Source organism: Corvus hawaiiensis, chromosome Z (assembly GCF_020740725.1).
Source record: "Corvus hawaiiensis isolate bCorHaw1 chromosome Z, bCorHaw1.pri.cur, whole genome shotgun sequence".
In the NCBI taxonomy this organism is placed as follows: Eukaryota; Metazoa; Chordata; class Aves; order Passeriformes; family Corvidae; genus Corvus; species Corvus hawaiiensis.
The window spans coordinates 52,902,155-52,955,035 of NC_063255.1; the positions used below are offsets into that span (position 1 = coordinate 52,902,155).

Sequence of the window (52,881 nt, forward strand, 5' to 3'; positions counted from 1 at the left end):
TGGCTGAAAGGCCCAGCTGCACCTTGAAATTCTGTTGCTGAAAAACTGCAGTCGTTTACCAGGATAATTCCCCCAGCTGGAAAGCGTCTCGTTTTCCCCATCTCCTAGAAGGCTCACATCAACCAGCCAATTGTAGAGCTTACAGAAGGAAGAAGGACACCTTAGCAGGGAAAGCCGAGCGTAGGCCCTCCGACTCCCTTGAGTAGAGCGCTTTGGTGCCCCAAAAGGACACCAACGAGAGGGAAGCGTTTGGGAGACGTGCCGTTTCAGCCCTCCTTGACTCTTCGATGCCACGTGACCGCCAGGAAAGGGGAACGAGCGGGGCCTGGTCCCTCCTCCTGGCCCGCCGTGAGGGGCGGCTGGTGCTGGGGGACGCCGGGGCACAGGGGCGGGGGGGAGGGGGCAGCATCTCCGCAGGGCGGGCGGGGCGGCAGCCGCCACGGGGCGCGTGGGGCGGGGCAGGGCCCCTCTGTGAGGGGGGAGAGCTTTGGGCCGCTGGGAAGCAGAGCAAAGCCATGAACGGGACAGCCCGTCTGGAGCGCACGGCTTCGAAGGCGCTGTCCAGCTTAGGCACAGCGTGGCAAGGAAGGGAATCTTCCAGGCCTCTGGAGGTTTGACAGTTTTTATTGCCAGCCCTGCTCTGCGCTTACAGGGCACAAAGGCCTCCTCAAGTGCAAGGATCTCCTCTCCAATTTTCCTGCAGTTTCTTTACTGACATAATCAGGTCATCCCAGCTGGAGACAGGCTCACCTGTAGTCATAAATGGATGCTGCCTAAAGGAAAAGCAACAAAGGAAGAAGTCTTTACTTTCCATGCTCACATCGTCACAGGCTCAAGAAGAATTCCTCTGGCTACCAGAAAGATGCACAAAGGGCACTGAGCACACTCTCTGCTCTTCCCTCTTCCTATGCCAGACCTGTCTTTCTCAATCCAACGTGGCAAACTATCCTCTTCATCCCTTTATGCTGGCATCCTCCGGTCACAGGGCTTTTTGCCCTGCCAGCACTTTGGGATTGCAGCTTGCTGTCCCAGGGCTTTTTTCCTTTCATGTAATTCCACAGACTCCCTTAGGTTCTTCTTTTCTCAAGACATGGGTATCTTAATAGCCAGAAAATATGAGGAGCGTAAGACGGTGCTCAGCAAACACCACTGCCTCTAAGAAATATTGCTCCCAGTAGGATTCAGGCTCATATCTTGTTCTCCACAGTGCTGAGGCCTAGGTTTTTTGCAGCAGGTCAAGGGCCAGCAGAGAAGTGTTGGAGTGCTGATGAACTCAGCTCTCACTTGCAGCAGGAGCAGTGTCCATCTTTCCACACCGCTACTGTGCTGGCTGGCAGCTTCCTTCATTGCAGGAACAGCCGAGGAAGTTGCATGTTCTGCAGCTCCTTCTCTGCCACCAAGTCCAGCAACAAACCTGCAGCAGTTCTTATCCATTTGACTGGGCCAGGCAGCAAACAGTGGGGCAGGTCCTGTCCAGCTGGCCCTGATTCAGTGGCAGAAACCTCCCCAAGTGGGGCTTGGTGGCAGAAACCTCAAAGAGAGGGCCTGGAGGGATAAACTGGGGCCCACTCTGAGGCTCACAGTTCATGGCCATTTTCATGCTACATTTTGAGGGATTTCCTGACAGATGACTACAACAAGATATTGACTGGGTTGAAACGATGCAGAAGGAGATCTGGCTTTGGAAGAAGAGGATGCCAGTGCATAGGTCAGTTGGTTGCTGGGTTCCTGCAGTTCTCATCTTTGGTCTGAATGGAGTTGCTTGGGCTGGTGAACAGCAGAGAGGTTTTTTCTGCTTGTGCACAGGGGTATGCTCTGAGTCTTGGTCCCTTCTCTTCCCAAAACAGCCTGAAAGAGAGAACATGCCACTCCTTATTGCATGGTATAAGCTGTAAGGTTTCCACCATCAGGGAGAAAATTGCTTTGTCTGATCAGGTTTGGCTAAAGAGCTAGGCTGCTTGTACAGTCCTAAGCCAGGATGGCGGTAACACCTCAGTATGTGCTCACCAGGCTTTTATCCACAGAGGAAAGGTGAATTCCTGGCTATATACCTATTGATTGGGGTTTTTTTGAGAGAGGAATGTGACTACAAACTAACAAAGTCTTGCAATTAAGACATTAGGGAAGGGGAAAATGTTTCTTTTGACTAATTAGACTCTAAATGAAACCTTTTGTCAAAAAAGGAGAGATATTTTCTTTCCATGGCTTGTAAGTCCAGAGAGTACAGCAGCAACTGACACCAAGGGGATCTCTGGGCAGTTTCAGAAGACTTTCCAGCACCCAAACTAGTTTCGGCTAATGAAATGAAGGCCAATAGCAGAAGTGGTAATATATGCTTGGAGGACATACTCAGATCCTTCTGCAGATTCCGAATGTTTCAAGTTCACTGGACCCAAGGTGAAGCTGGTGGATCTATCTCATTACATTGCAGCTCATTCTGACTCCTCTGGTGTCTTTCATCTTTGAAACCCCTGAAACTTTCATTTATCAGTGTTAACAAGCCTAACGCTGGTCCCTGACTCATTTCCACGAGCTCTGAAATGTCCTCAGTCAGAGGAGATGCAGCGTTATTTCTGTGACGTCTTTCTGGACTGGCTTAGCAGAAAAGCGCTGGCTGGGCGCGTGTGCTGGTTCCTCTAAGGAGGAGGCACTTCAGGGACCCGATGGCCTGGGCTCGTGTTGCTCCATAGGCAAAGGAAAAGAGAGGGGCTTCTGGTCTGGCGTCTAACAGGTTTATTGTCAGAAGTTTAGCAACCAGAACATGGCAATGATCTTAATGGCTGGGAGGGTTTTCCCTCAGTTTTGTAGGGGGTTTGAAAACCGTGGGGAAAGAGGAAAACAACCAATGAGTTACAAGCCAGGGGGAGGATACAAGTCAACAAGAACCAATGGGAGAAACTGGGAGGTGGGAGTTATAACAAAGAACCCATGAAGAACTGAGTAAGAGAGAATTTTCCCTAGCAGGGGGAGGCTGTTTGGATCTGGGTGCAGCCCAGGGGGATGTGGCTTAGGTCTCTGTGCCGTCCATCGACCCTCCCTCATTGTCACTGTCCTGGGTGGAGAATTCTACCAACAGGAGAGCTCTGAATTGATTGACATTCCCCTGCCCCAGCCCAGCAGTGGGCTGGGTCACAGCAACACAAGCTGACTTAACAAAAGCACAGACTCCTTATAAAGAAAGATCGTTGTCTTCAGAAAAACTGTAACTGGAAGATCAAAAGAAAAGAAAATGAAACAAAACATCAAGAGAGTGAAACATATCTGCATGGATAGTTCAGAACTCTGTGTTTCAGAAAATGTTGCCAAAGCCATTGCATTTGTGTAAACAAAGATCTCAAAGAGGGAAGCCATTCAACAGAATGAAGAGTTTCACAGGCTTTCATTTACCTGGATTTTTCACTGTAGGACCTCCCATGAAGCATGAAATTCTTCATGTTTGGACAGTACTTTTTCACAGTGTCTCCTTTCCCCCTCCAAGGACTGCCAACAAACTTACAGCTCCTTGTTCTGATGTTCCTCCTCCCATGGTTTCCTCTTCTCCTCCATGATCTTTTAGAAATGCTCAGCCTCAAGCACCTTCTGCATTGACAGTTCAGGCGCCTCACTCAGGCCTGGCCGAGCTTCATGGACAGTTCCTTGCTGGCACTCTTCATAGAGTTAGCTGTAGCTTCATAGCTAGCTGGGATGTCATCTCTTCTACCTCAACTTAAACAGAACAAAGGAGTCTGAACTGTATATGTAATATTTGTTGCTGAATGATACTGCCACTGTATGTCATAACTGCCATGGACAATGAGTATGGACTGCTCCAGATATACCAGTCATGAGTTCCTGATACAGCTTGGAACCAGCCAGCAGTACACCAGCCCTCGTGCCCTGGAAGACATCTAGGATAAACTTAACACACAGACACTGACCAAATTAATTCAACAGACATCTTGGAAAGACATCTATTGTCTATGGAAACGATACCTGTGCTTGTATATGTATGTGTATGTATATATATAGTTCAAAGGTGTAAGATCTGGGCATGATGTAGATGGTCTAGAATAAGAAGTGGAAAGTATCATGGTTGCCAAGGTGGGCGGAGCTTAGAGCTGTATGGGTAGGGCTAAGCTGCTATTCTACACCACTGTCATCATTGCTGGGGTCATTGCTGGGCTTTGGAGGGAAGAAAAGGTGAGAAGCAGCATTGTTTTGTTTCCCTCTCTTCCTCAGAGAGATTTCTGGGACCAACCTTACCAACCCTGTCCTCCACAGCTGCTGTCTATCCCTTACTGTTCTTCTGAGATACAGTTCTGAGGCACACAGTTGAGACTGTGGCTCTGAGACATGGGTACTAGACGTGGCTCTGAAAGCAGCAAGCTGGAAGCAGCTGCAGGAAACAAAGTGGTGGCAGTGAGCCCAAGCCCAGCCAAGCCTGTGCTGAGTAGCATGGAGTGATGCTGGAAGCAGCTGCACAGCATGGAGTGCAGCAGAACAAGTGAAGCGGAGAAGTCCAGCGCAGTCTGAAATGGCAGTGCTATGTGGAATTTGAACCAGAAGACTGGAGCAGTCTGAAGCAATGGTCTGGATGACCCAGCTGTTTTGGGGGTTTGTCCATCATAATATTTTTGTTGGCTTGGGCTCGGGGATGGGAAACACTAGCTGTGGGAGAACCCACCATTGTGTCATTTTCAAGGGACCATAAAACATGATCCGTAGGATGTAGGATATGGGATTATCTTTGTTAAAATTGTTAAAACTTATCCTCACCAGAAGGCCCTCTGGGAAAGGCACAGCTGCGGGCTGGGCAGTTGGAAGATGGCTGAGGGGTGAGAGGCAGTAAGGAGTGAGGAGAGAGTTGGCTGGGTGACAGCTGGAAGTGAGATTATGATTGGCTGGAGAAACGCAAGGACATCATATGACGGGGAAATTGGATGATAGGATGCGTAGACAGCAGCACAGCAACTGAGCCAGCCAATGACTGCCTTTCTTCAGTTAAGTTCTGCTAAGATTCAATTCGGTTTCAGTTGTGTCCAGTGGAAATTAAGGGTATAAAGAGGGGATGATTTCTCACAATATAAGGATCTTCTTTGGACATACAAGGGAGATTGTTGGCTTTGTTCCCCATTGTTACATGTAGGCTCTGGTCTGCCCAGGAACTCCTGAAGGTAAGAAAAAGCAAAGCGGCACAAAGCCCTGCGAGCTGTGGACACCTGCATGAAGGGCTGAAGAGCATTGTGGGCCACGTGGGCCTGGGCGAGACAGGTCCGGGACCGGAAGGCGGAGGGGCCGGTGGTGCCCTCGGTCCTCTTTGTGTGTCTTCCTGGTAGCAGAGGAATCCTGCTTGAGCCTGTTGGACGTGATCTTGGGAAGTTACGGTTCCTTTTGGTTTTGTTTTTCCTTTGGGCAGCATCCGTTTGTGACCTCAGGCGATCCTGCCTCCAGCCTGGCTGCTCTGATCATCTCAGCCAAGCAAGTGCAGGAAGACTGGAGAGGAGACGCTTGCGCCTGAGGAGGCCTTGGTGCCCCGCCAGCTCAGAGGAGTGAAGAGGGGATGCACCGTGTTTTAGGAGAAGATTCGGCCATCCCCTGAGTTTTATAATGAGCTATGCCGTAGTTAGGAAATGTGTGGTTTTGAGATTTTCTTAGCTTAGCTGGTTTTAGTTAGGACTCGAGACCCCGGAAAGCTTCATTAATAGAGCATTGATTAGCTAAGAGTAGAGTATTGTTGACGTAAGGAAGCTGAGAATTATCCTGGAACTAGAAACGGACGAATCGTCATACTAATGATTCAGCTAGGAGAGAAAAAGCTGGGACTCAGCAGAACTGGACCAGGCGTGAGCTGTCAGCCTGAACAAGTCACCAGGAGGACAGAATGACGAAGATGAAGAAGTAGCCAGAAGACCCTTGGTTTCAGCCCTTGTTTTCAGCAGGACTGCCAATAAAAACTGTCAAACCTCCAGAGGCCTGGAAGATTCCCTTCCTTGCCACGCTGTGCCTAAGCTGGACAGCGCCTTCGAAGCCGTGCGCTCCAGACGGGCTGTCCCGTTCATGGCTTTGCTCTGCTTCCCAGCGGCCCAAAGCTCTCCCCCCTCACAGAGGGGCCCTGCCCCGCCCCACGCGCCCCGTGGCGGCTGCCGCCCCGCCCGCCCTGCGGAGATGCTGCCCCCTCCCCCCCGCCCCTGTGCCCCGGCGTCCCCCAGCACCAGCCGCCCCTCACGGCGGGCCAGGAGGAGGGACCAGGCCCCGCTCGTTCCCCTTTCCTGGCGGTCACGTGGCATCGAAGAGTCAAGGAGGGCTGAAACGGCACGTCTCCCAAACGCTTCCCTCTCGTTGGTGTCCTTTTGGGGCACCAAAGCGCTCTACTCAAGGGAGTCGGAGGGCCTACGCTCGGCTTTCCCTGCTAAGGTGTCCTTCTTCCTTCTGTAAGCTCTACAATTGGCTGGTTGATGTGAGCCTTCTAGGAGATGGGGAAAACGAGACGCTTTCCAACTGGGGGAATTATCCTGGTAAACGACTGCAGTTTTTCAGCAACAGAATTTCAAGGTGCAGCTGGGCCTTTCAGCCATTGCATCGATTTTCCAATGCCACCCGCAGCATCCGAGGTGTGAAGAGCCCAGTGGGAAGCTCCCCAAAGACACTGCGTTGTCCACCAGCAGAGGACGTGTCTGTGCTGAGTCACCAGAAAAGCAAGCTAAGCCCAGAGTCATTATTCCACGGGCAAGCAGAGGTGATTTCCAGAGGAGTTGCATGCACTCGTTTCCCTCTCCCACTCAGTACTTTCGTTCCTCTTTCAAGCTGGCTCCCGGCTTTAACTGGAGCTTTTGACAGAGAAGGGAATGACTGCATCTCATTTTCATTGGGATGTGGCTATCCAAATGTCTGCAAGGAATCTTACAGGGAGCATGGAGCCTGGGCAAACCTCTGTGAGGCTGCAGCTTTTGACTGTTTGAAACGGGCCTTCTTTGGGCTCGGCACCTGCAGGCCACTGCAGAGCGGTATGTCTTTGGACATACAACGGGGTCTGTTGACTTGGTTCCCCATTGTTACAGTAGGGAGTATCCACAATGTTGCATTTGTTTCAGGAGGCCACGTGGTGCAACGTATCTTGAGAATTTGCCATCTTGTCTTGGTCACAATGACTGCATGGTACTTAGTCAAGGTGGTGAACATCCTTTGTGTGTAAAGCACCTCCTCTTTTTATATACTTTTGTTATTAATATTGCTGCTGGTTTTTTGCATTTCTTTTTCTGTTGCTGTTCGCTTTCAGTAAATTGTTATCTCAATGTGCAGTATCTACTATTGTCCCTCTCTCATCAGAGCAGGGTGAGGGGAAGTGCAGTGGCTTACTTAGAGTTTCATTTAATTAGATGACCACAGATGTTCCCCACCCCCGCCAGGTCCATGGAACCCGGAGAAAAAAGGAAATACCGTTTCTTGTTTTCAGCTTCTCAATTTTTGTGTCAGTCTTGCTTGGTCACCTGTGTCACATCTCTGTGGCTATGTGTCTTTTCCCTGCTCCTGTTGCTTTGCCAATGTCTCCTGAGTGCATGGACTGCCTGTAGCTGGATATTGCCTCCTCCCCTCATTGCCTTTCCCTATGCCAGTGTGGGATTTGGAGCACCTGGGTGGTCAATGACCTACCCAGGGTAAAAGTCTCCTACCCCTGTGGGTCTTCCCCTCACTGCAGGGAAAAGCAAAAAGGGGCATTTTGCTACCGCCCCATCTGCTCCCACTGGCACTTGCCCAGACAGCCAGGTCCCATTCTGTTTACCACGTCTCCATGCTTCTGGAAGCCAGTGTTCCTCAAAAGCACATGTGATGGAGCCTGGTGCGGCATCTGCAGCAAGGAGCTGCTGGAGTTACTGTTCCTCCAGAGTAGGCCGTAGTTTATTATTTTGAGACCTGTCTGCTAAAGAATTACTTTCTTTATAGTTTGTGCTGCAAACAAACAAACTTTATCTTCAAAGTTCTTGAGAAGCCAGTTGATTTCATTAGGAAGAATGTTGTCTTTTGCCTGAAATAAGAGTGTTCTGCCCCAGATCCTGCAAAAGATTTTCAAAACCATATCTGTACAGAGAGGGGGAACACACCTTCTCGTCGAGTCTCTGCATCTGTTGATAGCTGTCATAAGCTAGCAGAGAAGGAAGGTGTAACAACATCCAACTTCAACTCAGGCTGCTGAAAGTGACCCATGTGGAAATAATGCGTTATGTTACCCTCTTTCTACTATGCATACTATAATTGTTAATACTCTACCAAGACGTCAAACTGTTAAATTGTAATGAATTAGGGTTGTTATCATTGATTAAATTCAATCAGTGTTGAGCGCTCATGGACACCGAACCAATTTTCATGAAATGATACCAGACTTGCAGTAATATAAACTACGGTAGAATCATTCACCTGGTTGCTGGTTACCAAAATGTCACCTTCCCTTTTTACAGGGAGAAGGAGACTGAATCTCTTAACCAACTCACAAACTGATCTGCACTGAAATGAGTATTACACAGAGAAATATGAAGAAACACCTACCTATTACAAAGAATGAAAATGAATCCTTCCTGCAGAATTAGATTGCACTTCCCACCAGGAGGAACAGCTGAAGAGAGCATGTGCATAGGAAATACGTTTGCCTTAGCATCCCAAGACATGCCAGATATTTTTGATTGTGAACAGTTTTCACAAGTAATGGTGACTCGAAGACATCCCAGGATTAGATTGCCCATTCTGAGTCACAGCAGTAAAGACCGATTTTTCAACCCACCCCTTTCAAAATCAGAAATTACCAACGCAAACTGAGTCTCTCAAACTTCTACAAATTTACCTCTGCTTTGTGAGCAGAGTTCCATTACAGCTTTTTTATCAACACACAGATCCTCTCATTTCCCCTACTTTGGCTTTAAGCATTGAAGTAAAACACCTGTTTTGGAAATGCAGCTTGAATGCAACCGTTTCTGCTATTTTGTATAACTTTTCTTGCATGAGATGGAAATACTCAGCTGTGCTTTGCTTTATAGCATACTTCCTAATTGTGGGACTGAAAAAAGACCACAGGAATTTCTCCCAGCAATAGAAAGCATGTAGAATAGCTTTATAAAGATGTTCTGGCAATATTCATGTTTTGCTTTATATATAACTTTATTAAATTTATACTTTAGAATGAATGTTATCTAGCAGGCTTTCAGCTCAATTATAGCAATTGCTTTTCAGCAATCTAATTTTCCTGTAAGACTGGACAAGGAAAGTGATCACTTAGGAAAATGAGTTGCCCATATACATGTGCAGTACTCTCATGTCTGGCTTATTCTTGAAAAGGTCTGAAATGGCTCCATCTTGTTGACTGAGTCCACGAGAAATTTAATCGTTCTTGAAAAGAAATTAGTCTGCTTCAATAAATTACAAAATGACCTCTGAAACACCACCCCAAGGTACTACGTACTTCTAGGATCAACAGCTCCAGGGTAGATCCCTGCTGTGGATGGATTCCTCAAAAATAAGATCAAGTATCCCAGGGACTCTGGAGTTTGACTCCAGAGACATACTGGTCACAAGTCACACCTTGAAACATAGCTCCCATCAGTTTCAAAATAAAATAAAAGTCTTCCATATATGTGCAATTCACAGATGAGGAGGAGGGGAGGAAGTGTGCTGGAAGATTCTGAGAGAAGTGAAAAAATATTATAAAACTACTCATTCATGTCCATTATTCCACCTGAGTGAACTCCTTGCTGTTCAATAATTAGTTATATTACAAAATGATCAGCCACTGTATTAAAGTTTAAAAGGTTAACTTAACAGTTATGTTTCCTCCTTCCCATACCACTGCTTTAGGGATGGGGCACATTGTCACTTGTTTCTAATGCAGTGGAGGAATATATTACTTCAAGTGGATTCTGCCCAAGAGCACAGTGTGTGCTATTCTAATTAGTAACTGCAGGTGCAAGAACTGAGAACTTTGTCAGAACCCTACTTTTGCCACAGTTTTTTGATTCTTGATCCAAACTTTCCTTTGACAAGCCAGATTGTACTTGGGACTAAATTTTCAAGTATGCTCATGTTTCAGTATGTCCAACTCTCTCAGTTGCTGAGGGACTTGGACATTTATACATTTGCTCAGACCCCTGATGCTGGGGGAGTGTCCCCAGGCACCTTACGGAAGCAAGACCTGGGAAGGTGTCTGAGTGACCAGAAATCTTACTGTATTCCATATCTGTCTGTGCCCAAATACTATTACTGTGTGCTTAAGGCCCAGTGGCACAGGTGGACCCTGGGGCAGGTGGGGGTGATGCCACTCCCTTTAACAAGGTTGGAGCACCCAGGCACAGTGTCTGTTTTGCTTTTTGGCTCTCTCTCTTACCTCTTGCCTCACTTGTTTCTTGGCTTTTGCCTTAGAGCTGAGGTAGACTGGGCAGAGGCTTCCCTTTTGGTCTCTTTGTCTGATGTCATTTTGCTCAAGGCAGAGGTTGTTTAGGGTGGGTTTTTCTGGGCTTGCAACTGTAGCAACTTGGTAAAACTGCATCTCTCAACCAGAAACTGTTCCACAGTGACCTTTGCAAACCCTATGGTGAAGCTTGAGCTGTCCTGGGGCCAGGCCACCCCATGTTGGTGTGGACAAATGGTTTCTTCCCCTCAGGCACAGACATACCGCAGGGACAGCAGCACCAGCACTTGCAGAGTCCTGCAGGCAGGAGGAGGAAGTGGCAGGTGGTGGTGCTGACCCTACACGTCCTGGCTCTTCTCATCTGCCACTGGAACTGCTCCCACCTTCCCGGAAGGCTTTGCGGCCACTGTTTCCCTTTGTCTCTTGGACCACGTGGTCACCTATGAAGGCTGCCGTCTCGAGGGGAGGGTCAGACACCGTTTTCCCTTTGTCTCCCTGTGGCAGGCACCATCTTGAAAGGGGCATTGCCACCATTTCAGGTTTCTCTTTGTTCTGGGGGAGTTTGTGAGATTTAGCAATTCTGTATCCTGTGTTTATTTACTGGGGATTTCTGCTTGTTTCAATTTTGCTTGTCAGTAAACTGCTATTTTTTCACTTATATCTACTTGTATTTATTTTCCCCTTATTGATGGAAAGGGATTGGTTAAAACAGAGGGGGAGAACTCATTTTGGAGTGTTCCCCTTTAAATTGTCTTAAACCAAGATAGAAGGTGAGTCTGATTCCCAAAGATGCTGTGGACTTCAGTGGCCGCAGGTTTCATCACTTCATCTGAAGAGATTACAAGAGACCCTGAGAGCTGCAGGGCTCAGGGAGGTCCCTGCCTTGGCCTCTTGTTGGACTGAAGAGAATCTGGGGACTAGGGGCCTGTCTCTTTTGAGCATGCCGGGGTTTCCTGGGTGAGCAGGCCCTTCCCTGGCCAGGAGTGGAGGGGCTGTGGTTACAGCCCTGGGCAGAGGGACCTGCCACCACTGCCCTCCCTGTCTCTTCCTGGGGTTGGTCCCACTCTGTGGGGACAGGCACAGATGGGGGGGAACTACAACCTCCATGGACAGCAGCCTCTGATGTACCAGCTTCCTCCTCCGTGTTGGAGCTTGTAAGGCTGCTGGCAGAAATTCCCTCATGGGAGCTGCTGGAGCTGGAGCTGCTGGAGCTGGAGTTGGCAGACCTGGTGTTGGCTGAAGGTCTATGGGTCTCCTCCTCATCAGCATGGGAGTGCAGCAGCCTCTGAGCCTCCTTGCTGCCCTGGCCCACAATGACATTGATTAGGCCACAAACCAGCTGTGCTGTGCCTTCCCCGAGGCTGTTCTGCAGCCTCAGGACCAAGGTCTCCACATCCGGACCATAGATACATAGATCACTCAGGATGCTGCTCTCTGCAGCCTGTACCAGCCACCACCTGCCCCGAATATTATCTGCAGCCTTTGGCACAGCCAGGGCAGCACGGGTTCCAGGACATGCTCTTGTTGTTGGAAAAGTTCTGCCCATACGTCAGGCAGGATGTCACACACGGGCTCTGGCCCTGCGGTTGCCTGCTGAGGTGGGGATACTGTCTCCTGTGGAGAAGATGGAGGGAACACCAGAAGGTGATGGCAGCGATTTTCCCCCATCACTGGGGCCACTGACAACTCTCCAGGAGCTCCTCCTGCCTGGCTGTTGGCTTCTGGTGACTCTCTGGAGATAGTCCCATTCACTCTGCTCAGAGAACCTGATAGACCTTATCAGTGTTCTGCAGAGTGGGCAGAATGGATTTCTCAGTGCCCATCACAGGATGCAGCCCAAGCAGAACTAGTGGTGACAGGGCAGAGCAGAAGCCGTACCATTCTGTGTGCCCTGGCAGATGGGGCAACTCCAGTTTGTCTCCATGGCCATTTCTGTGCCCTGCAGCACATTGAGGAGAGTTGAGGAGCTGCTCCCCATCTTTGATGTCACACAGAGCAGTGTGTGACTATATGAGAGCCCTCCTGATTGTCCCAGGAAGGGGAAGAAGAAATGCCCAGCCCCGTTAAGAGGGACGCCATCCTGGGTGCCCGAACCCAATTACCCTCCCCACTCTAGAGGAACATTTTCCTGCACAGCCAACCTTCACCTGTGGTGCCCAGGTGAGTGAGCCAGGCAGGGCTAGGGAAACAGTACTGATGGGTCCCGGATGGGCACCAACAGCTGCCAAAGGCAGCCCCCAATACACCACCCAGCACCGCGAGAAGCCTGGCTAGACCCTCCAGACCTTGCACTCTTGCTTGGCAGGAGTCAAGGCTGGAGCCAGACTGGCTCAGGTTCTGCCAGCGCACAAACACAATTAGCGAGAGATGTGATGTCACAATCCATGCCTGGTAATGTCACAGTCTGACACTTGGGATGTCACCTTCTACCACTCAGTGGTGTCATCATGAGATACTCCCCCCTGCAGATGCATGGTGCCAGGAGAAAAAAAAGGACCAACCATTGACTGATGACCACCTTGCCAACTAGACCATGGCACCAAGTCCCACATCCAGTTGTTTCTTGAACACCTCCAGGGATGGTGACTCCACCATCTCCCCGGGCAGTCTGTTCCAATGTTTAACAACCCTTTCCGTGAAGAAGTTCTTCCTGATGTTCAACCTGAACTTCCTCTAGAACAGCCTGATGCTTTGTCCTCTTGTCCTGTCACTGGTAGCCTGGGACAAGAACTCAGCCCCACCTTGTTACAGTCTTCTTTCAGTTAGTTGTAGAGAGTGATAAGGTCTCCCGACACATTATCATGTCTGGCTAACGCAGTAGCCTTCTACAATGCTATGATTGCATCAGTGGAAAAGGGAAAAGTCACAGAAGTCATCTGCCTGGACTTTTGTTAGGCTATTGACACAGTCTTCCACAGTATTCTTGCAGCTAAATTGGAGACAGATGAGTTTGACGAATGAACCAGTCAATGGATAAGTAATTGGCCGGATGGCCGCATTGAAAGAGTTACAGTCAATGTCCCAATGTTCAAGTGGAAATCAGTAGCATGATCTATGTTCCTGTGAATAAGAAACAGGAAAATAACGAGCATCCAGAACTCACTGGAAGGAATTAGGAAGAACCACTCTCTTAAAGCATGAAGTATTGATTTAGAATGTGCTCTTGTCTCCTCATCTTACCTAATCACAAAATTTCTTGAGATTTAGGATTTGCACTCTCGTAGTGTAAACAGAGTTGCAATACCAGTCCTTGAAAATGTAAAATCCAGTCCATCACAAATTCTGTGGAGGTAACTGCCCCGGCCTGGTAAAGGGTGTCCACTTACAACATCTGAACTTCTACAGCTGAAGGCTGAAAATTTGGTTTTCGTAAGCTCCTAACTTATTGCTAATCAGTCTAATTACTCTCTAGTTGCTAACTTCAGTTGTTTCTTACCTGCCTAGTAGAGAAAAAGTTAACCACGAAAGAAAGCATAATTCATTGTTCTGCTGTTATATGGTTCCCAGAAGAAGGGCATAAACTAGGGTTTACTTAGCCTGGGACTAAAAGTTCTACCATTTGTATAAGCAGGCAGATGTCTTTTTATGCACAAAGTTGTTCTACAAAACAAATTTTAATGATCTACATCAAAAATCAGCCAAAGCAAAAGTTAATATATACAGATCATAGATATAGAAAAATTGTGTTAAATTAATAGGATTTTTTTGTTGGATTTGGGGCTTTTAAAAAAATGTTTCTGACACAAAGAAAAGCTGCTTTACACCACTGAACAATGGACCCTGATGTTAAAACCAAACGTGAAAAAGCTAGATTATACTGAACTTTCATTCTGATCAGCAGGAATTTAGAATGGTTTATACAGCACTTAAGTAGGATTTCAATATCTGATTAGCATCAAGACTGAATATTCATCTCAAAAGGAAAATTTGTAATTGAATTTGTTTAAAAAGTCCTGAAATACTTGACTTTGGAATGATATGAGTGACTATTTCTGTCATACCCATCTGGAAGTGAGATCTCTCCCTCATGAACACACCATAATATGGAGCACCTTGGGACGCCAAGACTGAGGTTTTTTTCATCCAAAATTAAACACGAATTTGGATTGTCCCAAATATTTCAATGTTGAAACAAAATTCCTTTTTCCTTTAGAGCAAGTGCAAAACAAATTGTTGTAGGTCACTCCTTTCTGAGGGGAAAAAAGGGCCCAATACGCCAACTGGGCCCATCCCACAGGGAAGTCTGCTGCCTCCCTGGTGCTGTGGTAAAGCACATGAGTAATCCCCGAGAAAATCCCTGACATAAGCAAATTCCTGATCTGGTACAACCCTCTGACTATTAGCCTGTATTATTTGCCCAAGTGATGAAATTAAAGGACAATCAAAAGGACTTCAGGGCACTGGGGCTTTTGGTCAAAAGAGTGGGTTTTATTCTCCTCCATTCCTTCAGTATCAGCAGCAAACACTGAAAAGAACAGAAAAAGCAGCCTGATTAATACATGGCTTAGAGGCAGCTGTCATAGGTGGAATTTTGGGTTTTATTACCCTGGGGTGGATTACACAGCACCAGGCCTGTTGGGGACAGACAGGGTCCATCTGTCGCAGAGAGGGAGAAGGATTATGGCCCATGAGTTGGCAGGGCTGATTGAGCAGGCTTTAAACCCTATTTGAAGGGGAAAGGGGATACAGCACAGGCCAGCAGTACTAGGGCAGTGATTGTCCCACTGTACTAAGCACTGGTGAGGCCACACCTTGAGTACTGTGTTCAGTTCATAAAAGGAAAATGAAGTGCTGGAGTGTTTCCAAAGGAGGGTGACGGAGCTGAGGAAGACATGTCTTATGAGGAGGTTGTAGTGAGGTGGGGATCGTTCTCTTCTGCCATGTCTCAAGTGAAAGGACTAGAGGAAATGGCCTTAAGTTGCACCAGTGGAGGTTCAGCTTAGATATTAGAAAATTTTTTTTCACTGAAAGAGGGGTCAGGTATTGGAATAAGTTGTCCAGCAAGGTGGTGGAGTCACCTCTGGAAGCATTCAAGAGGCATCTGGATGTAGCACTTGGGGATATGGTGTAGGAGTGATTATAGTGGTGCTGTGTTGATGATTAGACTAGATGATCTTGAAGGTCTTTTCCAACCTCGATGATTCTGTATGATTATGTGTGATTTATCAGAAAACTACATTTTCCATCAGAAAAAGTACTGGTGAGAAGTACCTCATCTGTTCCAGCAAGACTTTAAGCTTCTCAAGTGGAGAATTGGTATTGAGTTCAGGCTAAGCATAAGAGCCTTTGCACTCAAAGACATCTTTTATTGCTAGGGCCAGCAGAGAGCCCAAGGTCAGTTGGTATCACTGCAGAGCTGGGCTTTGGTGTGTGTTACTCTCTCTTCTACTTTCTGGCACTTTGCTTTTTCCTGGGGTGATAGTGATGGCCACCTTCTGGGCTGTACCCTTGCTCCCATATTTGTCTGGGTGAGGCTATTGGCCAGGGGAGCTCACCTCCTCTGGGAACATCTTCTTGCCATTCAGGGCCTGTGGGCTGAGTCACATCTACAGATGGCTCAGATGTCTCTACCAGAGTGACCCTGGGGCTCACAGCAGCCCACTTGATCAGTAAAGCCAACAAGGGTTGTAGGTTACTGACAGTCGGTCGGGACGGTCGGTGATGGAGACGAGAGATCTCTATAGTCTGATCTTGGGACACAGGCTGTTTATTGCAAAGGGCGTGGGTATGGGGGCACTGCTCAGAGCTGCCAGACTCAGCTCTGAGCAGGCCCAAGAGAGCAAGAGAGTAGTAAGAGAGAGAGAGAGAGAGTGTAAGAGCAAGGAGAGTGAGGAAGAAGTAGTAAGAGTAAGAGCAAGAGTAAGAGTAAGAGCAAGAGTAAGAGAGTGTCTGAAGTCCTGGTTACAATACAATAAATCATCTTCTGTACTGAATATTCTAATTGTCACTAACCAATCTAATACAAGATACAAATCCTATAGCATTTACATACAGCCTATAAGAGTTCTTATATTACCATAGAGTGTTACATCTTAACTTCTAAAAACTACTCTTTGGACCCCTTCTGCTGAGCTAGTAGGGTCTGCTCTGACCCTTGGACCTGTTTGCAAGCAGAGGGTATTGTTCCATCAAGAGGGGATTACTTCAGTCGGCCATACCATTGTTTTCTAGTTGTTCAGTAACTAAGACTTGGTATTTCAAAAGTGGCTTTCATTTCGATGGTGCCTGTAGTTTTCATATTCCCAAAATCTTTTGTCAAGCAATCATATTTATAAGGCTTTCCTGTTTCATCTTCCCCAACAAAGGGTCAATGGCCATGAAGATGCAGCACGGCAGTCACACCTGTTTAGTTATGGTGTTTACTGCTTGCTAAAAAAAAACAGGTTGCAAAGCTACAATTTTTCCAGTGTATCTCTTACACTGGTTTTCTCTCTGTTCGAAGTTACCTGTGGTAGGTACTCTGAAGAAATATCAGAAACAAAAACATGACATGCTTAATATTATGTCTTTTCCTATACTTCTTCAGCTGCCTTTAATATTTTTTTCCTGCTCTCTACAAAAGGCTCAATCACTATATAAACTGAATGTGTCTGAAAACAGTTTCCAAATTTAAAGAATATTGTGTATAAACCCTTTTTCTGTGTTTTGGGTTTTTTCATTTTGGTTCATTTTGGGTTTGGTTTTGCTTTGGTTTCTTTTCAGTTTTTGTTCATTTATTTGAAATAAACCTGTAGTGTTCATATGAACAGTGCTTTTGGTGTTACCTACTTTTCCTATCCATAATTTGCTATATCTTTCCCTTTCTTCCTTCTCTCTTCTTATAATACTCATTTTTAAATTAATAGATAGGGGTATTTTCTTTCCCCTCCTTAAACTGAACTCTAACTGCATTAAGGAAACTTTACTGTCTGACCTTCCAGGAGCCACTCTGGCAATCACAATCCCACCACCAGAGACTTTCACTTCTGGAGTCAAAGCCCCTGTGCTGGTAAGCAGAAATTGTATTAGGCATTATTGGAGTTTCCCCATCTTGCATGAGGAATGCCTAGCCAATCTTTCACTCATGATTTCTCTATGAGCATGACTCTGGTGTTTCTTCAGAACTTCTTCCATTGTTCTGTCTGCTTGAGAAAGCACTACTACTACTCTGATGGGACTTGCAGGGCTGGGGAGAGTCCAGGGGCTGGAGACCTCCTCTCTGGGGGATTACTGGGACACCTATGGAGACCAACTTCTGACATGCTGTGTTGGTCTGAAAACCACGGAGGTGGCCATTCCGTTGTGATGTTACAGAGTAGTGGAAGCTGATCAGTGGCAGTGGACTGTGACATCACCATGTTGGATTGTCTCCTTGTGCCCCTTACTGCGTATATTTGAGTGCTGCCAGAGCACTCTGGATTATGCCTGGACTCCTGTTGAGCATGTCCACGAGGTCTGGAGAGTCAAGTGAGGCTTTTTCCAGTGCTGGGTGCTACCACTGGCAGCTCTCAGTACCCATCCAGGAGCCCTCAATAGTGTTTCCCCAGCCCTACCTGGCTCAGCCAGCTGAACACCACAGAGGTGAGTTGTGCAGGGAAATGTCCCCCTGGGGCAGCCACAGAATGAGTGTTCAGGCTTGGGGAACTGGGAGGGTCCTTCTTGAGGGGTCTGAGCACTTCTTCCTCCTCCTTCCCAGGACAGCTCATGACTATGGTGTCTCCATTTTGCAGTGTGTGGCACCTTTTGGGAGTGCCAGCACCAGGGATGGGGAGCATCTTCTCATTCCTAATTCAACGCAGACTGCCAAAAGGCAGAGACAGGGCCACAGAAACAGACTGGAACTGCCCCATCTGCCGTGATGCTCGAGATGACCTCACTTATGTGATGCCCTGTCTCCATCAGTTCTGCCTGGCCTGCATCATGCGTTGGGCAGAGATGCAAAGAGTGTGCCCACTCTGCAGAGAACAGGCAGAGGGTGTCAGGTTTTCTGTGCAGACAGACAGCTATATAGACTGTGTCTTCACAAGCTCTGAAGAGTCAGCAAATACCAGCAGCTGGACAGGAATAACTCTAGGACAGCTGGTTAAAAACAGCCCCTTTGTGGAGTCCCCTTCACGTGTTCCACGGAGGATACTACCCACAGCAGAGCACGGGGGTGCAGGAACAGAGCCCGTGGGTGGCCTCCTGCCTAGTGTGTGGGCAGAACTTTTCCAAAGAGAAGAGCATCTCCTTGACCCTGTGGTGCCCTGGCTGCGCCAGGAGCTAGAGGCAAAGTATGGGACCAGGTGGTGTATGGCAAGGATTGCAGAGAGCATCATCCTGCATGCTGTGTCCATCTGTGGTCCAGATAGGAGTGTCTTGGCCCATGTGCTGCAGGATTTCCTCGAGGAACATACAGAACCTCTAATCCGTGGCATCATCAACATCATTGTGAATCAGTGCACACAAGAGGCCCAAAGGCTGCTGCAGTCCCGCCTTGTCCCAGAGAACAATCCTGCAGCCATCTCCAGCAGATTTCAGATGGATATTACTGCTCCCCACCCAACCTCTGCCAGCAGTCCTGCAGGCTCCAGTGAGGAGCACCAACTCAGCACATCCGAAGCTGTCCTCCACACTCTCCGTCCATCTGCTCCCATCCCTGCAGAGCAGGAGGAGCTGGGGGAGGAGGCGGTGGCAGAGGAACCTGCCACAGAGGAGGACAACAGCACTGCGGCCATCTCCATCAGCCCTCAGGAGGATAATCTTGCCCCACAGGCAGCCCCTGCCAGCAGCTCTGCAGGTTCCAGAATGGAGGACCAACACAGTACATCAGAAGCTGTCCTCCACAGCCTCCACCCATCTGCTCCCGTCCCTGCAGAGCAGGAGGAGCTGGAGCCAGCAGCAGCGACAGGTCCCTCTGCCCAAGGCAGCAGCCACAGCCCCTCCACTCCCAGCCAGGGTAGGGGTAGGGACCCCTTGCCCAGGAGGCCTCAGCGTTCCACAAGGAGGAGGGCTGCCAGCTGTCTGGACTCTCCCCAGCCCCGCAAGAGGCCACCTGATCAGCAGCAGTAGCAGGGCTGCAGTAAGTCTTCACTAAAGAAAAAAGAAATAAATTGCTATATTCCTGATAAAGTATCTGGGTGCTCCTTTCTCTCCCTTCTCTTGCTATCTTTCCCTGATCCTGCTGTTGGGGTTTTAGTTTAGTCCTAGTTTTTTTCCTGTTAAAGGAATTTTTTCCCATATGCATATTGCTAGGGGACAAATGGCTGTACTTACGAGAAGACAAAAGACCTGGCTACTCTTTTGTTTTCACGTGGGTGTGGGGGCAGTTCGCTCTCAAGCTGCAGAGAAAGGAGCTGCTGGTTCTTTTCTTCGGCCGTTTTTCTTTTCTGCTGAAAACAACACCGGGATCCCAAAGCTGTTTTTTCCCTGCCCTGCTGGAGGCTGGGCTGTGGCCGCCCTGCCCCGCTGCTGCTTTGAGTACTTTCGCTGCGTTGTAGCCCTGCTCGCCCTGCCTGCGTGGACCTCCGGGGGGTTCCCCGTTTGGATACATCTCGTCTGTCCTCTGGGATCTGTGCTCGTCTCTGCCGCTCCAGCCTGCCGTTCCAGCCTGCTGCTCCAGCCTGCTGCTCCAGCCTGCTGTTCCCGAGAGTCCGGCCGGACACTGAAGCCAGCCGTGTGGCGTTTGCGAAGCCTTTGTTCCATCCCTTCCCGGGATCCCAGGGCACCAGAGCCGCGGGTTTCCCGAGCTCGCTCCGGAGCGCCCCCTGCAGCCGCGGGGGAACCATCGCACCTGCCCTGCTCACCGGGAGCCGCCAGCGCCCCTGCCGGCTGCGAGCGGAACTGCACCCGAGGGGAAAAAGGACTGACAGCCGAGAAGGCTGGCACTGGGTTTGTGATTGCTGTTACTGCCAGAGTTGTTGTTGTTTTGTTTGTCTGGATATATACATATATATATATAGTAAAGAACTGTTATTCCTATTTTCCCACATCTTTGCCTAAAGGCCCTTGATTTCAAAATTATAATAACTCGGAGGAAAAGGGGTTATATCTGCCACTTCAAGGGAGGCTTCTGCCTTCCTTAGCAGACACCTGTCTTTCAAAACCAAGACACCTGCGCACCCTCATCAGCCAAGGGCCCTGGAGACCTAGGATGATATTGGCAGTGCCTTGTCCCACAGGAATTCCTACTGCAGCCACAGCAGTGGAAGTGTTTCAAAAAAAGACTGGAAAAGGAGTATTGCATTTGCAAAGGAGAATGTGCAAAATCAAGGCTGCTTGTGCCTGTGCCCAGATGGCCTGACTATGCTGCTCCCTGCATTGCATTTCATCTGTAGCCAAGACGACAGGAGGGGCCCTGCTGTCACCTGCTCAGAAAGGTTTCTGGGAAAACAGGACAGGGAGCTTCAGAGCACAACTTCTCTGCATCCAAACACCACTCTGTAGGGATAACCAGAGCTCCGTGGCTGGTCACAGCACTCTCTCAGAGAAGATTTGCTCTGGCAAAAGAGAATGGTGGTTTTGAGGATCCTTGAAGAGCTGCACTTTTCATGAAGGAATGTCCTTCATTGAAGACTCTCCTTAGCTGACCCCCTGACTGATTCTCAGGAACTGTCCAATGGCCTTCTTGGTAGAAAGTTTTTCCATATAGGAAAGAGTGAAACTTTTAAAAGAGTAAAAGGAGGTTTTTTTGCTAGGTAAATTACAGCGACAGAAGAAGAAAGCCGTGATCAGGAAGGGTATGGGAGCACTAACAGAATCATAAACAACTAAGGCAGACATGCCTAGCATGTCAATTTACTATCATCCCCAAAACAAAAATGATGCCTCTAATCCATTTCATGCACACAGTGAGGAACCAGAATACTCAGATATTGGAATCTCAGAAATTGAAATACCAGCAGCTCTGTAGAAGGGGTTAGATTTCACAGAAACCCCGGGGGCTGTAGCACTGCAAGTGGCTGCCGCTACTCATATGTCCTGACGAGAACTCAGACAACCAGCTATGGTGGTCAGCAACCCAAGTTTAGCATGTAACTTCAGTCATGGTGAGAACCCATGATTCCTTTGTTTTGTCTTTTGCATGTTTTCTCCTGAGTGGTTAACACTTTGTCTGTGTTAAGTATGAAGTTATGTATATTCATTTCCCTTCTTTAATATGTATTAGTTCTAGAAAGTTCCTTGTTCCTCGATGCCCCATTGGATCCTTTCCTGAGTCCCTCCTATGTGTTGTTCCCATTGGTTCCCTTCCTGTCAATCCCACCTGCTTGTCTCTATCCCATTGGCTGATATCCCCTTCCCCACCTATTCTGTACCCAGTATAAGATCCCTGGACCCTCCCACCAATTGGCCTCTTCGTCCCTGTCTTTACGTGGGAATAAACCTGCATGGAACACGTATGGAGAGTCCCCTGTCTTTACTTCTTTGCCTTTGCCTGCATGCCTGCTTAACAGACACAGGGAGATACAGCCCCTTCAGGGTGAGGAGCTCTACCCCTTTTTCATTGTGTGTTGGGCACTGAGTGCTGCCTTCCAGAGGGGTTTCAGCATTGACCTCTGGGCTTCTTTGTGTCAGCACGCGAGGGGTAAAACCCCCTTCTGCCAGCTCCCAGTAGCTGAAAACCCCTCCAGGGGGTTTATCTGAAAATCATCTAGGAAAGCATTCATTTTCATATATTGATGCAAGTAGCTTAAAAAGAAACGCAGATGAGGCAGTAAGCTTGACATCAAGTAAGTGTGTATGTAAAGAGGTGTTTCCAATTCGTGGTAGGGTGACAGCAATAAGTAGAGTAACTTTTCAAGTCAATTGGTAATGAAAGACCTACTCCTAAACCCAGCTCTTCTGGTTGGTAGTCCACTCAATGGAGAATTTTCAGAGCAGGAAAGTTCACTTTTATGGGTACTCAGTGGAGACAGGTGAGCAATTGCAGAAGAGTGAACTGCAGTACAGAAAAAACCCAGCACCTGTCTGCTGGCTACTTCACAGCTCTGGACATGTGCTTTGTTTAGAAGCATTAATGTGACCCAAAAGGACATATTTTCAAGGGCACTTGGCATCTGTGGCATTCAAAATACGGTGTTCCAACCAAGTGCTTAAATATCCTCAAAAAATGGAATCTTCAGTGAAAGTAGAACTTACTGATATTAAATGACTTTTTCTTGTACTTTATTTTCTGATTCTATTTAAAAGCATAGGTAGAAGCTCCAGATAAATATTATATTATCCCTACTGAATGGAAGTGTGTTTTGCACACTCAAAGGCAACACAATACCTTGATGCTAGCAGGAACAAGGAGCATGCAATTCCTCCTTGCTAGAGGAATGCAAACTCTCATCACCCCCTTCCTGCCAGAGCTAGGTAAAAGGTTTTACAGGGTCTTACAGCCAGTGCTTTGAGTAAACAAAAAAGGTACCACTCTAGGGCCCACAAGGAATTTGTTATCTGCATATGAATTTAGTGGACAAATTCCTGCTCAGATGCAGTGTTTAGAGAAAACAACCCAAAAATAATTATAGCAAATTATTTCACAGCTGTTAGATTTCTTTTGATAATACTTTTTACTTAATAAAATTACAAAGTTTTTGAGAGCATGAGCATGAGTTCTTCACTGAATTTGAACATGAGTTTCTGTATGTTTAAGGAGAAATAAACACCACTGCCATGGACTCTCACTATTAAAAATAAAAAAGTTGATTTTTACTAGCCATACATCAATGTCTTAGTGATGATGACACGAACAGACCAGCTGACAAGTAAGTCTAGTCAGAGTACAAAGAATTACTAACAGTGATTGACTGTATTATAAATATTTCTTCACTCTCTTAGAGCAAATATTTAAAAAATAAACCAGGATAAACCAGAGTATAGAATAACATTAAAGAGTTAAGTTATGTCATGAACCATGTGGAGAGTAATAAAGGAGAGCAATGCAGTATAAATCTTAAATAACTTCACTTTAGAAGAAAAGTAGGAATGGAAAACATGCTACTTTTACTGACTGGAAATTCCAATGGTTCACTTGGAGCAACTGTATGAAAAGCAATATACTTCTCCCCATCAAGACAAATCAGCTTATTTCTTACAGCTCTGTTTTTTCTTATGTGTATATGTTTTTAGGCGTAAGTATTAACTTTTCCCACCTGCGGAATAAGGGGCTGGAAAGCAGCACCATGGAAAGGGACCTGGTGGTCCTGGTTGATGGTAAGTTGAACAGAAGCTAGCAGTGCCCTGGCAGCCGGGAGGGCCAGGAGGGCCACGCATGTCCTGGGCGGCATCAGGCACAGCATCGCCAGCTGAGCAAGGGAGGGGATTGTCCCGCTCTGCTCTGCACTGGAGCGGCCTCACCTCAAGGCAGTTTTGGGCACCACAGAAAGATGCTAAACTTTTTTAAAGAGTGTCCAAGGAGGGCCACGAGGATGATGAAGGGTCTTAAGGACAAACCTTATGAAGAGTGGCTGAAGTCACTTGGTCTGTTCAGCCTGGAGAAAAGGAGTCTGAGGAGAAACTTCACAATCTACCACTTCCTTGTTGAGGGGAGGAGGAAGGGCAGACACTGATCTCTGTGGAGACCAGTGACAGGGCCCAAGGGAATGGCTGAAAGTTGTGTTAGGGGAAGCTTAGGTTGGATATCAGAAAAAGGTTCTTCACCCAAAGGGTGGCTGGCACTGGAACAGGCCAGGGAAGTGGTCATAGCACCAAACCTGAGAGAAATCAAAGAGCATTTGGACAATACGTTCGAGCACATGGTGTGACTCTTATGGATGTCCTGTGCAAGGCCAGGAGTTAGACTCAACAATCCTTGTGGGTCCCTTTCAGCTCAGGATATTCTGTGATTCTGTGAATTTTTTTAATTGGTAGGGAGTGCTTTAAATCCTGAATATTTTGGTTAAAAAAAAAATAAACGAACCAAGAGATGCATCAAGGATGCAACACCAAAAGTGGCTTCTGCACCTTTCTCTGCAGAGGAGCAAGGGCTGTTATCTGGGCCAATGATGCTTTTTAATGTGCCTTATTTTCCTAAAGTACCAAAAGCTATATTTTTCATATTTCTTGAAGCCATGTCCAGACAAGCCCAACAGGTGTAAAACTGCTTTTGTGGAGCTGGAGAGCAGAACACACAGTTGAAATAAATGCCAGATCCTCCTTCCTTGGAGTACATCAAGTGGAGAAGGACAGACCACGGTCATGGCAAGATTTTCCAGGAAGAACAAGGAGGAACAGTACTGGGGGAGAGTGGGTAGGGAGGGGGGAGAGAGGAAAGATGTGAAAACTGCCGGGTAAAGATTCCTCTGCCCTTGTCTCAGACAACATGGCATGCACATACAAGACACACGTCGTGCTGTCTGCCAAACCTCGTCCTCTTGTCGGGCTGGGCGCCAACGACGCGAAATGCAATACAGTAGCGTCCCCCACCCTCCTCCTAGTAAAGAGTTATTTTAAAACTTCAGGCATAGTGCTCGGTAGCAACAGTGACCAGGGATAAAAGGGCAAAGGAGAAGGGCAAGAGAGGGAGCACAGGAACAAGAGGACGGGTAAAACCCCACCAAAGCTGTTGCAAAACGTCTGCAGCAGCATCAGCGGGGAGACCTGGGACGGGAAGGATGGCTCAGGGTCCGGGAGGGTCGGGGGTGTCCTCGGAGCTCCGGCGAGGTACCTTGCGCTGGGCTCGGCGCCGGCAGCGGGGTGGCCCCAGCCGCTGCTGGCGCTGAGGGCACAGCCGGGGCCAGTGTTCTCCGCAGCGGAGCGGAGCGGAGCCGGGACAGGAGGCGAGGCGGTGGCAGCGCCGCAGGAAGTCGGCGCCCGAGGGGGCTGGCACGGGGGCGGTGGCGGGGCCGCCCCGCCCGGACCGGACCGGCCCGGCCCGCCGTCCGCCAGCGGCCGCCCGCCGAGAGCCGCCGTCGGAGCCCCCCTCGTCGTCACCGATGGTGCTGCCGGGCTCCTGCTGCCCCCTCCAGGGACTCGTCCCGCTGCCCCAGGCGGCGTCGGGCTCTCTGTCCGCCGCGGCCGCCGGCCTTGCGCCGCCGCGCCGCCGCCCGTCCCCGCTGGCTGCGCTGCCCGCCCGCCCGCTGCTCGGGCTGGGGCTGCTGCAGACCGGCCTGGGCTGCGCCCTGGTGGCGCTGAGCTTCGGGGCGCTGTGGCTGAGCAGCGCCCCGCAGGTGAAGAGCGCGTGTCCCCTCTGGGCCGGCTCCTCGGTAAGTGACGGCCGCGGGCAGGGACACGCCGTGCTGGGGTCCGGCCGTGCGTGCGCGGGACCTGCGGTGTTCGCTGTCCCGAGGGATGCGTGATCCCGCTCCTCCGCGATTACGTGGAAACAGCCTGCGGGTAACGGCTTTTCGCTGATGTGTACCTCCGTTTGTCACCAACGGGGTAATAAACGTAGAGACAAACTAATAGGGGATTTATTTCCTGACGTGCATTTTTTCTGAAAAAAAAAAAAAAAAAAAAAAGATACTCGGTGTTTTTGCGCGATCAGAAATAGGATTTTCAAAAGTCGTTGTGTATGTAGATGTAGCATATTGCTTTTGTGCTTTGTGCCTTTACTCGTAGGCATAATGTAGAGATAAATCAGCAATGTTCCTGGGGAAAAAAAATGGATGGACTTAAGAGAGTTTAGTAAGGAGTGCTGAAAGAAGTTATTCCATCTCCTGTTGGGCCCTTCTTTAAACCACAGCTTCATATATACAAGAGTTTTTATTGCCGAAGCTAGACACTAGTAAGCAGAAGTTAGTAAATGTCGGAGAGTCAGGTTGATTGGTCCCAGTTTGTGGGCCCTCCAGCAATCAGCAGGTCGTGTTCTCGACTGGAACGCTCAGCCTCTGCTGCCTGTGTAACAGCATCAGCTTATCCCTCACTTTAAACATTTAAATTAAATTGCCAGTGTTGTTCACCACCTGTGGAAATGTGCTCAGTGCAATAGTTTGGGGATCAAGTAGTGCCTGTTTATCTGTATAGTGCAGTGTTCATCCCTGTAAGTACACAATCCTTGGGGGCTGAGGAGTAATCCAGACCATCCAAACGTCTGTGTTTGATATCTCTGTTATGATCTTTCTTTTTTTTTTTTTTTTTCTTTCTTACTCTAGGTTAAAAGAAGTTTAATATATGTAACTTACGGACTTTCTTTGAATTCTGCACACAGAACCATGCTTGTGCTTTTAAAACGCTTTAAAATTGCACATATAAGATAGAGGTACTCAGTATCTTCAATAATCAAGAGGGGTGTTGGTTTTGTTTGGGGTTTTTTAACTGTATTTCTGAAACAATAGTACTCTCAGGAAAGTTACCTAATACCTTTTGGGTGTAAAAATATAAGTGAAAATTTTAGCCCAGAAGCAACCTAGAAAAGCAGATGCCATTAAAAGCTAGGATTGATGTGTCTGGTCAGGTGCTTTTTGGTTTGGTTTTCTTTTCATTAAAGATGAGACATTCTGACTTGTGAGGGGCAAGTCAGGAAAACTTTGAGAAAGACTTTCTTTTTTTATGTTTAACAGATGCAATGAAATAAAGTTGTTGTACTTAGGGAAAGAAAAAAGCTACTTACATCAGTATTAATGTGCTTTGTTATAAAATCGTGTGTCCATTTTGTAGTCAGAGAATTCAAAAAATACTTTGTTATGAAACTGCAGTTATGTATGTGGTTTTGCAACACCAGTGATGATATCAGTAGGTATTTTGGCCAAGTCATATATGCACGTTACGCTAGATTAGATTGATCATGTCAAGTGAATGAAGTTACAGAAGGGATTTATTAAAAATACTAGTGGATGACTTCCTGCTTGTTCCAGTCTTCCTGTTTCTTTTTAGTGTAGGAGCTTGGTGTCAACTGGCTTAGTCACTAAGTCCTGTGAGTTAAAAGTATATCTGCTGATTTATGGGACGTGCTGAGAAACTGATTTACCTGTCTTTATAGGGTTCCCATTCTTCTGTGAGAGGGTATTCGGGTATGCTGTTTGTTTTCAGTTCTATGGCAATTCTTTATCATTCCTTAATTGTTTTGCCCTGTAAGGTAAAAAGAGAATCATAGGGTTCGGTTCTGTGATTCAGCAAGTTTGGTCTAACAACTGCTGTAGCAGAAGGCTGTGCTTTTTATTTTAACTTTTTTCCTCATGCTGATGCTGGCATTCATCTGATTAAATAGCAAATAATTTCAGGGAGGTAGTTCTAGTGCTCTTTATTGATTTTGGTAGGGTTCATGCTCTGGGTTTTTGGTTCACTGAAATGGTCAGAAGTCAGAAAGCAAGAAGTAGGAATTTAATGAAGTGTTGAGGTGGTAAGTGAGGGAGAGGAAGAAAGAGACAGGTTTTAGATTTGCCTAGCCATATTGCAGAGAACAAGTACTCAATTGGCTGAAAGCAATTATTTAAGGCAAACATGGAGGTTGGAGTTGCTGACATACTACTTGTCCCCATGCTTTTTTTCTGGGAGGAAAAAATAAGAAACGAGCAGATTTAATTTGGTTGTTATTTCACAGGATGTTCTTAGGAGCGAAGAACCCAATCAGCACAGGTATTCTCTGCTTTAAAGTGTGTCTTTGTATCTTCCCAACATTGCTGTAGTGTTCCAAAGTACCTTTCATCAGAAGAGTAATAAAAACCATGTAAATGGCATTTTTTTGAACTTTTGCTTTTTGGTGACACTATGTTTTTTGCTATTGTAGGCAATCTTATGTGGAATCTTAGGGCTAACAACATGGAAGAGGCCAATGATGCTTTTGGTAGGTATGGATTAAAGTTTGTAAGGAAATTATATAAAAATGATCCTAATTTAATAGTCATTGGTAAAAAAATAATCACCTCTTTCTTCTTTTAAAAAAGTAATGTTGAATCTTTCTTTTCAAATGGTAGAATTTTAATTATTAATAGAGAAGTCAAAGACCATGAAAGGCCATATTCTTTCGTGCATGAATGAAGTCCCCAGTAAGGGCAAGAAGTGTCTGGAAGAATTGTTAATGTTATGTAAAGAGCAGGTTTTATGTTTTTGTATGTATAAGAAAATGCTGGCTTAGAATAAGTAATTTAGTTCTCTGAGGCAGTGCAGCTTGAACTGAAATGAAGGGGATGGTTCTAAATCTTAGCTTAGTTGTAGTGTTTTAGTTTCTGACAATGGGTTTGAGAGCTAACTTAACACCATACAGTAGGATCCAGTGCTAGTTTCATTTACAGTTGACACTGCATTGCTGTGAGAGAAGTAGATTGATGTGCAGGGTGTGTAAGCTGTTTCTGCTTGTAAGTGGAATCTGAAGCTGTGTGGCTCTTAATGTCTCAGAGTTGGGATTTGAAAAAAGTTTTGGAGTTGCTTTTGTGTGTGGGTTTAGGGAGTTTTTTAGTTTCGTTGGTTGATTTGGGGTTTTTTGTTTACTTGTTTGGAATTTTTTGCCTTACTGTCATTTCTGAAGACTTTTTCCAGGCCAAGGCAGTTGTTTCATTTTATGCACCACTTCTTTGCGATCCACATGGGTATCGGTGAGGAGTACCAAGGATTAGATGTGTGAGCTGTGGATGGAATCATAGGTTCACCGAGGTTGGAAGAGATATTTGAGATCATCAAGTCCGACTGTCAACACAGAACTGCCCTAAACCCCTAAACCACATCATCCAGTGCCAGATCCAGAAGCCTCTTGAACACCTTCAGGGACAGTGACTCCACCACCTCCCTGGGCAACCTATTCCAATGCATGACCACCCTAACAGCAAAAAAGCTTTTTCTAATATCTTATCTGAATCTCCCATGTCTCAGCTTAAGGCCATTTCCTCTTGTCCTCTCACAGCAGGCACAGTTGCGGACACGGGCCCCCCACCTCACCACAGCCTCCTTTCAGGGAGTTGCAAAAAGCAGTGGGGCCCCCCCTGAGCCTCCTTGAGACTAAACAACCCCAGCTCCCTCAGGTGTCCCTCACGAGAGATGTTCTTCAGTTCTTTCAGGAGCCTCGTTGCCCTTCGCTGGACACACTCCAGCCCCTCAACGTCCTTTTTAAAGTGAAGGGCCCAGAACTGAACACAGACTTGGGGTGTGGCCTCCCCAGCGCCCAGTACAGGTGCGTGATCGCTGCCCAGGTCCTGCTGGCCATGCTGTTCTTGATACAGGCCAGGATGCCATTGGCCTTCTTGGCCACCTGGGCACACTGCTGGCTTGTGTTCAGCTGGCTGTTGACCAGCACCCCCAACATGCATTGTCATTTCTCAGTGTGCATTGGTTAACACAAGCAAATTTTTTAGGAGTTTTGTGGATATAGAGAGGAGCCTGGTGTTAGAGACTCCCAGTCTGGAAGGGCCGTATTTTTATCCAGATAAGTGTACATGCTATCAGTCTCAAACTGCCTAAGGCTTGCGCAGTACTCCTGTGTTGGTATTGCCTGTGTTCTGTGGTGTTCCTGTAGCATGTTGTTGCTGTTGTTTCCTTTTGTCTGTTGTTGCTCTTTCACTCTTTAACATTCTCCTTTGTATAAATTTTATTTTCCTTTCCTAATTTTACTAAAATAGAAAGCACCAAACTCCTCTTATTCTTTCTTTTATATCAAATTATCTTTAGAATGGTCACATGCTGAAGGAGATGGCCCTGGGATACTGTGCGGCAGACGGGAAAGTTTCTGATGTGAAATTGATTGAAGCCCTGAGCAGCCTGCCATGGTTTCATAGCTGACCCTGCTTTTGAATAGGAGAACACACAGGAGTTTTCCTGAGCTCTCTTACAGCCATAATTATTCTATGATTATGTGATTCTGTGAAATTGTTTGGGGTTTTTTTCTTATTTGTATGTGTGTTCTATAGAAGTTTCATTTTTTCTAGCCAGATTAGCTCAGCCTTGACACTGGGAAGCATTTCTGATGAAAGAACAGTCAAATGCTGGAACAGGGTCATAGAGAGGTGGTTGATGCCCCAAGCTGTCAGTGTTTAAGAGGCATTTGGACAATGCGCTTAACACAGGGCTTTGATTTTTGGTGAGCCCTGAAGTGGTCAGGCAGTTGAACTAGATGATTGTTGTGGGTCCCTTCCAACTGAAATATTCTATTCTATGTGGAAAAAAAAAAAATTAACATTAAACTCTTCATGAGGGTAAGGAAATCATGCCTTAAACTATCTACAGTCTGTCAAGGACAGGTTGTTAGTTTCTGTGAGCATATTTATGTTGGGCAAATATCTATTTTGTCTACCCTCTAGTAACTTGAACATTTTCTCTAGGGAGTTATGAAGAATACACAATTACATGAATTGTAAAAGCAAGCTTCCTAAAGGTCTCAGCAATGAGAATCATTACACAGTCATGACTTACAATTATGACATTCATAAGTAAAACTAAAAAACTCATTCAGAACTAAAACATATCCTTTTTTCAGTTGTGACTGTCCTCCCCTTTTAACTCCTTATGTAAGGCCTTAGCACTCCCAGTGATGGTTTCTCACTATCTGTGTTTGGGTTTTTGTGAAGGGTCAGGCTGTCCTATGGCTGCCACTTCAATCCAAGGCCTTGGTCATGGAGAAAAACAGCCAGAGTGTTGTTTTTTTTTCTGTGACAGCAAGATTCTGGTGCTGCTGATGCTTGCAGAAAGCACAGGGCTGCAGTGCTGTGAAAAAGGAGCTTGGGATGGTTTCAGCCACTCTTGTTTTCCCCTTGGAGGGGAGGAAGGAAAGGAAACACATTGGTTACAGATGTAGTGTACCTTTAGTAGCACCATCTGTGAAAAAACAGCCATGAAGAGGGATGGCTGTGATAAGACCTTTTAGTAAATAAAATGGAGAGCAACATTTGGGTTTTGCCACCTGCGCTGTTTCACAGCTACATTAGCAGTGTGGGACGATACTAAATAAATAATACATCTGAGAGACAGGGTACTGCAAGGCAAAATCAAGCTACAGTCATATCTTTTGAAGGACATTTTTGCAAGGGAGGCCTAGCCTTGAGCAGTACAGATGCTGAGAAGTCCAGATTCTGAAATCCTTCCTTGGTTTTAGGTGTCTGAGGAATTTCTGTTCTCAATATCTGTTGTCAATCAGTTTTGGAAGTCAGTTTTTAATGCTTGTGCTTTGAAGCTGATTTTAGTTTGAGGTAATGCTGGCTTAACACTGGACTTGATGATCTTGGAGATGTTATAATCCTATGTTACTTCTTCTTCAGGACTGCCCAAATGTATTAATGGGGAAAGGGAAACTCACCACCACCACCTACCCCTCCAAGTTACTTGGGTATTGACTCTGAACCTTTCTGGGCTTCCATGCATAGAACCTGGTTCCTTCCTCTCTGCTCCTAAGCTCCTTCCTTTCACACAGCTTTAAATCTTATTTTTAACTGAAGGAACCTAAATTTTTTCAGAAAGTACATCAGTTCTCCATTGTTAGTTTGATTGTGTATGTTTTGAGGGCAGCTCACATCTTTGACAGGTCATGCTTGCTGTTAATAGCTTCTGTCCTTACTTGTATGTCAGTCTGGACTAATCTGACTTTATGTTGCATTCCCAGGAGTTGCCAGGTGCTGAACATGCTTTGCTGAATGCAGAAGCCCTTAGCTATTGAAGCATCCTTTCCTTTCAGTCGTGTACAAATTAGTTGCAATTCTGTAGAGTGCTTTTTAGGTGATTCTCTGGTTGTGCTTGTTTCTGGTTTTGGGTTTTTTTCACCAACTGAAACAAAGACTTCAAGTTAAGCATCTCTCTGCCTGGTGCTCTCCTTGCTAAAAGGAGACTTAGCTGTGATCGAATGAAAGGGAAAGGAGTGCCAGCATCCAACAAGACACCAGCCTGTTGTACTGTGCAGAGTTCAACTGCTGCAGCTTCAAGAACTGCGGAGCAGTTTGGTACCTGCAAAATGCATGGGATCGAGAACTCAACAGAACACATACAGGCTGGTTGAATGCAACTCTGGCTTTCAGCTACATCAAGCACTGCATGCTTTTGTTGTTTGCTAGCATGGCAGCTTTTGTGTTCATAAATGTTATCTGTTTTCATGTAAAGCTTTGAGGGGTTTGACAGAAAAGTCATAGTTGCATATGCAGCATGAGTCATTCAGTCCGATTCTTCTCATGTTTTACAGTGTGGTAACATAAGCATTTGAAAATTTTATTTGAAACACTTTTAAGTTAAAAGTGTTAATGTTTTTGGTTTATGAAAAATATTTACAGATATTACATTGAAAACAGAAAAGTTTATGAAATTCAGCCTTTATTTGTAACCTTGAAAATTTTTGAAGAATTAATTTGTGGTAAACCTTGTATTTAATTGAAATTTTTTGTGCAAAGAAAAGTATGTCCTGGAAGACTTTAAATAAAGATTTCTTAGGGCTGATTGCTGCTATGATATCTGCACCTTGACAGATTTTCATGAATTTAGCCAAAATTTAATGTATAGACCAAGACACGTAGTTCTGGTGACATTCTTAAATTTTAGCTCTGCTAGCAACAGTATAAAACACTGTGAACAGAAGCTGCATATCATGTCCCTAACCCGGAAAAACAGTGTCTCCCTAGCCATGTATTTTATAATAAGCAGTCATTTAAGTTGTGAGAATTACTGTAGTAGTATCTTTTTTCCCTGGATGTTGGAAGTGAAATAGTTCAGTGTTAACCTGTATGCTCACATTTAGGACTCCAGCATTAAGTCAAGAAGCGGTAATTACACAAAGGTTTTAAAGTCAGTATAAGCAAATAGAAGTATGCTTTTAAGTTTGAGAGTATGAAAAGCCATTAGAGGCTTATAGCCATTTTTATGCTGCAAAAGCTTTTCTCTCATACCTGAGGTGTTTTAATTCTGCTTTTGAAATATGTGACTTTTAAAATTAAATTAATTAAGTAGCCTTTTCTTGTGGGGCCTTCCTTTGTTGACAGTTGTATTGTGGGTCTCCATATGGTACAATAAAAAGCTCTCACAACTGCCAAAAATCTAGTAAGGTCCCGTGAGTTTTAATTTTCACACTGCTGCTGTGCATATGGACACTTAATAAACTGACTTACTTTTTTCTACAGGATATTTATAAAGTATGTATGTAGGCTGTAAACGGATATAAGAGTTGATGATTGTGAAACAACTGTTTCTTCTTTCCTTTAAGTGCCTGCTTGGGCATCAGTCCTGCGTGTGCATATTCAAGTGAAGGCAGTTCCTCTCTGACATTAGATACTTGCTTCAGTGGCAGCAGCAGCAGCACAACAAGCAGCTTCCCCTTGCAGAATGAAAGATAGTGCCAGAGCTTTACTATGCAATTTTATTCTTCCTTGGAGTCCTCAAAGGGCATGATGATACTTTTTTACCTGGAAGAGATCATACATGTAAGACATTAGCAAATTAATAGAATACACTTTGCTTTTGTGTAGTTTAATTCATATGAAGATTCTTCACGGCTTTCTGCAGCTGTTCACAGTCCATGTGTATCTAGTGCTCTGAAGATGAAGCTGTGAGCCAAGCTAAAGCCATAATTTGAGTTGTTTCCATTTTTATAACTGCAGTTAAGACCTGTTACCTCTGTTTAGGCTTTTAAAATACCATGTTTGCTTTTCTCTGTTTTTTTCTAAGTTGTGAAGTACGTCTCTCCTCTGGGTAGGATCTTCTGTCACTGGGATAAAGTGTAACCCCTGTTTAATTGACTGTTGATGTTTAAATTTGCATCTGCAGGAGAGTATTTGTAACAAAATAAGCTGACAGAATACATGTTTGATTGGACAGTGAGTGGCTGAACGGCTGAGCTAAGAGGGTTGTGATCAGTGGCAAAAGCCGAGCCAGCTGAGGGCCAGTCAGCAGTGTTGAGCCCAAAGGGTGGAAACTGGGGCCAGTACTACTGAAGTGAATGCTCCGCACAGTAGATCTGCGTGCACTCTCAGCAAGTTCACAGGCGGTGCAAAACTGGGAGGAATGGCTGATACTCTAAATATTGCCGTTCAGAAGGACCAGGACAGGCTGAAGAAATGCACTGAATCTCCTGAAGTTCAACCGTGGGGAATGCAGAGTCCTGCCTGTATAGGGAAATTCCCCTAGTACACAATAGGGAACAGTTTGGTGGAGAGCAGCTCTGCAGAGAAAAACCTGGGGATCCTAGTGGACAACAAACTGTCCATGAGACAGCAAAGTGCTCTTTGTGGCAAAGTGGTGTCCTGGGCTGGATTAGGCAGAGACTTGGCAACAGGTCGAGGGATGTGATCCTTCCCACACCTGGAGAGATGTGAAATCTGTGGTTGCTCAGCCTGGAGAAGAGAAGGCTCAATGGGAATCTCCTGCATCTCTGTAAATAGCTGATGGGAGGGAACGAACAGTAGGGAGCTGGACCTTTCTCCGTAGCACTCACTGGCAGGACAAGAGGCTGTTAGCACAACTGAGAAAATAGGAAATTCCATCTGAACATGAAGGATGACTTCTTTACTGTTATGATAGCCAAAAACTGGTGTAGGTTGCCTGTAGAGACAGTCAAAACCAACTGAATATTATATTCAACAGCTTGCTATAGGTCATAAAATCATAGAATGGTCTAGGTTGGAAGGGATGTTATGGTTCCAACCCCCTTGTTGTGCCACCTGCTTGAACGGGAGATTGGATTTGGATGGTCTCAAGAGGTCCCTTCCAATCTCAGTGATTGTGTAAAAATGCTGACCAGTGATGGAGCAGAAAGAAAAAGGATTTTTTCTCTTGACAGTCAAGTACAATGTATTTTCCATTGTCAGATATGTGGTAGAGAATTTTGTGGTTATGGTTCAGATCATGGTAGTGTTTTAGATTGTATGTAGAGGAATTATTCTTATCTTCTGCTCATTTGGCAGGATTTTCTGAATATTGGATTATTCAGTCAAAAATACGCTATACATATAATAAAAATCAGATCAAGATTATAATTACTCATAGTAGAATTTATTAGAACATAAATGCAGAAATTATCATACTTGTTTTGCATATTTACGATAATGTTCCTTCTCTTCCTCTTTGTTCTTTGATTTCTGACATCTTTAAGAAAAATATTTGTAATTTTTTTGTTGTTTTTCAAATTTTGAATTGAAGGTCTGTATTTTAACTGTAACTTTTTTATAGCTGTAGGCAGGCAGAATTTCTGTTGCAGCTTCTGTACCAAAGGAGACAACTTAAATGTGAATTTTCTGCTTTTTTTCTTTTTAATCTTTCTTTACTTTGGCCACGTAACGTCTTTTCTCCATTTGTTCATCAGTTGAAAAAGGACAGATACACCTCTTGTTTTTCTTAATATAATTTAATGAGATTTGTGCTATAAAGATGTCTTATGTTGAAACAGCTTCTATTTCAATTGCAAAACTGGTTAATTTCTAATTGTCAGTGCCCTGTGTTGAACCCACTTAAAAAGTTTTCTTTATACGCAATACCCATGTGTACCAATTTTCTTTTTCTCAAAGTAGTTTTTGTCAAAAGAGTAACTGAGATGATTTAGATAAAAGCGTAAGAAATGGGTTTGATTCATTTATGTGCTGAGCAGGGAGTTAATTTTAAAAAAATCATGAGATCCGGTGTTTGTATGGAAAAACAAATGACGCTCAGAGTGCTTTCTAGAACTAAGACCGTCTTATCTGTGGTTTTGTATTAGTACAAAGCTAGGAAAAAATACTCTTCTTCTAATAATTAATAAATTATTTTGTTCTTAGTATGTCTAACACAAAGATGTCCCAGTCCTCTTTGGAGATTTAGTAATAACTACTTCAATTATTGGGGTTTTTGGGGTTAAAATCTACCTTATGGAATAATGTTATGGTCAAACTAGTAATGAGTAGTAATGTTGTAATGAGGAATTTAGCTTGCAGAGTAATGCACTTTGGCTCTTGTCCATTCCTGGGTGATTATTTCCCTGAACCTCAGAAAATGGGAACATAATTTGTGCAACAGCTGTTACCTATTTCTGGTTCAGATTCCAGGCAGCTAACCATGGTACATCGGCTAAATTTATTTGGAAGGCCATGGTGTTATTCTTCACATGTTTAGGAAGTCCTTGTTGCTGGATCTCCTGTAAAGCTGGATTCATGTCCCTCATAGTGTCCTTCTCTTCCTCTGTTTTTTTGTTATGTCCTGCTTTTGTAATTCGAACCATTTTGATACAAAGAAATATGAGTGAGCAGATTGTTATTAACGAAGATTCTTTAGGACATTAAGAATAGGTACTTGCTTTGTAGGATTGAATGCTTAAAGGAGGAATCTTATTTTTATTTTTCTCTGAAGTAGTAGTCTTACCCATAGCATTTTCTCCTGAAGTAAAGAATATTTTTGCCTGTATGAACAGAGACAGGGGTAGTCCTTTCGTATGTTCAAAATCCATATCCAGTGTTGTGTATGCAGATTGTAAGGGCATAGGTCAAAGCAAGACATAATTTTATCTACTGCTTCTGCTTGTCCTTTTTTCAGGTATTTTGTTACTCTTGTCATTGCTCGATTTCAGGTGACTTATAAATCTGAAAGTATTATCTGATTTACAAATATTTTGGTTTTAGTAGCCAGGAGGAAATATTATCATATAGCTAAACTCTCTTAAAGTGTTTTCGTCCTCACTGTACTGGGACAAATATTTTTTATTTATTTGTGCTGCAAAGTAATTCTGGAAATCCTGTGCAGAGTGAATGTTGGCTTAAGATGTTTCTTCCTCTTCAGGTTTCTTTACTGTTCTGAGTGTGTTGAGAGCTAAACCCGGTGGAAGAGTATGGCACACAGTGGAAGTTGGGTGACTTGCAGATCATACTTTGCACTCCAGAAGAGCCTTTAGTTGCTTGATCTATTGTTACTGACATTTTCAATAGTTGCATATATTTTATTTCTGCATAACTAGTTCAGAATAAAGAGAGAGAAGACAAAGGTTTTTGGGAATAGGTTAAGACACCTTGGGGCCCTGAAGTCATGGGCAGTTTTGAAAAAGAAGCCGAGTGTCATTCCCAGCATTCCCAGTTTGTGAGTGGGATTTGCATTGTCATGAGTTCCTTGGGTTGGGTTCCTGTGCCTACTGCAGTTAACTTTGTTTTGCTGTTCCAGGTTAACCTGTTTATTCTGCTGTCTATGATCTGTGTTCTGCTGAACTTGACTGGATTAATACTAGGATGTCAAGGCATTCAATTTGTGTCTGGGGTACCCAGATGCGATTTGGTGAGCACACATACTGATTTACATTGATTTCTTCTCATTATGGCATATTAGCTTGCTGTGCTGAGATCACAAAGTATCCTGATGCAGAGTTGCAAGTAATTTAAGAACTAGCATAAAGGATTTTTGTAGTAATGTAACAAATACAAACTGTTGGAAAAAGCCTGAGCAATGGCGGGTAATGGTGAGCTACCTACAAAATGTTCAGTCTGTTGTAATCTGTGGATGGGATCGTTCTTCCTCTTTTGCCTCACTTAGTGAGGACCATTTGTGTTGATACCTTACAGCAGAAGATGTGAGGAAAAAAATAAGGTAGATTAAATCATTCTAGCTTTTCAGAACACTTCTACTTGAGGAAGAAGCAATCTGTACAAGACAGGGCAGAATGCAAAGATTTTTCTCAAGTGGCTGTCATGAGAAATAGAAGAATCACTATTTAGAACTGGAAAATGTGGAGTAATTGAAATTTAAGGATACAATACAGGGTCACTTGGTGATGATTACTTGTGTGTAAAAGCTTGAAGAACTTTGTGGGTTAATGAAAAGATCTTTGAATATCTATTTTCATTCATTTATTTCTTCAGGAAAGCTATTGTTGGTTCCTTGGCATGCCAGTGGGTGTACTGCAGTGAGAGTCTGAGATTATAAACCTTTGGCAATCTAGATTCACCCAGTATCACTATACCAAAGCCACACTGAGAATTTATAATGATATCCCAGATGAGGTGGTCAAATGTTGCCGGAGTTTCTGAGCTGTCTGTGGTTGGAAGTACAGGGTACAGCAAAAAGACATTCCTGAAATCATTAATTATTTTGTAGGGTGGCTTCTGTAGGTGGAAGAGTGTCAACATTGTGACTCTAGAGTTTGACAGCTAAAACGCCAATTATTTCTAGATATGGAAACATTGAATTTCTACTTCGAAAACTAAGATGACAAGATTAATTTGAAAGGGGAAGTTACAAACAGTGGTGTACAGATATGGCTATTAACGATTTGACTGGGTTGAAATGATAGTTGTGTGTTTCATTCCATCCACAGGAATGCAAGATATATTCGTGAACCAAAGAAAATGTGTACAGTTCATATAGAGTGGTTTACACAACAGGCAGAGAAATAATTTCTAGGCTGCTATGCATTGGAAGGAGCATAGATAATAAAATGGCTTAGTAATCAGTGCAACTATGATTACAACAATATACTAACAATTGTAAATGTGTTAATGCATTAGCCATAATGCTTTCTCTCAAATAAGGAGCGTGTATAATGCAGCTTTATAATGCAGGAATCATTGGCATACCAAACTGTTCAATTTTATGATTCTGTATTTCCTGCTCTGTGGTCATGGGTTTAGTTTAGGACACAGGTTCTATATTATACAGGTAAAAATACTGCATAAAACAAATTATAAGTAGAGTTTTGTTTCTTAAAGATGAATATGGATGAGAACAAGATTTGTTTCTGCTGTGAAGAACTTCATCTCACTGAATGCACAGAAGTAGAGGCTGTATTGAAGCTATACCATGTGAAGTCATGCAGTGCTGCTCACCTTCTTCTCAAGGTACCCTGCGCACGCAGCAGTAGCACTGCTTTTATAGTGTTGGTGCTCGTGCAGCAGTGCAGAGCTGAAGTGATTGCCATGTTTACTGGGGAAAATTCTGTTGTTTTTCTGGTCTTCCACACTAGTCAGAAGCTCTTCATGGTTCTGTAACATGTGGGGAGTTTTTTTCATGTCTGGGTTTTGACCAGTGCACTGCTGAGCCAATAAGCAGTTCTTGCCCCTTTTTTGTGCTTAGTGCAACCAAAACTACAGTTGAATCCAGACAAGATTACAGGGGTAAATATGATGTAAATTTTAGCTAATGATTTGACGCCTTCATTGGACTTTTGCACTTCTCAGCCCTTCTTGGCTTACAAACTGCTAAAATAAAACACCCAACCAACACCATCTTCAAATATAAAAGAACTTTGACATTTCTTTAATGGTGATCATGTTGAATCTGGATTTCCCACAGAAAAGTTTTGAGGAAGGTTATAATTCTTGGATGAATAGATGGATAAATCACATCTGAGCTGTATTAAACCCTTCTGGATCTCTCTGTCAGGACAATAAATAGTGTAAAATGAACTTTTGCAAATTACTCGTCTTGGAGATTGTGCTGAAGACTTCATCCCATACATTTCTTAGAAGTAATTGCAATGGTCATCCCTGTGTTTTCTCTATTTGTTTTAGTTTTGTTTATTTTGTTACTATTATTATTATTATTATTATTATTATTATTATTTGTTATTATTACTGTTTTTACATTTAGAGATACCATTATTTAATTTTTTAATTTTAATAATCTTCATGTTCTTCAGAAAGTTCTCTTAGCTCTTAGTGTCCTGAATGCTGTCACTGCCACAGTCTGCTTCTTAGCAGCTGCCCTGCATTACTTACAGATACTTGCATCAAGAAGATCCTGCATAGTAAGTGAGCACAAGGCATTGCCTGCCATAAAGAGTGTTGCAAACAGTATTAATAGATTACACAGTTCAGCAGTATTTATAGGTCAGAAGGGTTTTAACAGAAGTTTTGTTTGATTAGGACGAATCTCAGATTGAAGACCAAGATCACATTTTGGATCCCGATGATTTTGTCCCACCTGTCCCACCTCCCTCCTATTTTGCAACTCTTAATTCTTGTACTCCACAAACAAGTAACAGGTAAAACTGTGCACTCTCTTCCTTTCTTTTAGTGTCTTTCAAAACACTGCCTAATCTTTTTTTTTAAGACTATTTTCTCTGATGAAAAAGGTTTGTGATTTTAGGGGGATTGAAAAAAAAAAAGAAGAAAAAGCACATTTGTTTGAAGACAGCATAAATACAGTGTGGGTAACGGGTAAAGTTTTGTGGGTTTGGGTTTAGATTCTGTAGGAACCATTTCTAGGTAAGAGAAATACTGCTGCTTGACACAGCTGAAAACTTACACGATGCTGTCAGGAGCAGTTCTGGGCAGCAATGAGAAGCCAGACACAGCCAGAGACCGTGAGTGGTGTTCCCCCATGGACCTTCCTGCCAGAGTCATTCCCCTTCTCCCTCTTAGGCTGCTAGGGCTGACTGAAGGGTATGTTTTGACTGCACTGCTTGGCCAAGTAATCCCTTAACCCTACAGGTGGCTATATGCTCTTCAAAGTAACTTGCAGGTTGGCTTTATGACTCAGGTGGGGCTGCATTATTCTGTTCTGAACGTACAATATTTATGCATAAAGTATTACAATGCTCAAGCAGACTGTGTGACTCTTCTTTAAAATTCCTCCTTTTTGCTGTGTGTCTAAAATTGAGTAGATACCTAAACTTGTTGATAGTAACATTTAAGTGAAGATGACATATTTCTGAAGTCAGGCTACTTGTTTCAGGGTGTTCTGGGTAGTTGTACAGCAGTGCAGAAGTTAAAGCAACAGGCAGGCGTAATTTCTGTTTTTGGAAGATGAGTAATTATGACTCAGCCCAGGCTGGATCCTGCAGAGTGGCTGAGATGGGATGTGTCCATTTCTCAGTCAGCCTCCCCACACTTCTTCCTCCCAGACTGTGTCCTGAGCTCTGTGTAGCACCTGTGCCCTGGCTTTCTGTGCTGAGCTCGGTGGTCCCTGCATCCCAAGCTTTGTGTGCACGGGGGTGTGACCGGAACCACATCCAGGGAGGTGAGCCCCCATCTGCAAACTCCAAGACAGATACATGCCCTGAAAAGGGAAACACCACAGTCATCAAAATTGGTTCCAAGGACATGTTTGGAGTGGGTAGGCATTTTCTGCCACTCTTTAAATTGAAAAGTCAGAGGCCCAGCTATCAAAGCCAATTGGTTTGCTCTTCTACTTGTAGGAAACCTTTACATTTGTCTTATTTAATGGCAGGCAAAACCCAAACTAGCACTACAATGTCTGGTCAATTCCTACCTCTGCTCTTCTTATTTCATACATTAAAAAATAGCAATTACATTATTTTTCAGGGCTGGCACAACATAAACAGAGCTGAGTTTCCAGGTGAAAAACAAAATGCGAAGTTTGCCAGGAGTTGGACTTTGTTCCTTGTGGGTCCCTTCCAACTCAGGATATTCTGTGATTCTGTGGAATTGTCACAGACACATACATTTAAGGGAGGAGGTGATGCATGTAGGGCAGCAAACCGATTGCCTAGGGCCTAGAAATATACCTCTGTTCAGTTTAAAGTATTGTTTGGGTACATCCTGGAAATGACTTTTGTAATTAAGGGACTCAAGGGAATGCTCTTCTAGTTGCATGTTCTGTAATAAGTTTTAACGTAATTGTTGGACATAGCATTAATTATCAAGGTGTGACTGAACTGGATAGGCCAGATCAGGCATGTTTAAAAACAAAACTAAGATTCAAAATGTGTGTAATTTTGTGGCTTATGTTGAATGTAAGTTCAGCGTGAACATACTAGGAAAATGTGAAGAAGTAACGTCAATGGAGCATCTATCTCCATTGTACTCCAAAATTATTCTGAAGCCTTTTGGAACAGGTGAAATAGATGGTAGTTAAAAACTAATTTAATGTGTTCTATTTTCCCCATTTTTAAGGCTAAAAAAGACAATGACCAGCTATCAAAATACCTGCTTTCCTTTCCTCAGATTTCTCCATGCATTACCTCCATTGCCTTCACAGGAGCCTTTCATTAGAGGGCTTCCAGGTTCTCATTTTGAAAGTTTTATTCTTTTCCTGTCTGTGAAAGCAGTCTTCCATAGGTATTTCCATCATTCTACCCTTTCCTCTGAGCTTGCGAGAAAAAAATTTTCACAGTCATCTTTGTTCCCTGCAGCCAGTGTCCAGAGAAGCCCTAAATTCTGGGAGGGAGGACTTGCCTTGCATCCACTAGTGATATCCGTAAACCTGACTGAAGTCCAGAGAGCAAAATGTGGGTTTCTGTGTGTTGCTTGAGGTTCCTGCCTCAGCACCAAATCAGCAACTAAAATGTTAAAAAGACCCCAAACAAACCAGAGCAGAATTGAGATGTTTTGAGTCACAGACTTCTCTGAGGATTGTATGGGCAAGGTCTTCTTGCCAGTTCTGCTGTTGACCACCACACTTTGTTACAGTGTTCCTGGGGTAATGTAAATATATGTTTATCAAAATTAAGGTTTCTCAAGGAATTGTTCTGTTTTCTTCCTTCTCAGAGCTATCTCCTAAGAGAAGGATGTTGCAGCAAAAGGTCTTTGGGATTTCTGCTGTGTTTCAGAGAGCTCCTTGGAAACTGAGGAGTAAGGTCAGCCATGAGGTGCATTTGCCTCATGCAAGCCTTTGTGAATCAATCAACCGTAATATTTCTGCATCATCACAAAAACAGCCTTTACTTTGAATCTGGCTTTTTCTGTGCAGCTGTATCTGAATATAAAACATCAGATCAGAAGTATCTTGAATTTAGGTTATAATTAAGAACTCAGTGGTTCACAGAACTCAGAGCTAGGCTGTCACATTTTGAATGACAACCTGTATTTCAATCTTTTGTAACAAAACTGAATCTCTGAAGTAAAACTGAAATGAGTTCCTAGGCCCAGTACTGCCCAAAGATGTTTGAACTCTGGGGAACACACTGGAGAGGCACATCCTAAGGAGCAGTTCCCTGCCATCTTCCGAGACAATGTCTTGCAGACCTTGGCGAGTCCATTATCTGTGACTTAGATCCCAACATCTGAACTGGCACAGAAAAGCCAGTGGAGTTTGGTAGCAGAAGGTGTTTTTTCTGCAGCTGGAAAGCCTTACTGACAGATTTGCTCCGTGTTATTTATTGCAGCACACTTGTCTCTGACATGATTTCACTGCCCTATATTTATGGAACACGAATCAAAGGGGTTGAAGTGTTCTGCCGTCTGGACCCACCTCCACCTTATGAAACTGCATGGAGCTCAAACAGCTCTGAGCAGGTAGGGGCCATTGGAGTTTAAAGTCTGATTTGGTTTTTTTCTACTGTAAGGGAAAGGTTGCACTGAAGCATGGTAAGTGTAAGTCAGGAGGATACATTTGATTACAAATGTAAATTTCGCTGAAGAGTTTAATTAATCACTTACCTCTAGAACTGAAAAGTTTTCTCCAGTTGGAAAACTGCCCAGGCATGAGAGAAGGAGCAAAGAGCAATGTGGAGTACACCTGTTCCTGGTTATTCTAAAAGACCTCCTTGCTTTACTTCACTTATGTACCTGCACTCCTCCCATGGGGGACTAGGTCAAGGTTTTGCCATCACTGGCCATCCCTTTTTACTGGTGTTTTCAAAAGATGGGTACTTTTTCCCAGAAAACACTGGGTAGGATAAAATTGACTGATTTGGATGATGAACATTAATATTAGACATTCACTGGCCATGATTTTGCCATGGAATTAAACTCATATCACACAGTCTCTGTGCAGTTAAAAAAAAGTGTTCAATTTCTAAGGTGGATGTTGCAGTTCTTAGGGAAATGCCAGAGAAAGATGGTGACTTATGATTTTTCAACTTTTGCATTTTATTCCAGGGAGGCGCACCTCAAATAAATGGCATGGAAGATGTTGATTCAGGGGAAGTAACTGACAGGCAGTCCTCTCAAGGTAAAAAGTACATTTTAAAGTTTGTTCTAGAATGTTCTATCCAACACACACAACTTAATGTAGCAGCAGCATTATTAGTTCTTTGAAAGACAGACACCATACTGCAAGCCAGAGACACAGAATCATGATTGTTTTGGGCAGTGGGAACAAGGATTAGTATTGAAAATGTTTACAAACATAAAAAGTTGTTGTCACATACGATACAAAAAGAAACATATATTTCCTTTTTAGTAACCTACAATTAGTTTTTGACACTATATCCATATTTTGCAAGAGAAGATGTCCAGCTCCAGTGCTTCCACTTGTTTAGTGTATGTGTTGGTGCCTGTTAACATTTTGCTGCTGTAAAACCAGGAAAAGGATAGAATAATGCTATACTGTGTGGAGCTAAACTGGGAATTACTCCATTATCCAGCTTGGACTGGAGGAATTGCTTAATAATTTCTGCATCCTGGTACAGGAGATAGCTAAATTACTCTTAGACACCACATCAAGATTTGATCTGCCCTGTTTTAGAAAACCATACCTATGGTTCCAAGTTGTTTTTTGCCTTATGTTTGTTGCAATGTGTGCTTTATCAGCTTCCAGCTTTTCCAGTACAGCCCATGAAAATGTGTTCCAATTTTTGTTTGAACTTGACCATTGTGGCAAGATTGTCTCGTGTGCAATATTCACACCACAAGAGAGAGAAGGCTGGGGCCAGGGAAAAGCCTGAAATTAATTATTTATTTATTAATTATTTATTTTTATTTTATAAAAATTTTATTTGATTGTGGCCTGTCTTTTCCCAACCTACTTATCAAACTAGAAAAAAACTTTGATTTGAACTGCATCAGTTGAAATTGTTCCTATTATGTGGAGTCAGAGGAAAAAAAGAGTTTGTGTAAAATCAGACTTTAGCCAAATGTCAGCTCTGTCAAAGTCCCCTTAAACTCTGACAGTCTGCCTGAAACCTCTGAAAACAAGCACTTGGATGCTTCTGGTGTCTTACCAGGTGTGATAACCAGACACTAGCTACAGCTCCTCTGGATTTCTTTGTCAAAGCTTTCTTACTGGTAAAAATCCTGTTGCTTTCTCTGAGCTTCTTGAGCTCAGACAAGACTAGGTTATCAAACAAGGGTACGTGGTGTGACTTGCTTAAAGTTATGAGAAAGGGAAACAAGAAAGAAATAGCATAGAAAATGCACCTGCAGTGAAGGACAGTCAGGAAAGTCTCTCTTCTGTTTAGTTTTATTTTGTTTTAAAAAAGGCTCTGATGAGACATTGTTTGAGGCATTTGTATTTAAAAACTTCCTTTGCAAGAATTAGACCTACCTGAGCATGTATGGCAAACTGTACCCTCCTCTCCATCATTTTAACTGGTTTGTCCAGTATTTTTTTTAATAAAGAGGTCTGTAAAGAGATGCTTAATTATTAGTCTGCCTGTTAAATTTGGATAAAAAAAGAAGGTGAGCCTCTTAAAAAAAAAATTAATGCTGCTTCTTCTAGATAAAAGGCTCCCTAAAATTTAAGAAAAAGAAATACACTAAGTAGTATCTCTTCCTTTATTTAAATCTGAGGAGATGTACTGCATCTGGCTGGAATGGAGTTAATTTTCTTCATAGCAGCCTGTTGTGCTGGTTTGGATTTGGGACCTGGGGGGAGTTCTTCAGCATTGTCATTGTTCAGGGACTGCCTGGGCACCAGTCAGTTAGTGGTGGATGATTGCTTGTTTTCCTTTGAGTTTGCTGGGTTTTTTTCTCCCCACCTCTGGCTGTCCTTATCTCAAGCCCACTAATTCTGCCAGGTTTGTCCTTCCAATTCTCCTCCCCATGTCACTGGGGAAGAGTGAGTGACTGTGAGGGACTGAGCTGCCTGCTGGGCACACAGCAGGAGGGAAATACAAAATGGGGACTTAGCTGGAATTGTGGTAGAGGTAGTCTATGGGCTGTCTCAGCTGGCGCAGTGTAGCAGTCTATAAATAAAACTTGAACTTTCGGTTTTTGCTGGCAGGCTGTCATGCCAGGGCATTTGTATGTGATGCTGTGATTCCCTTGGCATCATCAGGGCTGATCAACTGAGGATAGCTCCCAACAGAAGTTAAAGCTGCACACTACTCTGCCAGCAGAGCCAGGGGAGTCCTGACTGCTGGCTGCAGGAGGAGCTCTAAGATTCTTTATGCCAGCTAAAATTGTTTTACTGACTTCATAATCACTCCTGTCAAGCAGAATGGGACTTTCCCTGCTGACTGAGGTAGGCAGGCATGCAACTGTTGCCTTTCCCTGGTCTTAAAATTAAGAACCAAACATGGTTTAAGGGAAAAGGGGTTTTTACCTCAGTATTTATTTAAGGATCCTTAAGGTGCACCTGCACTTTGTCCAGGTGGAATGCGCCGAAATGCACACACGATAGATCACGTATACAATATATAGGCCTTGCAAATTAGCATATCTATCAAAGATTCCCCAATGAGAAGCTTAAATGAATAGCGTGATATCTCCCCATCCTGAGGAATTCTCCCCTGGATGGGCCTATCTTAGTTTACAGGATGTGTTCTAGGGAAGACCTTGGTTTCTCAGGATAGCGTAGGACTTTCTGGCCTCCAACTGCCAGGCCTCCAGGATGTTTGGTCTCCTGGCTTAATGGAATCTTAGGACTATCCTAAGTTATCAGGCCTAAGGAATTACAAGTATGCATGCTGAAAGCACTGGGGATACATAAAAGCTATATAAAAGGGTATATAAAAGGTATATAAAAAAGGCAAAAACTCATCATGGCATCACAACCTTTTGCTGGTGGCAGGAAATGCTTAGTAGATGCTCTGTATCATCACAAACTAGGTGTATGCATTTCCAGTACACACCACCTTAAGACAATTATCTCTCTGAAACACTGACATTATTAAGAAAAATGAGATCTGAAACATTATTAAGAATTATCATAAGATCATGAAATCAGTTCATTAATCTGTTCAGAATTTTTTAAAAGTACCAAACAAACAACTTCTCCAAAGTAACACACCGAGTGTGTGCAGCATTTTAGGTAGAACTGTTGCCTGTGGAATGGACTGACACTGGAAAAATTCCTGGAGAACTATCTCCTGTGGGAGGAACCCCATGCTGGAGCAGAGGAAGGACCCCCTCACTGAGCAGCAGCAGAAACAACGTGTCATGAACTGACCATAACCCACATTCCTGCACCGCTGCAGGGCAGCAGATAGAGCCCAGGGGAGGGTTTGGGGAAGGTGTTTTTAAGATTTGTTTTACTTCTCATTATCCTGCTTGTTTTTTGATAAATTCAGCTAATATCCCTGAGCTGAGTCTGTTTTGCCCGTGATGGTAATTGATGAGTGATCTCTCCCTGTCTATATTTCAAGTCATGAGCCTTTCATTGTATTTTTTCTCCCCTGTCCAGTTGCAGAGGGGAGTGATAGAATGGCTGTGGTGGGTGCCTGCCATCCAGGCAGGGGCAATCCACTACAAATTTTTTAACTCCTGCATGAGCCAGAAAATTGTTTTCTGTAATATGCCAGGTGCCATCAGATGGAGGTACAGAACCAAGCCTAGTGAGAAATGTATGGAGCTTTGTCCTGTCCTGTTCATTAAATTGCAGCATATAATTTCACTCTTAGGAAAAGGAGGAGTGGGAAGGATATAACATATCACAAGAATCCAGGAAAATACTTAAGTAAAGATTTTAACTCCTTTTTAGGGACTGGTGACTGATTTACGAGCTACCTAATTGCAAAAGGTGACCAACGTCTCTGGCCGTATGCTGTCATATCTTGGTACAGCTGCTTATAAGAGGAAGATTTGAGGCTCTGTGAGATTTAGTTTTTCTCCAGTAAAGCTGTAGCTCTCTTCTCTCTGACCAAGTAGTTATAGGTGATTTTTGTTCTAGGCTGAACTAGACTGTAGTCTTTTGCTACTCCAGTTGCATAAGGCTGTACAGGTTTTTGTTCAGTATATGTGGGTCTGTGCGCACATACGTGCACCTCTAGACTTTTGTGTCCAGTCATTACAGATTTGCAGGTGGGATGGGGAAAAAAATCAGCGTCTAATAACAGCTTCTACAGATTTGCTTTATTTTGACTACTTTTACTTTTCTGTTCCTGATTATCCAGCTGAAGAAACTCAGGAGCCTTCCAGCAGAGTGAGTCTTTCCCCTTCAAATGCCAGCTGTGTGCCTGCAGGAATGAACAGCAGAGCCTTCAATCCCTTGCGGAAACGATCTAAAAGTGACCCTGTGCTTCTGCACTGCCAGCTGCCTCAAGGTGACTCCCTTTTCTCTGTCAGTGATTGTGTAATGGCTCTTTAAAAGAATACTCTTCAGAAGTTTGGTACCTTGAACCTAGTACCTGCAGAAATCAGCTGCTGTCTCCCAACAGAGTACCTACATTACAGTAGTTTTTGCTTTGCCAAGCCTTCTCCACCTAACTCCTTAGTCTTGCTGCTCTTTATGTTTTCACATCTAGGAACAGGGTCTGTAGCCAGGCCTGGGTAGGAGGGAGGGGTGGTGGAAAATGTGGAGGGAGAGCACACAGGATTTCTCAGTGCATTGACATCTAAGATCTTGAAAGTGCAGTTGTCAATGTGAGACATTTAAAGCAAAATTGGCTTGGGGATTTGGTATTAGCCTATAAATTTGCTCCCCTTTTCTCAATTCTCATACCATCAAAAAAAAAAAAAACCCAAAAACTCAATACAACCCATAGTGGAGAGTTGATGAAACTGCTTTGGTGTTAGTGATCTAATTCTGTTGCTGTGGGAAAACTGCTAATGTGACTACAGAGTCCGTGGTACTGCTGGCTGTCTTGAAACACGCACCAGTCAGGGGTCTTGGAAGTTTTCACTAGAGGATACTGGAATTCCCACAGTAGCTGCTGATACATTCTAGCACTCAAAATATAAGTGCCAATGGGGCATGTTAGTAACAGCCATTTACTCTGGATACTGGGAGCATGCCTATGTGGATTACACTTGCTGTTTTGGTGGAATGTTTTCATGGCCCTGCTGTATCATATGCTTTCTCTTCTCCTCTTATCAACTTAGACCACAGCAGCCCAGAGAATCTGCTGCTGAAGCAATAGTTACATGACACAGCCTATTCACAGCTGTGAAAGCAGAGTGTTTCTGCTGTAGAGAGGCTCCTTGTCAGAAGCATTTGGAAGCTTTAGGCTCAGTGTTAGTGAGGTTAGGTCTGTTCAGCAGTAGATCTGAGAGTTAGTCATGAGTGCTGCAGGAAGAGAACTTACTGCAACAATGGAAGTTGCTCTTCTTGCTGGGAAGTTTTGCATCTCCTCCTGGCAATTTTTGGTATGAAGCCAACATTAAAGTGCTTCTTGTACAATCTATAGGTGCAGTTTTGGTTTTTTTAGGTTTTTTTTTCATTTTAATGGGGTCAAAATCTGATAACTTGTTTACACCAAAGGCAGTCAATTTTTATTTGGATGAAAGGCAGTGAAATTGATTCTGTATTGCCTTTTGTTTAGTCCTTGCAAGGTAATTTTGAATATTTGATATGGGTTTGTTTTCCTTTTTCCATTGAATTTGCACTTTGTAGTATTACTAGCTTCCAGCTTGACAGGTAGTTATTTTCAGTATTTTATAACTTGTCCTCTTGACTGCTAATAACTAAAAGTTACAAAGAGTTTACGAGAGATCATAAAAGCCCTCTACCTTTATGTTTACATAAACACTCAACACACATTTCAGGTCTCTTCAGATCAGAAACAAGAGAAAGGAACCAGTGTACACAAAATGACAAAGAGCTTTCCACAGGGAAAGTGTCCCTCCAGACTCTTCGACATGTGACATGCACTCAACCATAGCTATGTATGACTATTTTACAGGCATTTTGTGTAATTCCAATAGTGAGCCTTCCATACCACCCTGACCATACCAGACCGTAGTTTTACGTGGTTAAACTGCACTGCATCCTCATTGAATCAGGAGTGAAATCTCCAGAATACTGTGAACCTTGTGGATTGTTTGCTTTGTTTCATTTGTCTTCAGGGACAGTGCTCAGCTGTGAAACTGCAACACTCAATGACTTAAATCCACTGAATGCTGTCACCCTGCGTAAGAGTTCAAAAGCAAGAGCTTTGAGGGCAAGACCTCAATCTCTGGTAGACTATAAGTCTTACATGGACACTAAACGGCGTGTGGCGTGGATCCTTGAGCAGTCCTCCTGCAGCATGAGCCCAGACATACATGACCTGGTGGAAAATATCAAATCTGTTTTAAAATCAGATGAGAAACATATGGCAGAAGCTGTCACCAGTGCCACTTTCCTTGAGCAGGTAGATTTATTACTTGTATTTATCAGGTGATGTGGAAACCCACTGCCCCTGGTTTGGAAGTGTAGGTTTACATTTGCCAGTCTGTGTGTCAGAGTTTTTCGACCAAATTGGCTTCCTTCAGTGCTTTAGTTTCATGTAGGGAGTGTGTGAGAAGCTGTGACGTTTCTTGCTTTATTAGCCAGAAGACAGAGTATATGTGTATTTAAAAACTGAGTCAGTCTTCTGTGGAGGAATCATGAACTGTAAATAACATGACAGCATTTTACACTGAGTTTGGCAGGGGAGAGGGAGAAGATGTTATAAGCATTTGCTATTACAAACCAGAAGGAATGGAGGCTGGCAAGGAAATTTTTATGTAAACCCACTAGAAGCAACTTTTTTTGTGATTGGCTCCCAGGATAAAAATAAGACCTAGTACTAAAGAAAAGCAGAAAATAGAAAATACGTGTTTACATCAATGGAATGAATATCCAGAAGTTTCAGACACTGCAGACTTCATCAGACAAATGTCTTGGTAACTTACAGACCATTTGTGCAGATGAATTGATTCATGCATAGCACAAGTGATGTGCTATGACAACTGGTTTTGGTTTGGGTTCTCATGCAAAACGCGTCAGTGTCATTAGGCTCTGTGAATAAAGTGGGATTTCCCACCATAGCCTTCAGGCAACAAAAGCCTTGACAAATTTGACAGAAACAGGAGGAAAAAAGATTCCTTATGAGAATTTAATTTATCACACATTCTTTACATTCTATAAGCCTGAACATTCTTACAGTTCAGTGGCTTCTGCAAGGAAGCAACATTTAGGTTTCTTCTGAACAATACCAGATATGCCATAGGCTGGACTGAGAGAATTCTTGTGCAGCTTTGAGGGGGAAAACCAAACCAACCAACCAAAAACCCCACAAACAACAACAAAACAAAAAATTACCCCATTCCTTTTCCCAACTAGGACTGCTTTTTCCATGCCTCCTTGGCAAATTCTAGGGTTTTCACAGCTTTTAAAATTATTCTTTAAACATAACAGACAGCACAACAACTAGCTTCTTCCTAGTTGGGTAAAAAACTATTTTAATGGAAGAGCCTGAAAACAAAACTGATTTAAACTATTTTTTTTTTTCTTTTTAAAGGTGATGGCACCTGCCCAGCAAGCCATGTCATTGAGAGTCCATGTGTTACCTTTCAGACTGCATCCTGGATTGCTGTACCTGGAGAGCTGTGGTGATCTGAGTACTTTCACCACAGAGGGAGAACAGTTGGCAGAGAGGAGAAGCCAAAGAGCAGAACATGAACGGCCTCACAGTCTTATTGGTGTTGTCAGGGAAACTGTACTTTGAGCTGGCTTTTTGGTTATTCCTCAGCAGAGGACCTCTGTCAGACATATACATACTGCAGAGGAAAATAATCTCTGGCAAGTGGGTGGATGGGTTTGTCAATAATCACTTTCTTTTTTAATACTGTCATGCATAGACTCCAAAGGGGATGATCATTCTAAAAAACTATTTAGCAGATTGCAAGATTGACCTTTTAGGGCTCTCAGTTGCAACTCATCTGCTTGTGATACATCTTGTCCTGCATTTCCATGAAGTTTGGCAACGTGTACCTGTGGGGTATGATACATCATCATTGGGGAAGAAGCTGTGAAAAGAAGTATTGAAGAACTTCGCAAATTTTTGGTACTTTGATTTAAATTAAAATCTGTCGTAAAGTGCAGACCTTCAGATAAGTAATTTAGTAAAAAAATGGTGTACAGGATTCTAAAATTATTCTTTATAAAAGAAGGCTGTTGTGCAAACTGTACTAAAAATAAAAACTGTCTTGAAGAAGTGCTCTTTTGGCTCAGTGAATTTCTCACTTAATGGCAGAACATTATTTTTGTCTTAATGATAGAACAACATTCAAACCCAAAAGCACATGTGTTTTGCAACAGGAGGTGCTGGCTTGTTACCATCCCAGGAAGAAAGGCATGGTATAGTCCCATTCAAAATGCTGTTTATTAGAACAGGTGCTATGAAGAAAGAAGCTAGTATAGCTAATTCTATGTTCCTTCAGACGCTGGGAACCCCAGATTGTGCAGCATCAAGCAGGGCACAACAACTTATGCAGATCCCATCCATTTTACCCCATTTAGGTAATTTGAACTAATTAAAAATTTTCTTAGAAAACAACTCTATTCATCACTTCTACCGTCAAACAAAAGGGATGTTCACATGGGACCTTACTGCTGCAGTTCTAGACAAAGGCATGGACACACAGGTACTGCTGGGTGGTATTTGCCATTTTGAGTACCACTGGGGCTGCCTGCAGGCTCCTTTCTTATAATCAACCATCTAAATTTATCCTGTGGCTAAGGGACATCCCTGTAGGTACAGATGTAGAAGCAGCACAAAGCAGCACAGCACAGGCCTGCTCCTCCTCAGGTAACAGGCACATGGATCACATGGACTCTTCACATACCATGATTTTAGGTCAGGATTGCTCTATATGCTTCTGTACTGAACATTTATTTAAATTACAGTCCCAGCCCTGTCACTGACACTGCCAGGCCCCACAGGTCACCAGCATCACTTCTTCAGCCTGCAAGGCACTACAGAGTGCTGGAACTGTGCGGGGGGGCGGGGGCAGGCGGTTTCTGCTTGTCCTCTGTGT

The 52,881-nt window shown here is 44.1% G+C and overlaps 1 protein-coding gene across 2 annotated transcripts; it reads left to right on the forward strand.

The window, feature by feature from the left end:
* Positions 1–25,206: 25,206 nt before the first annotated feature.
* FAM189A2 (family with sequence similarity 189 member A2) lies at positions 25,207–52,058 on the forward strand. 2 transcript variants are annotated; one of them, XM_048290882.1, is made up of 11 exons: positions 25,207–25,518; positions 27,981–28,037; positions 37,268–37,378; positions 38,806–38,934; positions 39,735–39,842; positions 39,961–40,079; positions 43,164–43,293; positions 43,879–43,951; positions 48,054–48,203; positions 49,945–50,231; positions 51,363–52,058. In XM_048290882.1, exons 1-11 carry the CDS (start codon positions 25,249–25,251, stop codon positions 51,567–51,569), a joined length of 1,641 nt encoding a protein of 546 aa, XP_048146839.1. In that variant the 5' UTR covers positions 25,207–25,248; the 3' UTR covers positions 51,570–52,058. The 2 variants fall into 2 exon arrangements, with proteins under 2 accessions (XP_048146839.1, XP_048146840.1); XM_048290883.1 differs by having other exon boundaries at positions 51,419–51,559.
* The last annotated feature ends 823 nt before the right edge of the window (positions 52,059–52,881 follow it).

What these genes read in the sequence shown, in the direction of transcription:
- FAM189A2 (XM_048290882.1), top strand. Translation starts at nt 25,249, where the DNA reads ATGGTGCTGCCGGGCTCCTGCTGCCCCCTCCAGGGACTCGTCCCGCTG. An exon ending in AGAGGCCAATGATGCTTTTG is followed by an intron (nt 28,038 to 37,267) that starts GTAGGTATGGAT and finishes TTGCTGTTCCAG; the next exon opens with GTTAACCTGTTTATTCTGCT. An exon ending in GCACTGCCAGCTGCCTCAAG is followed by an intron (nt 48,204 to 49,944) that starts GTGACTCCCTTT and finishes ATTTGTCTTCAG; the next exon opens with GGACAGTGCTCAGCTGTGAA.